General features: G+C 36.0%; 1 pseudogene; it reads left to right on the top strand.

Annotated features, from left to right (window-relative positions):
* The first annotated feature begins 3437 nt into the window (after positions 1 to 3437).
* Positions 3438 to 44605, top strand: LOC148129302 (vomeronasal type-2 receptor 26-like; annotated as a pseudogene).
* Positions 44606 to 72089: the final 27484 nt, after the last annotated feature.

Consider the following 72089-nt stretch of genomic DNA (forward strand, 5'->3'; position numbering starts at 1 on the left):
CGATAGCAGCCTTGATGAAATGCTCTCTAACAGTTTTGATGTTTCTGTTTGTACACCTGTCTGCTTGGGTACAGCAATTAAACAGAAGAGGAACAGACTTCAACAGATAGTTAGGACTGCAGAGAAAACAATAGCAACCAGATCTCTTTCCTTTGGAGACCGTACACTGCATGAGCCAGAAGAAGAGCTGAGAAAATACCTCACCCCTCACATCTTGGACCTAAACTGTTTCAACGTCTCTCCTTATGATGCCACTACAGGGCATTGCATGCCAAAAACAACTGGCCACAAAGTCATCCCCACACCCCATGCTATCAGTCTTTAAAACACATAATTCCCACAGCACCATCTATTCCTATGGATAACTAACCCTGTAGACTGCATTAGTATTATCCTTGTCATCTTTCCTATTATATATTCCTGTTGGTATCATATGCCTATTGCTTTGTTGATTGTATCCTATGATTTATGATTTATCACTTTGTTGCTTGAGAGTTTAAACACTAGAGTCAGATTCCTTGTGTATCCAATCACACTTCAACAATAAAGAATATGCTATATAACCTGGATAACAACTTTCAGATAAGAAATATCTGAAAGTTGCTTAGCCGGTTATATGCCTTTTAAAATATCCTTATCAAGACTTGGTTGATGAGTTAATGTAAGAGTCATTTTAAGTCTATTTTATTATTGGTTTGTATTTCATATTTCTTAACAAACCATCTCATTCAAAGAAAGGCTCTGGGCACATTGGGATATGGGACAGTCTGATGTGATGGGGCAACGCCATTTCCATTGGTAGCCTGGCCCTACATCATATTATGTAGGGCTTTATGAATTATTATTTTTTAAACAAGTTTTATTTTCAAGACAAACAATACATAGATACACATAAAACAAAATATAAAAGCATAAAAAATCTCTTATCTGAAAGTTGCTTAGTCCCGGGTTAAAACTCTTGGTACAGACACAAATTCAAATTCATATTCATTTTACATACCATTTCATATCTTATTAACATTTTCAGTTTTCTATATGTCTTCTCCTCTCCTTTAAATTTTCTCAATTTTATTTTATTTTATTTATCTCCTCTCAGTTCATATCATAATATTTATTATTCTTTGTCTGTTCTATTCCAGCCAGCCCTTTATTTTCCTTCTTTAAAAAAAAGAAAAAACTTCTACTGTACACTATATGGAGTATGATGCCTTTATCTCTTTCCCCTACATTTATAATACTTAATATAAGACACATGACATATATTGGGATTCTGTCTGGTACATTCTAAAATTATACTATATTATCAAAAAATAATACAAATCTATTCATTAGTATTGATATTCATTCATATCTTAAACATTTAACTCATTGCTTTTCAATTAAATCACATACTTTTATGGGAGCCCTATTTTCCATAGTTATATATTATATCCCTCATCATATATTATAACTCATTATTTCATTAAAAAGTACCTTCTTCTTCTACTTCAATTCTCATTTCACAAGAAATTTCCTTAGTATACCATATTCTAATCATTAATATTAACAATCATTTATATCTTAAACATTTTATCCATTTCAATTAAATATCATGCCTTTGTGGGAACACTTATGCTTTTCAAAGATTATTACCCCCCCCCCCACATCACAATCTTGAATCATGTTTCGTTACAGTACTCCCTTTTCTTAACCAAAATCTAAAATGTGATAAAATATTTAACATAAATTAGTGAAATTTTTGGTTAAGAAAAGGGCTTTATGAATTATTGCCAACAATTTATATATTCCCTTATAGTTTATATATTCCCTTCTTTGGGCACTCAGTAGGGCACCTTCTATAGTTTCTGGATGCTTTTAAGGCTAGTCCTATGTATAGCACATTGGAATAGTCCAATTAGGAGATCATCATAGCATGAATGACAAAATGGCGAACCTCCATCAAGAAGGGTGGTAAGTGGAATATAACACCTAATTTGGCAAAGGCTCTCCTGCCCACACCTGCTATCTGCTTCTTGACCAGGAGCTGTGAGTCCAAGAAAACTCCATAGTTAATGGATTGGGTCTCTATTGTTGGTCAGGAATCCAGTACATTTGAAGGGTTGGTTTGAAAATTGGTTTAAAAAAAAAGGAATACATTCAGATGGCAGAACTAAAGTTCCTCGAGGCTGTGGAAAGTTCTATAAGAAGCTCTATGTTTGGGGATCTTCCAACTTGAAAAAGTACCCATCTTTGTTCAGCTGAATATGTGCATTTGGCTTATCAAAGGACATCAGGACTCATTATTTTTACCAAAAGCACCTGAACCATTCTTAACCATCTGGGGTAATGCAACCGTGTTGTGACTCAGAGGTTTGAGCCTGCTCTGTTAGAGCAGGGATCCCCAATTGCCCGGTTCCGACATCAGCTGGGCGCCGCGCCCGGTACCGGCGTAACTGGGCGCCGCCATCTTTTATGAGCGAAAGGCGTCCGTGACGTCACGGAGCGTGCTTCGTCATAAAGATAGCGGTGTGGAGCTTTTCGGTAGAAATGGCTTTCTACCCGGAAAAGCTCACCGGGCTGGCGCCGCCATCTTTTATGACAAACAGCGCTTCCGTGAACTTTCTACCCGGAAGCGCTTTTTACCAAAAAGATGGCGGCGCCAGCAACCAGCGGCCCGGTAAGGGTTGTTCCGCTGGAGGCACGGTCCGCGGACAGCAAGTTGGGGACCCCTGTGTTAGAGGACACAGACTTGGATAATGATGAAGAGGAAGATTTGGCTCTGAGGTTTGAGGCTGCTTTGTTAGAGGATTTGGAATTGCCTTCCTCCCCAGGATGTTCCTCTTCGGCAAGTCCTTCCTCCCTGGTTGTGCCTCAGGTGTTGGCAGATAACCAGGAGGGCGTATCAGAGCCTCTGGCTGAGGAATGTTGGTTTGATGCGAGGCAAAGATGCAGGCAAAAGCGTGAGATGCAACGCAGAAAGAAAGGACAAATCAGATGAGAGACTGACACGCCCACAGGGAATAAAAGTGGGTGTGTTAGCTCTGGGTTCTTGTTCGGGACAACGTATTATTTTGTGAGAGAAGCTTTAGAATTATCCTGTGTGTGGCGTCAACTTGTGATTTATGCTTCCTTATCGGACTTGGCAGACAGCTTGCATGAGACTGCCAAGAATGTTTTCAGATTAAGGAATTTAACCCTGTAATTACCGGACTTGCCTGCTTATTTGTGTTTCAGTTGGAAATTTGGACTTATTACTTTGTTTGTCCAGGTGAGACATAACACAACCGTATCCAGGACCAAAAATGATAAACTCCTGGATGCAGAATGGCCTATTCACAGCCAGTCTTTCTTACTTGATGTCTGTTGTTCCATGTCCACAATCTTTGGGTACAACAAAAGGTGACTACTGCATCACTCACTTCACTCAGGATAGAGATAGATAGCTCGGTTTCATCAGCATGTTGGTTATGGATGATCTTGCCTATCAGAAAGGTTGGTGTTGCAAAATTGCATTCAGCCAAATTGTAGGTTATTTTATTACAAGTGAAACAGGCAGTATGACTTGTTCAGCCACACACAACACTCCTCCCAAGCAACAGGGTCAATTTAGATGACTGACAGATATAAAAGGTAGGCTAAAATAATTTTAGAGAAAACTTGAAATTCAGGGGGATGTTGTTTCCAAGCACACAATTTCAGGTATAATTCTTAACATTCCCAAACTAAAATGTTTTTGACCTGGAAAAATGGGATCAATTTGTAGCATTTAAACATGGTGATGCCCTTTGCAAAACAGCATAATGTTTATGCTGATTTTCATTAACTGAGTTACCATTGAGTTCAATGGAATATGGCCCCATGGACCACATTACAACATTCTTCTTGACAAGTGGGTATGAGACAAAAATAACAGCAGTATAGTAAACACCACATGTTACAGGATTATTTGACTTAATTATTATCTTAATAGAAAATTGTCAAGTCCCTTCCCCATATCCCTGAAGGCTATGTCAGTACTTGTGATTCTATGAATATTAAAGTGTGATTATTTACATATCCATGGTGATTGTCAAAGCTGGAGATACAATTGTGCTCCATTAACTAAGTGGACAAATGTGTATTCTCTACCATCTTGGCTTGCAATTGATAACTGCCAGACTTTGAGACTATTCTGTGGAGGAGATGGAAAATTGTTTTTCAAAACAATTTTCCAAGAAACAAAGAAACAAATCATTTGTGATTATTACATTTTGGGTACTCATATTACATTTTCTCCTTAAGATTATATGCAATGTTTGTTTTGCAGGATGTAGTAGCAATGATTCAAGCATTATTCTTCATAATCTTAGTAATCTTCATCCCTCTCATGATGTTATCCCTGAGTTCATGTAAGGAACTGAAATTTGCAAGACATAGGATGATCCTACTCTGATAAAAATAGGGGCAAGTAGTATTAAACTTTTATAATTGCTACTGTTTTTCTTCTATGGGGAAGGGAGGGAGAGAGGGAGGAAAGGACATCATAGTGGCTTGTTTGATATCCACATTATATTTTGTTTCTTAATCTAAAGGAACCTGTACAGTTTTGGTACTTGAGAATCACAAGAGGTTTCTACTTTTAAACATTTACAGTGAAAGATAAATAGAAACAGTGCTCTTTCTATCTCCATCCCTGTCTCTCTCCTGTTTTGTTTGTGTATAAGGGAGAGATTTGTACACTTTTAACACTTACACAATATTGCATACATAAGTGCCAGGTTAAAGCAGAGAATCACTGTTTCTTGATGACTGTCTTAGTTCAATGTTAAATTGGCAGACGTATTGTATTGAAATGCAGCACCTGCTTCCGAGGACAGCATATATTTGTGGTCTGTCAGACTCCTGAATGCAACATAACATCATAACTATGTAGTATGATAGACTTGCAGGGCTGGTGCAATGTGCAACATGTTCACATTGGTGCAATATAATATTATGTTATGTTATGCACATATATGTATAGAGGATTGTCTGTTAGTATGATTTATTGGGTTAGGGATTTTGTTTCTTCCCCTGTGAATTATTGAGATGTATTTGTGTTGTGGGGGTGCACTAAGGGAGGCTCAGCCAATATCATTGTACACATGTTGTGCATTGACAATAAATATTTGAAATTTGAAATATATTTCTGATTTTTTATTTTCACTTCAGTTCAGTGACTCAAGCCTACCAACATGTTGTAGCCTTGGTGTTTGCTGTAAAGGAGATTAATGAAAATACCCAGATCTTAACTAATGTCACCCTAGGTTTCAAGATCTATAACACTTATTTTAGTCCACAACATACCTATGCAGCTACAATGGAATTGCTCTCTACGCCAAACAGGTTCACCCCTAATTATAACTGTGATCTCCAAAACAATCTGATAGCAGTTATTGTGGGACCAAATTCTGATGAAATCCTGCAGATGGCAGACATCCTGACCAGCTACAAAATTGAACAAGTCAGTGGCTTTCATGAAAGAATAATTGCTTTAAAATAATAAATAGTATTTTATTAAATAATATTTAATATTGGTTAATAAAAATAATAGTAAAATACTTGTGTTCCAATTTAAGAACATCTGCTAGAGCACTAATGTGAATTGGATTATACTGTAGTGTACAAACATAACTTGACTTTGAAATGTTTTTAGGAGAGAGTGGGAATGAGACACTTTTTTCTTCTTGGTTTCTTTAAAAAAATTTTTAGCTTGGATATTGTTCTGCTCCAGAGATGGAGACCCAATATACTGTTTTCCATTGGATGTTCCCAAACACACTTCAACAGCACAAACAAATTCTCTATCTTCTATTGCATTTTGGATGGACATGGGTTGGGCTGTTATATATTGATATTGGCAAACCAACACAGATATTACTACAAAATGTGCCTCCCATGTTTTCAAAGAAAGGTATCTGCATTGATTTCATAAGGAAACTGGTTGACGGCTATCTCAATGACATTGATAAAATAGAAGAAAGGATTCGTGAAACATTACTTTTTCTCTTGACCCGCAAATCTAATACAGTGATTGTTCAAGGTGAATTTCAAAGTATGTTAACTTTAAGGAATTTCCTCAAAGTAGCTGAACTTGTGGAAATGCCAGTATATTCTAAAGTATGGATTATGACCTCAGATGTTTATTATGTATCTGTTCCCCTTCAAAGAAGTTGGGACTTAAATTTTGTTCATGGATCTTTATCATTGGCAATTAATTTTAAAGATATTTCTGGCTTCCATCAATTTCTTCAAGCAAGGAACCCTGCTTTGGAGAAAGAAGATGGCTTCCTAAGAGAAACTTGGCAACAGGTATTTGATTGTTTCCTCCCTGGTTTTATCAGTGACAATATGAGTGAGGATATTTGCACTGGAAAAGAGTAGCTAGATGCTCTTCCTATGTCTGTGCTTGAGATGAGGATGACTGCTCACAGCTACAGCATCTACACGGCTGCACACTCCATTGCATATGCTTTGCATGCCATGTACTCTTCAGTGGACCACCAAAAGGGAATTACAAATGGTTGGAGACAGAAAGTTCATCATGGAAGGTAATCCTTTGAATGAACTAGTAAAGGCATTTGCGGTATCTTCTTGTTTCAATCAAATAATTATGAAATTGGAAATGACCTTAAAGATCCTTCTCATCCAATTCCTCCCTGTTTCTTGTCATCTCCTTGGCACTTTTTCCCAGCAACGGAACAATTGTTTCCTTGACTTTTTTTGTTTTTAACATGTTGGAACAGGGTTTTTTGGTTATTTTTTACTTTTATATCTTAAACCTTATGAGGATGGTATGATATTATATTATCTATACTATTTTGAAAAATCCTTTGAGTTGGGGTAAGAATTTAGAAAGCTCTTGTTTCTTTTTATTATTTATGCTGCTTTGATTCTCAACTGCACGTCTGTGGCTAGTTTGTTTGTTTGTATGTTTGTTTGTTTGTTTTCATCAGAAAGTATTTTTTTATGGATATAATAAATGTCATGCCCCTGTCGGAATCTGATTCAGAGGGGGAGGCTGAGCAGCTGACACGGAGTTTGAGTGTGGCTCTGTTGGCTGTGGAAGAAACTGGGAAAGGACACAGCCTGGCTGGGCAGAGCAGGGAAGAGGTAGAGCGAGGGAGAGGGATTCAGAGGAAGACCCAGGCCCACCCCGTCTTCATCCTAGGGAATACAGGGAGGAATGGAGAAGGGAGCAACATGAGATTTGTGGCTTATGGAGGAGGAAAGCGCCCTAATTCCCTTTATTAGCTGCAGCTGGGAACACAGTGTTTAAAAAGGGAAGCTCCACACAGCAAGTTATTGGGATCAAATTGTGAATTATCTGGTATCATCGAAGCTTATCTGTGTTCCTGGCAGCTTCCTTGTGTGTGTATTTTCCTGTGCTTTCAAGTGTGCAATTCCTTCTCCTGTCCTGTCAAGGTAATTACTGCAGCATGGTTTGTTTGGATTTTTAGTTACAGTTTGTATGTACTTTGTTTTTGGTTTTGGACTCCACTTAAAGACTGTTCCTGGGAGAGTTTTTCTCCCAGCCGAAGGTGACCTGGACTTTGTGATGAATTTAAAGTGATGAATTTAATTCTCCTTCTCTTGCACAGTCTTTGTCCCACACAGTCTACCCAGATGTCTAGTTTGTTTGTTTTGATGCATCACACAAAAGGCAATGTGATGACAAACATCCAACTTAATTTTGGGGTGAATCAGCTGTGAAATTAATTAGCAACTAGATAACAGATAGGTTAGTTGCTCTGTTAGTACTTTCTGATTTTGAAAATTCATTTTGAAAGATTAAACCATATGAAATAAATATGTTCAATTTCTTTTAGTCTTTCAGACTGAAAGAGATGTTTTTCAATATATTTTCCCTGTTTTTTTTCAATTGTATAAACAGGGAAAGCAGGGCATAGTCTGATGTCATTGTATCAATAAAGTGAAAAATCCTGCTTCCCCATACTTAAGAGTTAGTATGTAAAGCATATGAATAGTTCTAAAAACAAAGGGCAATAAAAAGAATATATTAAATGATTCTTTTCTTACTCTCATTTAGATGCATCGCTTTCTTAGGTTTGTCTCATTTAATGACAGCAGTGGAAGAACTATTTCTTTTGACCAAAATGGAGAGTTAGTAGGAGGGTTTGATATCATCAACTGGATCATATTCTCAAATCAGTCTTTTCTTAGGGTCAAAATTGGAAATATGGACCCACACGCACCCTTAGACCAACTGTTGACTATTTCCGAAAAGAACATTGTCTAGCCAACCCAGTTTGGACAGGTAGAATCTATGTGATTTCAACACCACTTTATCTAAAGTTCATATAGCTTCAATACTCAGCTTACAAAACTGAATAATTATTAACAAACAAAATTATCATAGTTTCTATATCTGTAAGTTATAATTCTTTTCCCTAATTATTATTCTTTTTGTTATCTAAGTTATAAAGTCAAAGTTCAAGTTATAAAGTCAACTATTCTTAATAAGGAAAACTGTACATCTGCCAATTAGAATATATTTTCCAAAAATTCTCTTGATTTTTTGTCAGTTGGACAATATTTCATGAATAAACCTGTCATCACTGAATAACTGAACAAATCTGACTGCAACACTGATTACCTTTTGAATCTGTTGACCTTTATTTGCATATCAAGGAAGAACAGAAATTTCTTAATTTGTTCTCCAAGTAACTTATTGTTGTCTCTCATTCAGTAGTACAACTCTTTTTCAATTGTTATAATGCATGACTGAGCTTTCTCTTAGTTTTTCATATTTAATCCAATGCTTCTTCTTTTCATGGACAGACACAGCCGGTTTCAATGTGTAATGAGAAATGCCATTCAGGTTATAGAAAAAGCACCAAAGGAGAACATTTTTGTTGCTATGATTGTACTCGGTGTTCAGAAGGGAAGATCTCTAATGAGACAGGTAAAAACCTTATCAGAATATGGGATACATTTCAACATTTAGATACTTACTATGTTTAGTATCATATATAAAATCCCCTTTCCATTTATTTAAAAACTTAGACCATAGAAGTTCATATCCCTTCTTACAACTATCAGAATTTCGACAGTTTCTAAAGCTAATGGAAAGTTTATATTCATTCAAAATGTAATCTCCAGGAGGATCAAGATTTTGTAGAGTTGTATGCAAAAATGAGTCCAGCAAATGCATATTCATTCATACAATAAATGCCATTGCAAAAACCAATCCCAACTACAATTTTTTTTACTCAAGACCAGACTTATCCATACTGCAAAGAATGCACTCCCGTGAACTCTGCGCAGAACTCAAAAACCATCTAGACAATGGAGAAAAGGACCTATACATAGACTACAGATCTGATTGCATGAAAAGAAAGTCACACTACCCACAACTCCACATCCAACCCCACCCCACCCAATCCAACATCAAAACTATCTCTGTATCATCACCCTTAACTATCTCTATTCCAACCACAACTGGCCTTAAATGCAAGCTACTCAATGCAAGAAGCCTGGTAAATAAAATACCTGCATTTCTCCTCTTACTAAATACAGCTAAATTCGACATTATATTTGTCTGTGAAACACGGCTCAATGCATCTCTCCCTGACTCCATTACCACAGTAAAAAACTATCATGTTTACTGATCAGATCATGAAATCCGTAGAGGAGGTGGTGTTGCTATCTTCTATAAAAAGTCCCTATATCTAAAAAACATCCAAGTTACCCAGGAGCTTGCTATTCCTGAGACCATCATCTGTGAACTGTCCTTAAATATCACATTTCAGTTCTTACTATGTTACAGAGCACCTGGTTATGACATCGAACATGCAAACAAGCTAAATACACTACTAACATGGGCAGCATCCTGCCCACACAGTTTTATCTTTCTTGAAGACTTCAATCTACCTCATATTAACTGGACTCTGAATGTACAACTGAACCCACAAATGCAACCTTCTACAATGCAGTAACAAACTTGGGACTAGAACAACTAGTAACCAACAACACTAGACTAAACAACTGTCTCGATCTTATCTTCTGCAACAGTTTAAATTCAATTTATGGAATACAAATTAAAGAGCCCTTTTCCAACAGTGACCACAATATGATTGACTTTTGTCTCAACATACGTCCACACAAAAATCATCACAATGACGGAATCCCCAATTATAACTTCAAAAAAGGCAACTATGATCTTATAAAAACGATCTCTCATCCCTTGATTGGCAATTTCTATTCTCTGAATGCAATACTATAGAAGACCATTACAACATATTTTTACTTGAAGTCAAAAGAGTCATCAAACTATATGTGCCATTAACAACTCCCAAAAACAAATTACCCAAAACAATAAGGAAGCTTCAATCCAAAAAGAAATCACTTTGGTGGAAAAACAAATCTGGTCACGCTGCCAACTTCAAAAGCCGATACAAAAATTTATGCCACCAGATAAAAACTGAATGCACCAATTATCACATTAAACAAGAAGAAAACCTTCTACACACCAATTCCACCCACGTTTCCTACAATTTTGCAAAACAACAAACTAAAAGACTCAAGGTCCATCCCACCCCTGAAAGGACCTAATGGTAAAGACTGCAATGACAACACTATTAAAGCCAACCTCTTTAACACATTCTTTGGCTCAGTATTGGTAAAAAGCAATGGATCATGCCCAGTATTTCCTAGCCGAACCACAGAAAACTACAATGATCTAATACATATTGATTTTACAGTAGACAATGTTGAAAAAGCACTACGCAATCTAAAACCATCTCTATCTATTAGACCGGACAGAATATGTGCCTACTTCTTAAAAAAACTACCCACTGGCATAGTCGAACTTCTAAGCATAATCTTTGAAAAATCTTTCAGGACCAGCTCCTTGCCAAAACTATGGTCACAAGCCATGGTCATCCCCATCTTCAAAAAGGGAGATCCCAGCCTAGTTGAAAATTACAGACCAATCTCTTTATGCTGCATCACCTGTAAAGTCATGGAATCAATTATTAACCAATCCATCATACTCTCTAATAAACAATTGGGTTTTAGGAAAAAACTATCATGTAACACTTGAAAAACATATGGACTACACAACTCGATCAGGGCAAAGCAATAGACTCAATCTACATAGACTTCTGTAAAACCTTTGATTCAGTGGTACATGACAAACTACTCCTAAAACTAAAATCTTATGGTATCTCTGGACACCTGCATAGAAGCATTCCTGTCAAACAGACAAAAAATGATCAAAATTGGGAGCGTCCTATCAAATTCTGTACCTGTCAACTGTGGTGGCCCCAAGGCAATGTTCTAGGACCAACTCTTTTCATACTCTACATAAATGACCTCTGTGATCATATCAAGAGCAATTCTCTTCGCTGATGATGTAAAGCTATTCAACATCACAGACAATACTGCTACCCTTCAAAAAGACCTTGACTATGTATCAGAATGGTCAAACAAATGGCAACTTCAAATCTCAACAAATAAATGCTCTGTCTTACATATTGGCAAAAAAAATCAGAAAATAAAATACAGGCTGAATAGTCAAGAGCTTGTTGGTGATCCAAACTCTGCCAAGGATCTTGGAATACTCATCTCTAATGATCTAAGTGCTAGAGCCCACTTTAACTACCTAGACAAAAAGGCATTAAGAGTTGTTAACCTAATCTTACGTAGCTTTTTCTCTGGTAATATTACAATAATAACTAGAGCATACAAAACATTTGCTAGACCAATACTTGAATACAGCTCATCAGTCTGGAGCCCACATTACGTATCTGATATCAACACAGTTGAGAAAGTCCAGAAATATTTCACAAGAAGAGTTCTCCACTCCTTTACTAGTTGCAGAATACCTTATGCTACCAAACTTGAAATTCTAGACCTAGAAAAGCTAGAACTATGCCGTCTTCAGTTTGATCTAAGTATGGTATATAAAATCATACATTGCAATGTCCTACCTGTCAATGAATACTTCAGCTTCAACCACAACAACACAAGAGCAAACAACAGATACAAACTCAAGGTTAATCGCACCAAACTTGATTACAGGAAGTATGACTTCAGCAACAGAGTGGTCAGTGTCTGGAATACTCTACCTGACTCTGTGGTTTTTTCCCCAAACCCCAAAAACTTTAACCTTAGACTGTCTACTATTGACCTCACCCTTTTCCTAAGAGGTCTGTAGGGTGTGTGCATAAGCGCATCAACACTCCTACCATCCCTGTCCTGTTGTTTTTATATATATATATATTTATTTTTCTTATATGTATCCATGTATTCATAACCTTGTTTTTACTTATACCTATTATCTTGTAAGGAATTGACAATTTTTTAAAAAAAGAAGAAGATCTGTGGCTTTGTATATGGTGATGAGTACAAAACCAAACCATATACATACTTCTTCTGGTTGATATCAGGTTGTAAATAAATGTTCTCTTGAATTTAAAACTGTCCTTGAAATTAACATCAACATTTAAAATGAAGGCTTCAATCCACAAAAACTTTGCATATTTGAATCTCTGTAAATATTGAATTTATCTGACATGAACAACCTAACTTTACCCCCCCCAAAAAAAAAAAATTGCTTGGAACACCCTATATTTTATTGGATGTTACCTTAACATAGGTCCTTGTGTAGAACATGAATTGTTTCCTAAATATGTTTCCACCAGTATTAGATTGTGAATCTAAATGTAGATTGCCCACAAATAACAATAATTATCTAGAACCAATTAATACTTTTTCTGTAAGAAAAACCAGTTGTTCAGGAAGGGAACACCACCTTTTATCATATCTTTAGCCTCTATTGATCTTCCATAAAGAATTGGATTTTAACTACCAATATAGTGCAAATAGAAGAGATGGAGACATCGATTTATAAATGTGACCTTTTCTTTGCATTATGCACTATAATCCTTATCCGACTGAGTTTTAATTGATAGTGTCAATGATTGCATTTCAACAATTGGTTGATGATTAAAATAAATGGACCTCACCTGAATGTCATTGAATGCATTTTTCTCATTAGATGAGATTGATGCAATTTTCCCTGAATGTGTTTGTTGCAACAGGTATATCTGAGAAACCTAGCAAAAGCTTGGAGTTAGAACTTAATAACTTTATTATCACTTTGAATGTACACTAATCTGCATACATTAAATTTAACTTTCATTGCATAAAGCTCTCAAAGGGTCTCCACCTTCTACATACACCACATAAACATGACAAAATAAATAAATAAATACAAAAAATTATGCATATACCTGCATATGTTATATGACACAGAGAGAAACAACACAGTCTGTTTCAGATGTATATATGTATATAGAGAGACCAAACCAAACAGTGATGCAGTTTGACATATGGAGAGACCAATTAAAATTGTTAATTATCTAGCACCCCCAGATACTTAATACTGTTGACCACCTCTACAGCTACATCCTTGATACTGAGTGGAGTACAACCATGCCAGCTCTTTCTAAAATCTACAATGATCTCCTTCATTTTATTAACATTTAAAACCAGGTTCCTTTTATTGCACCAGTCCACCAGAGCCTTCAGCTCTTCCCTATAAGCATCTTCACTGTCATCCCGGATATGACCCATCACTGCCATGTCTTCTGCATACTTCACAATATGATTTGTAGCAGATTTGGCACAATAGTCATGGGTTATCAAGATGAACAGTAGCAGACTTAAGACAGCCTGTGGGGAACCTGTACTCAAGGAGATGGAGTTTGAAACTTTTCTTCCAACTTGCACAAACTGGGGCCTATCAATAAGGAAATCCAGTATCTAATTACATAAAGGAATATTAAAACCTAACAGGCCCAGTTCTTGAATGTATTGAAGGCCGGACTAAAATCATCAAACAGGATTCACACATAAGTATTCTTCTCCTCCAGGTATGCCAAGCTAAGATGAAGCACATGGGAGACTACATCATAGCAATATACTTCATAATGCTTTAGAGCCCTCTTTAAGCAGTTTACAAGTCAACATATTGCCATCACTGCTGTGGGTCTTAATTTTACTGACCTCAGAAGAATGGAAAGCTCAGCTGTTCAGATTGAATAACTGGCAATTGGCCAAGTTATACATCTAACTATTGTACTAACATGTCTCTCTCTCTCTTTCTCTCTCTCTCTCTCTCTCTCTCTCTCTCTCTCTGTGTGTGTGTGTGTGTGTGTGTGTTTGTGTGTGTGTGCACATTCTTAATGAAGAAAATGTACAGTAATGTTAGAAATATCTTGATTTAACATACACTTTTGCTTTTTCAGACATGGCTGATTGCATTCATTGCCCAGATGATCAGTATCCAAATAAAAACCATTATTCATGCATTCCCAAACCTATCAGCTACCTATCTTATGAAGATAGTTTGGGGACCAGCTTGGCCACAGTGGCTCTTGTGTTTGCCTTTCCAACAATTTGTGTCTTAGGAATCTTCCTGAAGTATCATAATACTCCTATTGTCAAGGCCAACAACCGCAGCCTCTCCTATACCCTCCTCATTTCCCTTCTCCCCTCCTTCCTTTCTTCCCTGTTATTCATTGGTCGACCCACAAGTATGACTTGTCTTCTTCGACAAACTGCTTTTGGCATCATCTTCTCCATGGCAGTTTCTTGTAAGTTGGCCAAAACAATCACAGTGGTTCTTGCATTTATGGTCACCAAGCCAGGATCAAAGATGAGGATGTGGGTTGGAAAAAGACTAGCCCTTTCTGTTGTTTTCTCCTGTTCTCTTGTACAAACACTGCTTTGTCTCATCTGGCTTTCCACCTCTCCCCGCTTCCAAATGTTGATATGAACTCTCTTAGTACTGAAATCATTCTGGAATGTAATGAAGGTTCTGTTGTGATGCTTTATTGCAACTTGAGCTTCATGGGTCTTTTGGCTATTGTCAGTTTTGTTGCAGCTTTCCTAGACAGGAAATTACCAGATACTTTCCAGGAAACCAAATGCATTACTTTCAGCATGATTATTTTTTGCAGTGTCTGGTTGTACTTCATCCCTGCCTACATGAGTACCAAAGGGAAATATATGGTGGCCGTGGAGATCTTTGCCATCTTGGCCTCCAGTGGGGATTACTAGTTTGTATCTTTTTCCCAAAATTCTATATCATCATGTTGAAGCCTGACTTTAATAGGAAAGAGCATCTCACAAAAATAATCCATTAAATGGCATTCTTCATGGTTACTTTTTCAATGAAACATGCTAATATTTTCCCTAACATCTTTAGTACAAATTTAAGATGCACTTTTCTATACACATATTCAATGTATAAATGTACATTTCAAGTGCACAGGAGATAATTATTAGGAATAAAGCTGCCACTGGGCTCTCAAAAGAGATTTTAGAAACTCCTTGTGAGGTATATTTATGGTGTATCCATGCTTCTTAACAATAGAAAAATTAGTAGGCTTCTTCATTGGGTAAAGCAGCAAAGAGTTTTGCTCATGGTTCAATATAAGCCGACTAGAATGACCATAAAAATGTCTGATACAAAAATGTTAAAAAAGAAACAAATAAAAACAAAGATGATTTTTGAAGGAATCAAAATTTGTTAATGGCATTCTTCACGTTTACTTTATTTCATGAAATATGCTAATATTTCCCTAACATCTGAAATAGAAATTAAAGATACACTTTTTAATTAATGTCTTATATATACATATTCATTTCAAATATGCAGAACTAACTGTATATAACAAGGAGGCTACAAGAATAATACAGCAATATAGTATTAGTGGACTGGTCTCTCATATTAACACATTTTTAATGCAATCAAATGCAATTCTGCCTCAAGGTGGAACCACCGATGGCAGCCTTGATGAAATGCTCTCTAACAGTTTTGATGTTTCTGTTTGTACACCTGTCTGCTTGGGTACAGCAATTAAACAGAACAGGCACAGACTTCAACAGATAGTTAGGACTGCAGAGAAAACAATAGCAACCAGATTGCTTTCCTTTGGAGATTGTACACTGCATGAGCCAGAAGAAGAGCTGAGAAAATACCTATAGACCCCTCACTAAGCTTTATGGTCTCCCAAGATACACAAAGAAGGAACCCCATTTAGACCAATAGTCAGCTGCATAGGCACACCTCTACAAACCTAGCCAAATTTCTCGCCAAACAACTACAGCCCTATGCAGAATCCATCAACTCACATGTAAGAAACTCATTCCAGTTCATTGAGATCATAAAGAAACAAAACTTACAGCCCAGCGACCTACTAGTGAGCTTCGATGTCATATCCCTCTTCACCCAAGTGCCTATAAAAGAAGCCTTGACAGCCATCCAAAACAAATACAATACCCCCCAAGCACATCCAAATCTGATCAACCACTGCCTATCCAATACATACTTAACCTACAACAGACAAAAATACAAACAAATAGAAGGAGCAACCATGGGATCACCCCTCTCACCTGTCATCGCAAACCTCTACATGGAACACTTTGAAACACAAGCTCTAGAAAAATATGATCACAAACCCAAACTCTGGCTCAGATACGTAGATGACACCTTCATAATCTGGCCACACAGGAAAGAAAAACTGAACAACTTCCTCATGCACCCCAACAGCCTACACCCCAAAATTCAATTCACCATGGAAACAGAAGCTAACAATCAACTTCCTTCCTAGATTTCTTAGTATACAAAAATCCAATGGCTCCCTAGGACACACCATCTACCAGCAGAAAACACATACAAACTGCTATCTACATGCACTCTCACACCACCACCCAGCACAGATCAATTCCGTAGCTGAGACACTCATCTCCAGAACAAAATGCTTAGCTGACGAACAACACCTAAAAACCGAACTACACACTCTCACTAATGTACCAATAGCCAATGTATTCCAAAGAAAGAAGATTACCCACCTAATCCAAAAAGAAACCCCAACCAAAATCCAAGAGAGAGGAAAAGAGAACGGCAAAGTCTTCCTCCCATATACAAAAGGCACTACAGACAAAATCAGCAAGATCCTCCAAAAACACAACATTAAGACAGCATTCTGCACAAACAGAAAAATATCCACCATCCTGAGAAACCCTAAAGACAGAATCGAGTTAGAAAACCAAGGAGTATATGAAATCCCATGCACCGCCTTCCCCACCGCATACATCGGACAAACTAACAGAAGAATAAGTGCACACATTGAAGAACACAAGAACTCAATCAAAAAGAAGAACCGACCTCTTCCCTGGTCCAACACCTCAAAGCCACAGGATATGAGATTGACTTTAAAAATACCAGAACTATCGCCAAAACTGAACACTTCAACAACAGAATAATCAGAGAAGCCATAGAGATAGAAAACATTCTAATACTAATAACCTTCTATTTTGTAATTTAACCCAATCCTGAAGCCAGTTTAATATAGCAGCATCATAATATAATTCAAAATCTGGAAGACCAAATCCTCCTTTTTCTTGGCATCCTGTAATAATTTATATTTCACTCTGGATTTTTTCCCCTGCCATATAAATTTATATATACATTTGTTTAATTCTACAAAAAAAATATTTTCCAACTTGACTGGCACTGTCTGAAACAAGAACAACAATTTTGGCAAAATATTCATTTTTACTATTGAAATACATTCCAATAGCGATAACTGCAATTTGGCCCAGTTATCTTAATCTTTAACTATTTGCGTTATTAACTTATCAGAGTTATGTTTTTTAATCTACGAACATCTAGCAGTCAACCAGATCCCTAGGTATTTTACTTTATTTACCACCTGCATACCTAATTTATTTGCTAGTTCTTCCTTCTGCCCCTTTGTACAGTTTTTTGTTAACAGTTTTGTTTTTCTTTGTTAATTTTTAACCCTGCCACCTTCCGGTATTCTTCTATTTCTCTTAGTAGTATAGGTCTCGCTTCTAAGGGTTCTTCTAATATAAATGCCATGTCATTGGCGAATGCCTGAGTTTATATTCTTCTTTTTAAATTTTTAGTCCTCTAATCTCTTCTTTTTGCCTAATTTGTACTGAGAGTCTCTTCTGCCAATATATACAGTAGAGGAGCTAGGGGGCAGCCTTGTCTTACTCCCTTATTTATCTTTATGGTATCTGTATTTTCCCCATTTATTAATATTTTTGCAGTTTGCATGTTATAAATTGTCTTAATGAATCCTATAAAATTTTCACCAAATTTCATGCCTGTCAGTTGTTTAATAAGGAAGTTCCAATTCAAGTTGTCAAATGCCTTCTGGGCATCTAAAACTATCAATGCCATTGTCTTGGTTGAGTATACTTCATAATATTCTAATATATCCATAATGGTTCTTGTATTTTATTTGCCTATGGGGGAGGAAGCCATTCTGATCAGTGTGGATAATTCTACTTAATACTCTCTTTAATCTTTCCGCCAATATTGTGGCCATTATTTTGTAATCTACATTTTAAAGTGATATTAGTTTTGAATTTTTTGTGGATCTGATTGTTCTTTATAAATAAGGGTAAGATATGCTTTCATCCATGATTTAGGCATGTTAGCATTCTCCAGGGCTTCATTGTATAAATCCACCAATATCTCCTCTATTGTTTCTTGGAATTCCTTATAGAATTCTGAAGGAATTCCATCTGGGCCAGGGGTCTTATTTGCTTTTTGTGTTCTGATTGCCTTCCTAATTTCTTCTAGAGATATTTTATTATTCAAATTTTGTTTCTCTTCATCAGTAATTTTGGGCAAATTCTTTTCATTTAAATATTGATCAATAGATTCTTCTGGTATTTCTTCCTGTTTATGCAATTTCATAAAAAACTCCTTAGCAATTTCTTTCTTTTCTTGGGTCTGCGTGTAAGTGCAACTTCCTGATCTTGGAGAGCTACGATCATTCTCTTTTCATGTTCTTTTTAATTTTATGGGCTAACCACCTCCCGGCTTATTTGCATTTTCAAAATAATTTTGTTTTGCTAATTTAATTTTTTGGGCCAGGTCTTCCTGTACATTTAAATTTATCTTATGTTTTACCAGATCTATTTCTTTCTTAATGTTTGAATTGTTCGGGTCCTTTTGTCTACTTGTTTCCAAATGTTTCAGTTTCTCCCTCCATATGTTTTGTTGCTGTCTTTTTTCTTTATTCTTTTTAATATTGTAAGCAATAGTTAGACCTCTCACATAGGCTTTGGCCATATCCCAAAGATTCTGTAGGGAGGTATGTTCTCTTTGTTTATTTCAAAAAATACGTTCAATTATTTCTTTATCATTTCAATATGTTCTTTATCTCTTAATATGGTATTGTTAAATGTCCATCTTCCAATTTTCTCTTTCCTTTCCATTTAATTTGAATGGGATTATGGTCAGCCCATAGATTTGGCAAAATCTCGATCATTTCCATATTTTCCATAAACCCAGGGTCCATCCATATCTGATCTATTCTGGACCAAGAGTGGTGGGTGTTTGAAAAAAAAGTATATTGTTTTTTATTTGGATTTAATTCTCTCTTTCAAGTTAAGTTCTCTTACCATAAGTTCTCTTACCATATTATTAAAAGATGAAGGGAGTATTCTCCTTTCCTTTTTTTTTTTTTGGGGGAGTTCTATCATCTTTAACTTTGTCTGGGACTGCATTATAGTCCCCTACAATGCATACCTTAGCATACTCAAATTCTATTATCTTATGGTGAAGCCTATTATAAAAGTCTTTTTGGTTTGTATTCGGGCATACATTGTGACTAATAACATCTTTTTCTGGTTTACATTTATTTCTATAAAGAGCATTCTCCTTCTTGATCTATGTATATTTGTTTATGTTGCAACCAATCATTTACATATACTACAATACCCCCTTTTTTTGTTTGCAAGTGCCGAGTACATTTTACCCAAATTTATATTCTTTAAGAGGTCTGTTTGATTGTCTGGAATATGCACTTCTTGAATACAAGTTATGTCAGTGTTTTGTTTTTTGAGTTTCTCAAATATCTGTTTTCTTTTTGATGATAGATTTGAACCATTGATATTGACTGAAAATAAAGTGATTTCTCTATCAGTGTCACTGACTGTGTGAGGCATTTCTCATTTCATTCCTTGTTCTAGGCTCTCTTCTTCTTAGTCTGTTGCCTTCCCTTCTTCTCTAAGATTTTGGGGTTCAGAGTGTGAATCAGATTCTTTTTCTCCAGAGAGTTGCTCCTCTTGGCTGCTCGTATTTAAGTTGTCTCTACTTTCTTGTTCTTCCTCGGGTCTAGGTGTTGTTCACAAAATTCCTGTGCTTTTTCAATTGTATCAATTTTGTATTTTTTGTCCTGCCACGAAACTAAAAGCTCCTCTGGGGTGAGCCACCTAAGTGGAATACCATTTCTAATAAGTTGAGTTGATAAAACTGGTAGCCCCTTCTCTGCTCTCTGACTCTCCGGGTATTTGTTGCAGTGTAACCACTTCATGATCTTTATATACAAGTGGTTCATCTCTGGTCTTACCATAGAGCAGGTCACATGTTGTCTTCCTTGGAAATCGAATGTGAACCTCTCAGGGTAATCTATGTCTCCTTGCATAGTATGTATATACTCTGTAGACCTCGTATACATCATTTTCAATTTCCAGTTTGGGTTTCTGTAAGCCGCCACTATCAGATTCATCATAATTGCATATAAATCTTCCTTTCTGTCTTCCACCACATTTTGGAACCTGAGATGAAATGATGCCTTCTCTAATTCCATGTGTATCATTGAATCCCAGAGTTCGCAGTAAAGCACTTTCCAATTTTGTTCTGAATCCTCTAATTTCTTCCCCACCATCTCCGTTCTTACCTCTCCTAAATTTAATTTCTGTTCATTTTTTATCACTTCTTCCTGCATCTTTTCTGATCTTACTATTCAAATTTTGTATTTCATTTTTCACTTGTCCTATTTTTAGTTCTCATCTCTGTTTTCATGTCTTTATGGTTCCTCGCTATCAATTTGTGGGTTTTTGCCATCATTTCCTATATCATAGTGAGCGTTGCCTGTACTGTCGTCAGGCTTTGAGCTGAACTAGTTTTTCTTCCAATAGCATTGCATCTGTAGATCTCTGCCCCATAGGTGAAGACATTGTTGTAGTTTTCTTTCTTGATTTTACATTTGTAATTGATGTTGTCGCCATTTTAACTATCTGTAGCAGCTCTTTCCAATCTACCATCAACTATCCCTAGTAGAGCACTATTTTCTCTCCTTTTCAGTTCAATAGTAATATTAATACATATATTATTATATTATTAATTACCAAAATTCTATTATGGAAAATCACAATCAGCTCTTATTTCTATTTTTTCTTATTGAACTTATTCAACTATTACAATACTTAAGAGAATTCGATATTAATCAAATACAGATATATTTACTCACAAAATCAACAGTCTTATATGCTTAATTAATTTAAAGCAGCCAATTCATTAAAGTAATTAAATTCTTATCTATATATAAATATCAATTAATCTATTTCTTTAGAGTTCTTAATTATATGCTTACCTCAGAATAAAATATCTCAATTTCTTACTATATGATTATTATTGAAAGGTTTGAGTTCTATATTTATACAACACACTTTGAATTGTCCAGTTATTCAAAAATTATTAACCAATATTCTTAGCTCAATATTCTAACACATATATATCTATTAAGATTATGTTTTACCAATATTATTTAGTTACATCTATGTTTGACTGGTTGACTGATGTCCATGGATGATCATCTTCTTCTTCTTCTTCTTCTTCTTCTTCTTCTTCTTCTTCTTCTTCTTCTTCTTCTTCTTCTTCTTCTTCTTCTTCTTCTTCTTCTTCTTCTTCTTCTTCTTCTTCTTCTTCTTCTTCTTCTTCTTCTTCTTCTTCTTCTTCTTCTTCTTCTTCTTCTTCTTCTCCTCCTTCTCCTTCTCCTTCTCCTTCTCCTTCTCCTTCTTCTCCTCCTCCTCCTCCTCCTCCTCCTCCTCCTCCTCCTCCTCCTCCTCCTCCTCCTCCTCCTCCTCCTCCTCCTCCTCCTGCTCTTCTTCTTCTTCTTCTTCTTCTTTTTAAAACAAACTTTATTAATTTTTTTAACACACACAAACAAAACATAGGATGTAGTGACATAAAATATCTTTTCTGGAAGAAACAAATAAACCATCTTTTTTGAAAAGAAGATAATTCCAAATTTATCACACTTATATATTTATCTTGTCTAATCAACTTCATATCTTTTTAATCATATTTCTTCTGCCTTAGTATATTTTCATTAGTATTCTTCCACATCCTATCAGACTTAAACAGACATTACACAAAACATAAATACATAAAACTTCTTTTTAGAAGGTGGCTTACCCCGAGTTAACTCTTTTTATACAGACATCAATCAAAATTTACACTCACTTAATATACTATCTCATATCTTATTTAACATTCTCTAATTTTCCATATATTTTCTCTCTCCTACTCATTCTTTTAATTCTGTTTTATTTATTCCATCTCAATTAAATAATTACATTTGCATCCTTGGTCCGTTTTCTTTCAATCACCTACTTCTCCTTTCTATCTAATACAATATTTCTCCTGTAAACCCAAATTGAAGTATGACAACTTTTTATCTTCCCCCTAAATAACACTTAAAATAAATCATATTTTCTGTGCCGATTCTGCTCCGTACATTCAAAGTATTACATTTCAAAATAATAAAACACACAAATAATATTGAGTTTGATAAATAATAATAAAACTAAAAACAAGTAAAAAAAAAGAAATATTAAATTTATAATATAGTAAAAACAATGTTTCATAGGAAATTAAATTCTATTATTAATTCTTAAACAGTAAAGATAATATTTCATAAGAAATTAAACTCTATAATTAATACATTTTGGAATCATATAATATTCTAATTTTCTAACTCAGGTTCAAATACTAATATCTACAATGCATTCTTATGTACTTTTGCAGAATCATTTTTTAAAAATTGTCTAACCCCTTATCTCTGAAAAAAAAATTAAATTCATTTTTTAGGATCTTGTTTAAAGCCTTTATGACTTCTCTTTCCTTTTCCCCTTTCTTTCTTCTCCATTCTAACTTTTTGACCCCCATCTCTCCAATTTCACTCTCTTACTTCCCTCTCTGTTGTATTTCTCTTTTCTGTTACTTTCTGATATCATATCGCTTTTCATCTAATTTTTCTTTTTCTTGGTTGCTTTTTTAAGTTCTAAGTTCATCTTTTCCTTGCGCCCCTTCCGCTTTTCTTCCTCCACTAAGTGCGTATGTCCATAAAGATGGCTTCTCCTTCATCCTGTCCAAAAATGAAAGATAGATCCAGAAGAGCCCGTATCTTCTTTTTTCAGTCTTTGAAATTCCAGTTATAGTCCTTCAAAAGATAATGCCATTTTTTCTTTCTTTCTTTTTTAATGCAACCCTAATGTCTTTAATCCCTTTTTTTTAAAACAAGGTTTCACAGAAATCTCAAAGTCACAAAGCAAGCGAAATCAGAGCAAACAGTTTCATTTTACACTTTCTTCTTTCTATCTTTTCACCTCCTTTAGGGTAGAATTCAAATACACACTTCCAAAATGATCTTCTAGAAGTTTTAATGTCTTTTAATCCTATTCTTATAGGCTTAAAGCAATCTCCTTCAGTACAATCTTATAATGAGTCCTTTATCTCTTCCCTTCCCCTTGTAAAAAATAAAAGGAATTTTAAGATTTTTCAATCCACTGTCCAGAAATCCTTTGTCCCTTGGCTTTAAGTTTCAAAGTAAATTACCTTCGGTGCCCAAGTAGATTTTCCAAATCTCTGTCTGTTATTTCTATGGGGAGGAGAGTAAACAAAAAGCTTCCCCCTTCAGCTAACCGCAGCTTTCCGATTTTCTTTGGGAAACAATATATCCTCAGGCAATTCAAGCAGTTCAGTTTACAGGATACTTAAAAGTTGTTACTGTCTCGGCTCAGTCAGCCCCTCACTTTTCCAGCTTCCTCCAGCACAAATCTTACCCGGCTGCAGGCTTCTTTGTGACGGCCATCACTGACCGCCGCTCCACCACCTTGGGGAAAAGGGGTTTTTCCGGCTGGGGAGGGGTCTGCGACACCCCAAACCCCTGTCCGGATCCCCTCTCTTCGATTGCATCTACAGGGCAGCCATATCCCCCAGACCCATTTGGATCGGGGCACCTTGGCAACAAGCGCAGCAGGAATCGCATGAGCTGCTCGCGAATTCCTGTTGCCACCGAGCCATGCAACCGGAAGGCCCTTCTTCTTCTTCTTCTTCTTCTTTCTTCTTCTTCTTCTTTCTTCTTCTTTCTTCTTCTTCTTCTTCTTTTTGATAAATACCTATTACAGTTCTTAGTTCGAGTTCAAAATTTCCTCTTTAAATTTGTACAGTCACTTCTACCATTTCATTTCTCCTTTCTGTTTTGGCTTCTTCTTGCTCCTTTATTCTTTTTCTCCACAGAGTCCTAGTTCCACTTATAAATCTTAGTTATCACAGTTATCAGACAAATATTGCAATTATAAAGTTTCTTTCCTTAAATCTTTCAAAGTGTCAATTGTTCTCCTTTCAAGTTTGTACTCTCAGCAGTTCTTCCACTCTCTCTGTCTCACTTGGACACCGTCACTGTCACTTTCTCTTTCTCTTTCTTCCCACAGTTCTCAAATGTCAAACACCAAAAATATAGTTATACAACCCACTTTTCAACTCCCAAGATAAAAGTAAACGCTGTTGTCTCACCCTTCAGCTCCTCCATTTTCAGCACTCCATTAATCAGCAAGAATTACTGTCGTTTCTTTAGTTAGTACTCCTTCTGATATTTCTGTTGCTTCATTACATTGTTCAGTTTGGAGTTTTCAATTTTCAGTTTCCCTTTGTAGTATAAATCAGTATTGTGGAAATCTTCTTTAATTTCATCTTTCCACTACTCAATTTGCTGTTCTCTACTCTTTGCTTCCTTCCTTCTTCCTTAAGCTGCTGGGCTGCCACGTCTTTGGTTCCGATCTGTACGATCTCCTTCTTCTGCTGCAGGTTTTATGGGGATTCTCTTGTAATCTCTGGGATTGCAGCACCTCCCCGAGATCTCCACGTCTTCCCCTTTTGTCTGTCTACCCCTCCAAGGTTCGACACACTCCTGGAAGCCACCAAACAGTGAAAATCAGATTCTTTCAGAGCAGAGATCCGCTCCTCAGCTCCGTATCAACGCAGCACCCAGCTGGAAGTCTAGGTTAACAAATCTTAATGCCTTTTTGGCTATGTAGTTACAGTTGGCTGTAGCACTTAGATCATTAGAGATGAGTATTCCAAGGTCCTTTACACAGCTTGGATCATCAACAAGGTCTTGACTATTCAGCTTGTATTTTATTTTCTGATTGTTTTTGCCAATATGTAAGACAGAGCATTTATTTGTTGAGATATGAAGTTGCCATTTGTTTGACCATTCTGATACATAGTCAAGGTCTTTTGAAGGGTAGCAGTATTGTTTGTGGTGTTGAATAGTTTTACATCATCAGCGAAGAGAATGCAGTTGCTCTTTATATGATCACAGAGGTCATTTATGTAGAGTATGAAAAGAGTTGGTCCTAGAACATTGCCTTGGGGGCACCACTGTTGACAGGTACAGAATTTGATAGGACGCTCCCAATTTTGACCATTTTTTATCTGTTTGACAGGAATGCTTCTATCCAGTTATGCAGTTGTCCAGAGATACCATAAGATTTTAGTTTTAGGAGTAGTTTGTCATGTACCACTGAATCAAAGGCTTTACAGAAGTCTATGTAGATTGCATCTATTGCTTTGCCCCTGATCGTGTTGTGTAGTCCATATGTTTTTGCAGTGTAAGAATTGCAGATTACAGGATAGGTTTTTTTCTGAAACCAAATTGTTTATTAGAGTGTAGGTTGTTTGTTTCTAAGTGGAGGATGATGGATTGGTTAATAATTGATTCCATGACTTTACAGGTGACGCAGCATAAAGGAAATTGGTCTGTAACTTTCAACTAGGCTGGGATCTCCCTTTTTGAAGATGGGGATGACCGTGGCTTGTGACCATAGTTTGGGAAAGGAGCTGGTCCTGGAAAGATTTTTCAAGGATTATGCTTAGAGGTTCTATGCTATGGCCGTGGATAGCTTTTTAAGAAGTAGGCACATATTCCATCCGGTCCAATAGATAGAGATGGTTTTAAATTGAGTAGTGCTTTTTCAACATTGTTCTTTAAAATCGATATGTATTAGATCATTGTAGTTTTCTGTGGTTCGGCTAGGAAATACTGGGCATGATGCATTGCTGTTTACAAATACTGAGCCAAAGAATGTGTTAAAGAGGTTGGCTTTAACAGTGTTGTCATTGCAGTCTTTACCATTAGGTCCTTTCAGGGGTGGGATGGACCTTGAATCTTTTAGTTTGTTGTTTACAAAATTGTAGAAAGCGTGGGTGGAATTGGTGCGTAGAAGGTTTTCTTCTTGTTTAATGTGATAATTGGTGCATTCAGTCTTTATCTGGTGGCATAAATTTTTGTATCGGCTTTTGAAGTTGGCAATGTGACCAGATTTGTTTTTCCACCAGAGTGATCTCTTTTGGATTGAAGTTTCCTTATTGTTATGGGTAATCTGTTTTTTTTTGGGGGGGGAGTTGTTATTGGTACATATAGTTTGATTACTCTTTTGACTTCAAGTAAAAATATGTTGTAATGGTCTTCAACAGTATTGCATCCAGTGAATAGAAATTGCCAATCAAGGGATGAAAGATCATTGTCTATAAGATCATAGTTACCTTTTTTGAAGTTATAATTGGGGATTACATCATTGTGATGATTTTTGTGTGGATGTATGTTGAGACAAAAGTCAATCATATTTGGTCTACTGTTGGAAAAGGGTTCTTTAGTTTGTATTCTGTAAATTAAATTCAAACTATTGCAGAAGATGAGATCGAGGCAGTTGTTAAGTTGAGTATTGTTGGTTCCTAGTTGTTCCAGTGCCAGATTTGTTACAGCATTGTAGAAGGTTGCATGTATGGGTTCAGTTGTACATTCATTTAGGGTCCAGTTAATATGAGGTAAATTGAAGTCACCAAGAAAGATAAAAAGCGTGTGGGCAGGATGTTGGCTATGTTAGTAGTGAATGTAGCTTGTTTACATGTTCGATGTCATAATCTGGGACTCTGTAACATAGTAAGAATTAAGGAGAATTCTTTCTTTAAAGCATCCAGGGATGCTACTATGGTGTCAAGGGATGTTATTCGTTTTTCTATGGTATCAACTCTTTCAAACAGATCCAGTTTGGGTCTGCATGATTTGCAAGAGGTATTAAAACTCATTGGATGATTCTAGGTATTGAATCATTTGCTCGGGTAATCCCAAGCAGTCATGATGAGCGTATTTGTTACCTAGAGAACATTTGATGGAATTTTCATTATCCTTTCAGACTATTTTTGTGGAAGAAATGGAAAAAATTTCTGAAAACAAATTTTCAACAAAGAAAGAATCAAATCATCTGTGATTGTAACATTTTGGGTAGTCATATTATATTTGTTCCTTAAGAATATCTGTAATATTTGTTTTGCAAAATGCAATACTAATGATCCAAGCATTATTCTTCATAAATACTATCAACCACGAGAACTCATTATTGGTGCTATAGTTTCTCAGTTCATGATTGCTTCCAAAAAAGACCAAAAGACCAAATTCACAAGATATCCCTCTCATGATGTGATCCCTGAGTTCATGTAAGGAACTGAAATTTGCAATCCATGGGATGATTCTACTCTGATAAAATTTCAGACAAGTAGTATTAAAATTTAGTAATTACTAATATTTTACTACTATGAGGAGGATAGGAAGGAAGGAAGGAAGGAAGGAAGGAAGGAAGGACAGAGGGAAGGAGGGAAGGAAAGTAGAAAAGGACATCAGAGTGGTTTGTTTTGATATCTGCATTGTATTTTGTAATTGCTTAGGTCTTGCTGCTATGAGGAAGGAAGGAAGGAAGGAGGGAGGGAAGGAAGGAAAGAGGGAAGAAAGAAGGTGGGTTTTTTTGATATTCTCTTTATATTTTGTCTGTTAATCAGAAGGAACCTGTACAGTTTTAGTACTGGAGAAACGCAAGAGGTTTCTACTTTTAAACATTTCCCAGTGAAAGATAAATAGAAAAAGTTTTCCTTCCCATTTCCATCTCTTTCTCTCTCTCCTGTTTGGTTTGTGTTATGTCTGGAGGATGGGTCCAAGAATGGAGATGAGACTCAGAAAGTAACTACAGCTCTTTATTAGTGACTTCTGATCTGAGCCAAATATCCTAGCCGCAGCAGCCCCTTATATAGAGCTGGCTGCGTGCTAAACGGCCAATGACAGTGATTTGAGCTTGCCGCGCTTGGTTTTGCCCAATCACGGCAGCCCATTTACTAGCCAATCGGATCAGTCTGGAGCAACCAATCATTACCCGCTGTTAGCAGACCAATCCGCTTTGCAGGCTTTCAAGCCTGCTAGTCTGGAACACCCCTCCTCTCTAGGTTCCATCTAAGGGGTGGGGTTATGTAGTCTCGCAGGTAGGCGGGTCTTCGCACCTGTCTACCTGACTTGCGCTGTTCGAAATGTCTTTGCTCGGTCTCGGGTTCTGACGGGTTGCTCGCCGGAATTGCCTGGAATGGTGAGCGGTTCCGTAGCTGTGACTCCCTTCAGGTGACCTCGGGATTATTGACACGCTCCTTCGAGTTGCTACCGCTTGGGCTCTCAGGGTTCGCTGAACCTGTTCGGTTGCTGCTACTAGGTGAGACGATCAATTGCCAAGGCTCTTCATCAGCTGGTGAATAGGCTTTGATGTGGTGATCGTGGGGTTAGTTCTTCTATGCCAGAAGTTGGTTCAATTTCAGAACCCCAGTTTCCTTCCCCTCTGGTTTCATGGCTGGGGTCACTGATGGGAGATGTGGTCAGCCTGGATCGCAGCTGGTTGATGTGCGTTTCCACACTCTCCCATCTGTGGTTTCTGAGCTGGTAGGAGCGGGGGCCTGTAATTTGAGTTATTTTGGCAGGGATCCACAATGGGTCACCTGAAAAGTTCTTTGCAAATACAGGGTCTCCTACCTTAAAGGCGCGGTGTTTCCTGCTGGAGCCCAGGGGTTTTTCCAGGGTGTATGCAGGGTGTAGGCGAGTCTAGAGCGACCTGAGTTTTCTGGCCATCAGAAGTTCAGCTGGGCTTTTGTTGGTCGTAGTGTTTGGTGTAATATGCTGGAGAAGGAGCATCCTGGTAACTTTATCATGGATGTTGCCTTGTTCCATTTTTTGTAGAGTTCTTTTTGTGAACTGAACCATTTGTTCAGCTCTACCATTCACCACCAGGTGAGCCGGTGATGTCAATGCGTGTCGTATGCCACGGTCTGCTAAGTATTGTTCAAAGGCTAAGGCGGTAAATTGAGGGCTATTGTCGGATACCAGGACATCTGGTAACCCGTGCGTTGCAAAAAGTCTGTTCAGTTTCTTGATGACTGCATCTGTGGTGGTAGTCTTCATTTTGTTAACCTCGAGCCAGTTAGAGTATGTGTCTACTGTTATTAGGAAAGTATGCCCTTTTGTAGGTCCTGCAAAATCGATATGGATGCGCGACCAGGGACCCCTGGGTGTTTCCCATTCGGCTGGTGAGGCTTTCGGTGGGGCCGAGCATGTCTCTTGGCATTTGCTACAGGTGGCGACCCAGGTTTCCATTTGTTTGTCCATACCTGGCCACCAGGCGTAGCTCCTTGCCAGCGCTTTCATACGCACGATGCCCGGGTGCCCATCGTGCAGTAATTGTAGAACTTTTTTTTGTAGTTTTGCTGGTATGACCACTCGGTCTCCCCCACAACACGCACCCTTTTTGTGAGAAGAGTTCTGTTTGTCTGTTCTTGAAGGGTTTAAAGGTTTTGTTGGGTTCGATTTCTGGCCATCCTCTCCACCCAGCCAAGAACTCGTGCCAAGCATGAGTCTTTTTTGGTTTCCAATGCGATGTCTTGAGCTGTTAGTGGTGGAGGTGAGGGAAGTGTCTCAATTTGTAGTGTTGATAGTGTGGGAGCCAGGTCATCTTGGAGTTCTGGCAATGGAGAGTGGCTCAAAGCGCTCTGCGTGGGGAATGGTTTTCCCAGGCGATGCCTCAATTGGTAGTCGTGAGGCGGCTAGGAACTCCGACCATCGCGTCATTCTAGGGGATAGAATATGTGGAGTAGATTTGTCACCTGCCAAGATGCCAAGTAATGGTTTATGATCTGTGATGATGGAAAATGATCTCCCATACACATACTCATGGAACCTTTTGATTGCAGATACGATAGCGAGGGCTTCCTTGTCTAGGTGACTATAGTTCCTTTCTGTTTTTGACAAAGTTCTTGAAAAAAATGCAATAGGCGCCTCTGTACCATTTGGTAGGACGTGGCTCAGGATGGCCCCTACCCCAAAAAGGTGAGGCGTCACAAGTCACAGTTAATGGAAGTGTTTCATTATATTGGATGAGCACCGCATCCGAAGTTAAAAGGTCCTTTACTTGTTGAAAGGCATGTTCCTCCCGTCGTCCCCAAATCCAGGAAGCCTTTTTATCAAGGAGTCTATGAAGGGGTTCAGCGACGGTCGCCTTCTAGGGTAGGAAAATGTTATAAAAGTTAATGAGTCCCAGGAAGGCTTGAAGGTCTGTTTTGTTTTGTGGTCTCGGGGCATTTTTGATGGCAGCCAATTTCTTTTCTGTAGGGTGAATTCCTTGTTTGTCAAGGAGGTAACCAAGAAATTCAACCTTTTCAGTGCATAACTGGCACTTTTCCTTCTTTACCTTGAGGCCAGCATCTTGGAACTTTTGTAGGACTGTTCTCAGTCGTTTTTCTAACTGACTCCTTGTTGGGGCAGCTATTAACACGTCGTCGAAGTAGGGCTGACCCCTTTAATGCCCTGCAACAACCTTTCCATCAGACTTTGGAAGATGCCTGGTGCTATGCTTACTCCAAACTGGAGTCAGTTACATTTGAACGCACCTCTGTGCATAACTATGGTTTGGGCTTCGGCGGTTTCAGCATCTACTGGCAACTGTTGATAAGCTTGGGCCAGGTCAAGCTTTGCGAATATTCTGCCACCCCCAAGTAAGTGAAGGAGATGCTGGACCACTGGTACCGGATAGGCGCTCTGCTGTAACACGTGGTTGAGGGTGGCCTTGTAATCCCCACAGATTCTCAAAGATCCATCAGGTTTTATCGGAGTTACAATTGGGCTCTCCCATCGGGTGTGATCAATGGGTTCTAACACGCCTTGTGCAATTAGTTTGTCCAGTTGCTCATCAATTTTTGGTTTGAGAGCAAAGGGGACTCGGCATGGTTTTAGCGAATGGGCGCAATATCAGGCGGGAGATTAAAAGAGATAGGGGACCCCTTGTACTTGCCTAGATTTTCACTGAAGACTTCTTGGAAGTCCCGGACGAGGGCCGCTTCCCAGTCTTCGTCTACAGTCTGATTGATGCCTGCCATTTCGATTCCTAATGGCGCGACCACTGTAGACCCAGTAGGCTGGGTCAGGTCTCTGTCAACGATGGTGAGAGGTAGTATTGCGGTGTGGTCCTTGAAGGAGACCTGGAAATGACTGGAACCAGCGACACTGAATCAGGCTGCCCTGGTAATCCTTTAATATAAGCCTCTGAGTGCTGAGGTCCTGGCAGCGGATGTTGGGAATCAGCTGCTTCAGGGTTTTCTAGGAGACCATGGATAGGGAAGACCCAGAGTCCACTTCCATGATGCATGGTCGATTTTCAATGGTGACCTCTACACGGATTTTTCTGGTGTCTAAGGATGAAGCATGGCCGATGGTGATAGTCTGATGTGCTTCTTCCCGTCTGGGTGCACCAGTAAACTTCTGGGTTCTGTTGTACTGGCTCCACAGGTTGTTTGGGCAGTCCCGATTTGTGGTGGGAGTGCCATCTGTTTGTCGGAGACTGTTTTCTTTCTGTTTGGGACTGGATCCTCTTTTGTTTTGGCATACTTTAGCAATATGCCCTCTTCTCACAAAAAGCGACAGATGGCGTCTAGGAATCTGCTTTGGATCGTGGGTGGTTTCCACCACATCCGGCGCATTCGAAATTCGACTTACGACCCCGCTGGTCTCATTGTTCGCGCTCTGACCGAGTCTGTGGACTTCTTCCTCTTCACTATCTGATGAGGATTCGCTGTCTTCATGATGGGTGGCTAACGTGTATTTCTCTGATGGCGTTGCCGTATCCTTGGTGGGTTGGTGGCTGGCCCCATTTGTCCGGCGCATCCGTGCTGCTGATTTACAGGTGGCTTCAGCTGCAGTGGCGTCGAGCTATGGAATCTGCGAGGCAGATGTCTCCTTTGGCCATGATTTTGCTTTGGACTGTTGGGTCTCATAGGCCAAGGACAACTCGATCCTCATGGCTTCTTCTAGATTTGCGAAGCCGCAGACAAACCACCTAAATTGCTTAGGTCAGCTACAAAATCCCGATGCTCTCACCTTCGCATTGATCCCTTTGGTAAAATTTGTGCTCTGGATGAGAGTCGGTACTGCTGGGCGTAATGGTTGTGAAGGATGGGAGCAAGGGTATCCCAGTCCATTGATTTGACTTCAGCCGGTTTTGGCAAGCGCTTGGCCATTTTAAAGACGGCGGGTCCGCAATGCATCAGGAAAACTGCTCGCTTTTTGCTGGGAGTGGCATCCTTCAGATTGTTGGACTCTAGGAACATTTGAAACCTGTCCATGTATGAGTCCCAGTCTTCGCTGGCTGGATCGAATGGGGGCGGTGGTATAGCGCTGCTGGCCATTCTGCCGACATCTGCGCGCGCTGTCAGCCACATGCTCTGTTGATCTTCGGTGAGTGCTCAGTCAGCTCTGTTGTCTCCGGATCCCATCCTTGTCGCCAGTGTTATGTCTGGAAGGATGGGTCCAAGAACAGAGACGAGACTCAGAAAGTAACTACAGCTCTTTATTAGTGACTTCCGATCTGAGCCAAATATCCTAGCCACAGCAGCCCCTTATATAGAGCTGGCTGCGGCTAAACGGCCAATGACAGTGATTTGAGCTTGCCGCTTGGTTTGCGCAATCGTGGCAGCCCGTTTACTAGCCAATCGGATCAGTCTGGAGCGACCAATCATGACCCGCTGTTAGCAGACCAATCCGCTTGCAGGCTTTCAAGCCTGCATAGTCCAGAACACTTGTGTGTAAGAGAGAGAGAACAGGAGAAAGTATATACATATCTATTTAACAAGTGTGAGTAAATATAACCATTTTAACACTTACAAAATATTGTATACATCGTACTAGATCAAAGAGAGTACCATTCTATTCTGATGAAAATTGGGGCAAGTAGTATTAAATTTTAGTAACTGCTAATATTTTGCTATTATGAGGAGGGAGAAGAGAGAGGGAGGAAGGGAAGGAAGGAAGGAAGGAAGGAAGGAAGGAAGGAAGGAAGGAAGGAAGGAAGGAAGGAAGGAAGGAAGGAAGGAAAGAAAAAAATAATGATATTTACATTATGATTTGTCGGTTAATCTAATGGAACCTGTACAATTTTGGTACATTGAGAATCATAAGAGGTTTCTATTTTTAAACATTTTCCAGTGAAAGATAAATAGAAACAGTGGTCTTTCTATCTCCATCTCTGTCTCTCTCCTGTTTTGCTTGTGTGTAAGAGAGTGAGAACAGCAGAAAGAATATACATATCTATCTAACATGTATGAGTAAATATATTAGCTTTTAACAATTACACAATACCTCATCCTAGATCAAAGCATAGAACTACTGTTTCTTGATGTCTGTCTTAGTTCAGTATGAAGTTAGCAGAAATATATTGTATTGAAATGCAGCACATATTTCCCTGGAAGCAACTTGACAATTCTGATTTTTGAATTTCACTCTAGTTCAGTGACTCAAGCCTACCAACATGTTGTAGCCTTGGTGTTTTCTGTAAAGGAGATTAATGAAAATGCCCAGATCTTAACCAATGTCACCCTAGGCTTCCAGGATCTATAACACCCATATTATAATGCACAGTGTACCTATGCAGCCACAATGGAATTACTCTCTTCACCCAGCCAGTTCATCCCTAACTATAAATATGACCTCCAAAAATCTGATAGCCATAATTGGGGATCCAAACTCTTATGAAGTTCTGTACATGGCAAATATCTTGGCCAATTACAAATTGCACAGGCTTTCATGAAAGAATAATTGCTTTAAAATTTAAAAGTATTTATATTTAAAACTTTAAAATTTAAAGTATTTAATATTGGTTAATAAAATAATATTAAAATACACGTTTATTTATATGTTCCAATCTAAATGTTTAATAGTCACTTGTTACATAACAACCTCAGCTAGTGTAGTAATGTATTCAGTACCATACAAACATAACTTAACCTTGAAATTTTAAGGGAGTATGAGAATGAGACACATTTTTTTTCCTTTTCATTCCCTTCAAAAAATTTTAGCTGGGATATTGCTCTGCTGCAGAGATAACGAGCCAACATACTGTCTTCCATTGGATGTTCCCAAATAAAATTCAACAGCACAGGGGATTTTCCATCTTCTATTGCATTTTAGAAGACATGGGTTGGGGGTGTTATATACTGATATTGGCAAACTGACACAGATATTACTACAAAATGTGCTTCCCATGATTTTGAAAAATGGTATCTGCTTTGATTTCACAAGAAGAAAACTGTCTGAGGCTACCTCAATGACATTGATGAAATAGTAGAAAGGATTCATGCAAAATTATTTTTTCTCTTGACATGCAAAACTAATACTGTGATTGTTCTGGGTGAATTTCAAAGTATAGTGTGAAATTAGCCAATATGGAAATATTTATGTATTTAATTGTGGTTACCTTTACAGCTTACACTGAAGTCTGTTTCACCTTAACAATTAGTTTAATTGAATATTCTACTTTTTTTTTATTATTGGGAGGTTTTATTTAATCACTCATAAATTATAGTACATTAGTATCAGGACTTAAATTCAAAGGTAGAGCAGTACTGTTTTATAAATGAAACATACTGAGGATTTTTCCTCAATAATAAACAAGAGAAAATATTTAAATTACTTTTATCTTTCTTCATTTATCTCTGTGTTCTCTTAGCTTTGCCCATTCTTCTGCTCCAGAGATGAATATACAGAATAAAGCAATTTCCTTTCATTGGACGTTTTCCCAATTCAGGTTATCAATATTATGGAATTCTCCAGCTGTTACTTTATTTCAAGTGGACATGGATGGGCATATTTTATGTTGGCATTGGCAGCCAGACAGATTTATTGCTCCAGAAAGTTCTTTCTTTTCACAAGATGGCATCTGTTTTGATTTCATCAAAAAGATGGCTGGCCCAGGTATGTTCAGTGAGCTGGATATGATTGTGGAAGCATCCTGTGTTAAACTAAACCTTGCCTGGAACAGCAGAGCTAATGTAGTTATCTTTCGTGGAGAATTTCACAGAGTAATACCTTTATGGGGTTTACTTCAAATGTCAGAATATTATCAAACAGCGGGGGGGAGGAAAAGTCTGGATCATGACATGCAGATGTGGACTTTACATCCTTCCTGTTTCAAAGAAACTGGAGCATAGTTTTCCTCCATGTCGCAATATCCCTGGCAATCCAATTTAAGGAAGTGTCAGGATTTCAGAAATTTGTTCAGATGAGGAATCCTATTTTGCATAAAGCAGATGGTTTCTTAAAAGAGGTCTGGCAACAACTATTTGATTGTCTGATTCCAAACTTTTCCACTGACTCAGTGAACCAGAATATCTGCACTCAGGAGGAGAGGCTGAAGACTCTCCCTATAACCTTTTTGGAACAAGGATGACTGCCCACATTTACTGTGTCTACAACGCTGTGTATGCTGTTGCATATGCTTTGTATGCCCTGTATTCTTCCATTCATCCATATGCTTTGCATGCCCTGTATTCATCCATAAACAAGCAAAGATCGAGGATGACATTGAAACATTCTTAAGGAACAGTCATGGAAGGTAAAATAACCTTCTCAGAGAGGTGCACAATATTTCACCCTATCTGTTGATGCAAGAGTAGCATTATCAGTTTATTTTATATAATTGATCCTTGTAAGATGTTTGGATCAGAGCTTTATTCCATGAAGAAGGTCAATATTATCTTCTTCAAATTGGGTGCTTATATGAACATCTGTGATCCAAGCAGAGAGCAGAGAAAAAAAGTTGGGATTAGCAGCCCAACTTTTGTATGTTCTGTGCATTTTTAGCTAGCAATTTTGTTTTCATTTCTACAACAATCCCAGGATCCAGTTTCGTCGGTGTGATGCCATTCCAAGTCTGTTCCAATCTGGATGTGAATTATTTCCCTCTATTTGATCATTGGAACCTTTTCTCCATGTTGGATTCTTTCCATTATCTTTGTCAGAATGGATAACATTTATGGCAGATCTGTGTTTGCTTATGGTTTTTTACCATTTTCCAGCCAGAAGCACTTGTGCAGAGGAAGAAATCTTTCCTAATGTTAAACCATGTACTCTAATTCAACTTTATATTTTAAAAAGAAATATTATGAAATCTATGACTGCTAGTTTTATTGGAAGCATGGCTCATTTCTAAACAGAAAATAATATTTCTGTAGTTCAAGAGGGCTTTGTAGCAACATATTTTATAAGATTATCCTCGACAGTAAGGTCTAAATTGATTTTTTTAATTTCTAGAATTATCCCCCCCTTTTTTTAGTTATTTCACTGAGAGCATGTTCAACTTTATTCTAATTTATATATAAACTAGTTGTTATAGGTTCCAAACATTATGACATATTCATGTCACTATATCTACATAAGGTTGCATAATATTATGTTCTCATGCATTTTTATTTTTATTTTTAAAAACTTTCATACTCTTATTATATTCCTTTGGTAAAGAAGGAGGTGATGAAAATCATAACAAATAGAATAATATTTTTAATGTCTCTCAAGTTTTGGAGATTTTCAATATATTAAGAGACATTAGATTTGCAGAAGATTATCATATTTTTAATCTAAGAAATAAATAAATGTTTTATAATCTGTAGGAAATCAGCTCAGACATTAATCCCACAAAACCTTACAAATCACTTACCATAGAATAAAAAGCTTTAACATTCTAGACAATGATGCAATCTTCCATTGAAAGATACTATAACTGTGCTGAGAATGTGTTTTCTTATTTGATGGCAATTATATTTGATGACATTTTGCAAAGCATCTATGTGCCATGTTTTTATCGCCTTTCCAACTTTTTCCTCCTTCCTGCCTAGCTTCACTATTTCCTGAGAGGAGTTTCATTTAATAACAGTGCTGGAGACAAGATTTCCTTTGATGAAAATGGACAACTTGTAGGAAGATTCAATATCTCATAAACTGGGTCACGTTCCCAAACCAGTCCTTCCTTAGAGTTAAGGTGGGGAACTATAGATCCAGACCCACTCTCATACCACCTGCTGACCATTAGAGAGGATGAAATCATCTGGCCCACCTGGTTTAATCGGGGTACATATCCACATTGATTGATCACTTTGACCAAGATTCCAAGAAGATTCTTGGAAATCTAGCAAGAATTGCATTATTCTCAATTATTTTGGTGATAGCAAAGAAAAAATTGTCCAAGAACTGAGAAAATCAGACACAAGAGAATATGTGTTTGATTTGCATATCCTTAAATGGCTATTCTAGTAAAATATCATTTGGTTCAATCATGGGAGTTATTGGAGAATATGTGAGTACTTCTAGGGATAGGTTCAATATTCATGTAATACATGGGGTAACAATAGGTAGATTGGTTGATAAATTCTACAGAGGACACAAACTGTACACTTTATGGGGATATTCTCAGCTATGGTTATTAGGTTCTTTTTTCATCGAGTAAGTAGAACATACAATTAAAACCAAGGTAATGATTTGATTGCCAGAGGTTGTATATCATTAGGGAGCTAGGGATTATCACCATAAATACTCCTGGATTCTCTGCAAATGCTAATAAGGAGATTCTATTTTGTTGCTGCATATTATATGTTTTCTTATTCTACAGACACTTTGCTTGCAGATATATTTGTTAATTCAAAGAAGATATTGCGAAACACTGTTTTGTTGCTTTTTCTTTCCCACCCTTTGAATAGTTTTATGCAACTTATATCAAAAACTAAACAATTATCTCAAAAGGATATTGGTAAAATCAGTATTTTTCAAGAGACTTTTACAAATATTCTCAGCATTCTCTGGATATTTCTGCTAAATTTCTGTTAAATGGCGAGTTTCTTATCGGAAGAATTTCAGTTCTTCCTTCCCTAAAAAAAAAAATCAACGAAATTAGATACCACCATATGTTGCCAAAACTGTAATGGGAGAAGAATTCTGATCACATATTGTTCTTGTTCTAATGTTAGTATTGCTTAAGTTCATGTATAGAAGGACATATCTTGCTGTTCCTTTCCAGGACAAACTATCCAAATTACAGAAAACAAGTAAGGAATAGCTTGTAAATTGGGATACAAAAGATTAAGGGAAAAAGTTCATTGTTAAATTTACTTGCACATATCTGATATTAAAAAAAAATCTGATACCAATCAATAGTTTTAATAGTTTTATATTTAAAAATATATTATTTTGTTTGCTTTGGTCCAAGATCTCTCAGCTTCAATTTTCTTCAGAAAATTTCTTCTAGAGGCAGCCACAGAATCCAGAAGCTACCCTTGCAACAACAAAAGCTTTAGAATTCACAATTCATTAAGTCGCTTAAGTTAAGTTTACAATTAAGGGGAGCTAACAAGAGAACTGCCTGCAATAGCTGAAACATCCAGTTGAAGTGTGGAGTAGGAAGCAAGTCCACCTTCTTTGCCTGATCTATGAATTAGGACCTTGAATAATTTATGTTTCTGAGCGCCATTTCAGACCAAGTCAGAAAGGATGGAAAGATGCTGTTACCAGCACTGCAACCTCAAAATGTTCCAATGACAGTCAATGAGGGTTGTTGGTTTTTTTTTTTTTTTTTTGGAAAAACTTTAACATATTTAATTTCCTTCATGGGCAGGTATCACCTGTCTCCCTGTGTAATGATAACTGCCCTTCCGGTTACAGAAAGGCCAAAATAGAAGAAAAACCATTTTGTTGCTATGATTGCATTCTATGACCTCAAGTGAGAGATCACTAAACCAAACAGGCAAGAGATGTTCCAAAAGAAGCTAGATGTCCTTGCATTCAGTTTCTCAACCATGTACAATGTTTCACATCTGTGTACCCCATTTTTCAAGCACCAACAAGCACCAGCATTTATCTGTTCTGGTTGTTAGAATAAATTACTGGCCTAATCCTGTAAGGAAGGCAGAAAGGAAACATTCTGGTGTTGCTTACAGAAACTGCCTTCTCCATTAACCCTTATTACATTCTTGGCAGGACTAGACCTCCTGTCTCAGGAACATCTCTGGAGTTTCCCCACCCTCCTTTGCTTGTACTTTGCTTGTGTGTTTTAATTTTTCTTCCAATTCTGAGGACTTTTTTTTTCTTGGTCAAAAAGTTCTCACCTCTCTTTCATCCCTTGTATCTCTTTCTCCTTCTAGAGTATCCTCCTTTATCTTCATTACCAAAATGTTGTCTGTAAAAGTATCTGCCTTGTCTATCGTGTCCAATCTATGTCTCCTGTCTTGCCACATGACCATGATCCCCTCTGGTGTCAGCCACCTAAAGTTCACATTATACTTATTCAGCCTTGAGGTCAAGGAGAGAGATTGATACTGCTTTTTGAGGTCTCTCATCCTTTTAGGTACCTGTTTTAGGACTGGTATCTGTTTTCCACAGTACTCCAGTGGCTCATCTCTAGTTCTATGGAGAATTTCATCATGGATTGATTTTCTAATGAATGTAATATGTATTTCCTTGGGTAGATTATGCCTTCTTCCATAGTTTGTTTGTACCTGATAAATTTTGTCACATTTCTGATATCATTTCTTCCTTTTCCATACCCAATGCTTTTTGTTATCAATTCTGCCATAGTATCGGGAAGGTCTTCTCCTTTTCCTCTTTAACATTTTGTTTTATTATAACAAGTTTTATTCAATTTTTCCAAAACAAATGAAAAAAAGCTCCTTTCAGTGTACAACATAATTCCGGGTCACCACTTTTACATGCCAAGTATGATAATAATTATCTATTCATTTTCTGACATTCAACTTCCTATCTTATCCATTTTAACTTAATTCTATTATTACCTCTCCATTCCAACTTTTACATAAACAAATTAATCCTGTTCACTAATATTACTTTTTACTCTAAACATCTTCTCAGTTCATTTCAATTTATTTCAAATATTTCTTAAACATTAACATTTCTTTTAAGCATGACCTTTTCCGTGATACTCTTTTCTCATTTAAATCACTAATAATTTCCAAATCTTCATACATATTACCTTTTAATTCTTTTTATCTGTCAGATTTGTAATTCCATCGCATATTCTTTCCCATTGATTCTAGATTAATACAAGCTTTTACATACAAAATAGAACATAAATTTTCCCTCCCCTTTTACTAATTTGGAGTGTCATCTCAGTGGTTTAGATAGACCTTAATTCCCTCATCTTAATTGCGCCAACAAACATCTATTTTAATTAGTTATAGTAATAATCATTCCCTTTAAAAAAAAAAGAACTACATAACATTGTACTTTTCAAGTCAGATTCTGCAGCATATTTTCCCTTTACTTCCAAGCAGAGTTTTATTTATAATACCAAAAGAAGAGGAAGAAGAAGAAGAAGAAGAAGAAGAAGAAGAAGAAAGAAGAAGAAGAAGAAGAAGAAGAAGAAGAAGAAGAAGAAGAAGAAGAAGAAGAAGAAGAAGAAGAAGAAGAAGAAGAAGAAGAAGAAGAAGAAGAAGAAGAAGAAGAAACAATTAATCCATTTAGCTAGTCCTTGGTCACTGATATTAATCTCACATTTTAAAACATCCCTCACAACTCATTTCAATTATTTCAATATATATAGATAAACATTGACCTTTCTTGTAGCAATAAAAATAAGAACATACATTCATCTGCTAAAAATATCAGTGCTCCTCCCTCCTCTCAATGGTCTACATTCCCCTATTTTCTAGATAATTTGTAATTGCAAATACATTCTTTTTTTTTTTTAAACAAATTTTATTCAGTTTTTCACATTAAAAACAAAAATCTCTTTTAGTGGACAACATATTTCCGGTCATCACCTTTACATACAAATATGACAGCAATTATACATTCATATATGCATACTTAATTCTATTATTACCTCCTTTTCCATTCCAAATTTTCAGTAAGGAGAGAAACAAACACATTACCTCTAGCCTCTTCATTAATCTCAATCGAAATATCTTTTTGTTTCATTTCAATTATTTGAAATATAATCCTTTAATATTTATTTTAATAATAAATATAAACAATATGTGTTATAATAATAATAATAATAATAATAATAATAATACATAATAATAATATGTCAATAATAATAATAAATAATAAATAATAATAATAATAATAATAATAATAATAATAATAATAATAATGTAATAATACAATAATAATAATAATAATAATAATAAGTTACCAATGTCTCTCCCTTGCTTTTCATAGTCTATATTAACTTTATTAATTTAGTTGGTACTTTGGTCTGTCATATTCCCTTTCCATTATACATTCGTGTTATAAATTCTAGATTAATACAAATTTTAACACTAAAAAAAGTATAGGTTTCCCCCTTTTTTCTGTTTTGAATGTGACACCTCAATGATTAAAATATACCCTTTATTCCCTCATCTTGATTCCCAATAAACCATTATTTTTAGAAGAAGTTAATAATAATCATTACATCTTTTCATTTAGATTCTGCAGCATATTTTTTCCCTTGATTTTTAATAAGAGTTATCATTATCTACTATTACCCTATATATTACCCTATATAAATATTTTTAATTGCAGAAATATTCTTATTACTTCCCTTGTCACCAATCCCCTTTTTAATTCATCAACCATTATCTCTGAAAAACAATTTCTTTTCAACATTTTACTATTTCCGTATTTCTTTATTTCAGGCACATGTTTCTTAGTGCTTCTCCTCCCCCTCTTTTCCCCATATCTTTTTCTCATTCCAATTTATATCCCTCTCCCTTTCTTAATATCTTCCTTTCCCCTTTTCTGCTGGGTCTTTCTGCCTTCCCCGACTTCACTGGTATTCCCCCTTTTGATTGCCTTCTTAAATTTCAACTTTTTAACCTTCCTTCTTTCTCCACTTCTTTGTTGTGTTCTTTGTGTTAATTGTCTGTTTAAAATGTCTTCTCCTTGAATCGACTCCTCCTCCTCTGAAGCTCTTTATTCTTGTTCTTCAATTGCCATTTCCATTTTTTTCTAACACAGAGCATAAAGTGATTCACCTTCTTTCCTGTAGTAATTCTCTCATATTTTTAAGTTCCATTTTTAATTCCCAAAGATATATCATTGTTACACATTCTTATATTTTATGATCATTAAAGTCCACAAAAAAAAAACAAAAACACTTTTACTTTCCTTTCTTTCTTTCTTTCAATTTTCTAAAGTTTTCAGTTATTCCAGCGAAGGTCTATACCAAAAACATCAATCAATCCCACAGTCAAAGTCTTTTCCTTGCTTTTTTCTTTTATTCTGGTTCTGCTTTCACTTTCTAAGATTCTTACTTTGCATTTCAATATTTCTTTAGTGTTATATCCACACAAGTTCATTCAGAAACAGGATGCTTTCCTTTTGTTTGATCTCAAGTTTTTTGTCAAAAGGTGGCACTTCATTATACAAAGTCTTCACCTTTTCCCTATCTTTTTATTTAGGGTTTTTCAAACCTCAATATTCCAACACAGTCCAGTCTCCAATTTGTAAACTTTATTATTATTATTTTTGACAGTCTTAAGTCCAGCTTTATTTTATGCCTGTTTATTCCCAAAATATTTCAGTCCAATTTAGTTAAATCTTTAGTTCCAGCATCTTCTTTTCCCCGGTTCGAGTCCTGCTTAGCTGTCAAAAATATTTTGTTTTTTCCCCCATCCCTTTGTAATTTTGCCACCACTTTTCTTTTTCTTAAAAATTCCATGTTACACCTTTAATCCCGGGGTACTTTTGTTTAGTTGTATTGCCCAGTTGTCCCAGTTCAGATGTTATCCACCTCTTTCTTCCCCTACTGCACAAATCTTAATCCAGCTGAGTCCTCCTCTTTGGGGTGGCATTTTAACCACTATGCACTGCTCGTCCTTCCTGGGGAAAAAGACCAAGACCGGGGGAGATGCGGCTCCCCTCAACCTGGCTTGCGGCTTCTCCTTACTCCGCCGCCCTCCAAGGCAGCTTTCAGCCCTTGAATCATAATGATCGGGGCTCTCCAGCAGAGCATGACGACCACTTAAGCTGCAGAGAGTCGTGATCTACAGTCCATCAGTGAGGAGGCTCTGCCTTCTTCCCACAAATACATTCTTATTACCCCTCATATCAGTGTGGAATCCCCTTTCTTAATTCATTAACCATTATCCCTATGTATTCTAAATAAACAATGTTTTCCATTATTTTACAATTCCCATATTTCTTTCTTTCCTGTTCCTGTTCCTCATTACCTCTCTTCCCTTTTACTTTTCCAAATCTTTTCTCCCTCTGATTTGTGTCCCACTCTTCCTCTTTTTATCTTCCTTCCCCTTTTACTTTTCTGCTGTTTCTTCCTGTCTTTCTTTATTTTTACAGGTATTCCCTTTTAGTTACTTTTTGGAATCTCCTATTTTTAACTCCCTTCTTTCTCTCTTCTTTGTAGTGTTCTTTTGTGTTGATTGTCTATTTAAGATGGCCTTCTTGAACTAACCTCCTCTTTCTCTGAGGTTTCTTTTGCAAGTTCCTTCAATCACCATTTCCATAGCTTTTAACACAGAGCAAAATGATCCACCTCTTACATGTAGTAGTTCTTCATATTTTTAAGTAGCATTTTTAATTCCCGAAGAATATCATAGATTGCATGCTCTTTATATCTTATAGTCTTTAAAATCCACAAATCAACTTCTCCTATTCTTTTTCTTCTTCAGGCTTTCTGGATTCACAATTATTCCAAAACTGGGTTTATACCAAAGTCACCAATTAGTCCAACAATCCAACTTTTCTTACTTCTTTTCTTTTTATTTTTAGTTCAACTTTCACTCTCTGGGGTAACTGTTTATTGTTTCAATATTTCCTTTTCATTGTATCAAGTCAAATTCATAGAGAAACAGGAATTTTTTTCTTTTCAGTTTAAATTTTTATCCACAAGATCGCATTCTTCATGCCCGGGCAAAGTCCTCCCTCCTCCCCCATTTTATTGTTCAGGAATTCGAGGCCCAATATTCCAAAACAATCAAGTCTCCAATTTGTATATTTCCCCCCTTTTAATGTTCTTAAGTCCAGCTTTAATTTATGCCTGTTTGTTGCCAAGATATTTTGCAGCTTTTTTAGCCAAGAAATGATCAGATACTTTTCAGGAAACCAAATTCACCACCTTCAGCATACTGGTCTTTTCCAGTGTTTGGTTGTCTTTTATTCTTGCTTACATAAGCAGCAAAGGAAAATACATGGTGGCTGTGGAGATCTTTGCCATCTTGGCTTCCAGTGGGACACTATTAGTTTGTATCTTTCTCCCAAAATGCTATATTATTTTGTTGAGACCTGATCTGAATAAAAAGGAGCATTTGATCAAAGGAATTAAGTAAATGACATTGTTTAATTGACTATTTCTGTGTGTGTGTGTGTGTGTGTGTATGTATTTATATATAGAGTGGTGGGCTGCAAATTTTTTAACAATTGGTTCTCTGCCCTAATGACTGGCTGAGTGGGCATGGCCGAGTGGGCGTGGCTGGGTGGTCATGTGACTGGGTGGGCATGGCCAGCTCAGTAGCAAAGTAAAATACATGGTGGCTATGGAGATCTTTTGTGAAAGTTCCAACTGACAAATTTAACCAAGTCAGCACTCTGAGATCATCAGATATCTCAAAGACCTGTTTTATTGAGTACACCATTTCAGCATGCATGAAAGCAAAACCAGCTCTAAACATTTCCCATGGTTTTAGTATGATTAAAGGATAGATATTCTGAATGATGGGAAAATATGTGGACAAAGGGTTTAAAATTTACATTACATTATAATTTAAAAGATATTTTTATAAGATGATGTATTGCTGATATTTAACACCAGATAAGCTATCTAAGATGTATAAAGATATGTCAAATGAATGTTGGAAGTGTACTAATAAAGAAGGGACTTTTTATCATCTATGGTGGATAAAGCAAAAAAAAAAAAAAAAGGAGTATGATTCACACTCTAATACAGAAAATCCTGAAAATGGAGATAGAAATGAAACTATAATTTTTCCTTTTGGGGCTAATGGAAAAAGAACTGGTGAAAAAAATTGGAACTTTGTTACTATATATATTGACAGCAGCAAGACTATTATATGTGTAAAAATGGAAATACACTTTTACACTTACCATGGAAGAATGGTTGCAGAAGTTGATGGAGTTGATTAACATGGCAAAAGTTTACTTTACTTTATTGTCATTGCACCACATACAACAAAATTAAATACCATCTTCATTATACATTATGACTATGAAAATAAATATAAACACACTTCTTTCACATTCTATATATTGAATTGAAAAACCCCATTATTGCATTAATATTGCACTATACAGTAGAATTCAATAGAGTTACTGCCTTGGGATAGAAGCTGTTTTTCAGCCAATTTGTCCTTGTTTTTGACTACTGACTAGTCTGATTAAAGAAAAGAATATAAATACTTTTGCTTCCACATGGAAACAACTTCTGAATTTCATGCTTGATGTGGCAAAGAATGTAGCTTTGACTTTGAGTTTTATATATTAGATTGATAGATCTTTATAGAAATGACTTGTTCATAATATGGAAAAACAAAAAACTGTGATTTAATGCTAATCCCTTATTCTATTACAAGAGTCAGAAGTCAATGTTTCTTTTTCTTTTCTTTTTCGTACCTTTCCTCACTTCTCTTTCCTCTTTCCCTCCCTCCTCACTGATCTTTTATTTACTTTTGTATTTTATAATACTTTATAACTTAATAAAATGTTTCCCTAAATGCTATATCATAGTGATGAGGCCTGATCTGAACAAAAAAGAGTATTTAACAGAGTACACTAGAGAAGGTTGTCTTTGTCTTGTTCAGAGTAAGAATTCCATTTGCTATTATGATAGCAAATTTTATAGATATTTTAAACTAAAATTCAAAATTTATGAGATGTTAGAGTGTAAGCAATAGCAATAGCACTTAGACTCATATACTGCTTCACAGTGCTTTCCAATCCTCTCAAAGCAGTTTACAGAGTCAGCATATTGCCCCCAAAATCTGGGTCCTCATTTTACCAACCTCAAAAAGATGGAAGGCTGAGTCGACCTTGAGCTGGTCAGGATTGAACTGTTGGCAGTGGGCAGTGAATTAGTCTGCAATACTACATTCCTGCCACTGCATCACCATGGCTCATAAAAGCATATGGCTTTTACAGGCAAATAAATGCCTTAGCAGTCTTTTTATGGACTGATTGATACTAAAGAAATATCATTAATATTTGTATTCCTGAACTCATAGCAGCTGGAAGAGTTCTTTCAGGCTAGTTGTGCTACTTAGAGATTCTCTACAGACATTATCAGTAGATGATGCATCACTGAAAAAGCTAAAAAGTACTTCTCTAGACAAGCACCACAAGCTATTAATCTCACAAAAATGAGTTAGGGATTGTCTTAGATAAAGAGTAGAGTTTTAGAGGAGAAGAAAAGGAGGAGGAGGAGGCTGAATATGTAAGTATAATCTTTAAAACAATGCAAGAGCAAAAGGAATTTGTTGTCTGCTTTCTATGAAAGTATATAAAAAGGGTGCTCTAGAATCACTCATGGAAAATAAGGGCATATATAGCCACTGCTACCTGTAAGCAGCTCAAAGCATGTGAAGGCTTACACTGAGAAGGGCTAAGAACTGTGGCCTAATCTATCATAAAGATTCTTAAATTCTTCTGTGGTAGCCTGAAAGCTATTGAGACTTGAAATAAACAAATTAAATATTTTTGTATTGTAGTTAATTATACAATATCCTTTTGCTTATCTGAAAATGGTCAGGTTTTGTAGTGTGCCTTTTGTTCAGGAATGAAAGAGTAAAATTATTTGAATCTTTTCTAGTTCTCCTGGTTAAAACAATAGGGAGTTAAGAGAGGAAATATGCAAGGGAAGAGAGCACTTGGAGTAATCTGTAGTATTTTTTTTAAAAAAAAAACATAAAGTGTGCTTGATCTGACAAATTGAGATTGATTTATATGAAATAAACCATGACACCCTTTGTGAACCAGCACATAGCTTATGCTGGAGTTTGTTTACTGAAGTAGCATTGAGTTTAAGGGAATCTGACTTTATTTATTTATTTATTTATTTATTTATTTATTTATTTATTTATTTATTTATTTATTTATTTATTTATTTATTTATTTATTTATTTATTTATTTATCTATTTATTTATTTATTTATTTATTTATTTATTTTTGTCAATTGCTTAAAAGATAATAGATATAAGTTAAAAACATAGTTATGAATACATGGATACATATAAGAAAAATAAAAGAAACAATAGGACAGGGATGGTAGGCACATTGGTCCACTTTTGCACGCCCCCTCTTAGGAAAGGGGTGAGGTCAATAGTAGACAATCTAAGGTTAAAGTTTTTGGAGTTTGGGGAAGAAACCACAGAGTCAGGTTGAGTATTCCAGACATTGACCACTCTGTTGCTGAAGTCGTATTTCCCGCAATCAAGTTTGGTGTGATTAACCTTGAGTTTGTATCTATTGTTTGCTCTTGTGTTGTGATGGTTGAAGCTGAAGTATTCATTGCAATGTGTGATTTTATATACTATACTTAGATCAGACCGAAAGTAGCATAGTTCTAGGTTTTCTATGTCTCAAATTTTGAGTCTGGTGGCATAACATATTCTGCAACGAGTAGAGGAATGGAGAACTCTTCTTGCGAAATATTTCTGGACTTTCTCAACTGTGTTAATATCAGATACGTAGTGTGGGTTCCAGATTGATGACCTGTATTCGAGTATTGGTCTAGCAAATGTTTTGTATGCTTTAGTTATTAGTGTAATATTAACAGAGAAAAAGCTATGTAAGATTAGGTTAACAACTCTTAATGCCTTTTTGGCTATGTAGTTACAGTGGGCTCTAGCACTTAGATCATTAGAAATGAATACTCCAAGATCTTTGACAGAGTTTGGATCATCAATAAGTTCTTGACTATTCAGCCTGTATTTTATTTTCTGATTTTTTTGCCAATATGTAGGACAGAGCATTTATTTGTTGAGATTTGAAGTTGCCATTTGTTTGATCATTCTGATACATAGTCAAGGTCTTTTTGAAGGATAGCAGTATTGTCTGTGGTGTTGAATAGCTTTACATCATCAGCAAAGAGAACACAGTTGCTCTTAATCGCAGAGGTCATTTATGTAGAGTATGAAAAGAGTTGGTCCTAGAACACTGCCTCGGGGGACACCACTGTTGACAGGTACAGAATTTGATAGAACACTACAAGTTTTGACTATTTGTTCCCTGTTTGACAGGAATGCTTCTATCCAGTTATGCAGGTGTCCAGAGATACCGTAAGATTTTAGTTTTAGGAGTAGTTTGTCGTGAACCGCTGAATCAAAGGCTTTACAGAAGTCTGTGTAGACGGTATCTATAGCTTTGCCCTGATTGTGTTGTGCAGTCCATATGTTTTTGCAGTGTAAAAGTTGCAGATTACATGATAGTTTTTTCCTGAAACCAAATTGTTTATTAGAGTGTACGTTGTTTGTTTCTTTTTTTTTTTTTTAATAAAAGTTTTATTAATTTTCAATAAACAAATATACACAAACAAAACACAAAACATGAAAACATAAAACTTCTTTTTGGAAAGCGGCTTAGTCCCGGGTTACATCTTTTTGTACATACATAAATCAAATTCATGCTCACTTTATATACCATTTCATATCTTATTTACCATTCTATATTTTCTATATAGCTTCTCCCCTCTTTTCACTCTCTTAATTCTATTTTATTTATTTCATCTCGATTTAAATCATTATACTTATATCTTTTGTCCATTCTGTTTCTTTCTTTTTTTTTTTTAAATAAATTTTATTAAATTTACAATTAAAAACATATCGACATTACATACACAAAAGGAAAAAAACAAAAAAAGAACACTCGGTCTTACAAACTGGAAAGAAAAGAGAAGAGGAGATGTAAAAGAAAGAAAGAAACAAAGGAAGAGAAAGAGAAAAAAGAAAAAAAAAGATGCGTTTAAAAACAGACAATATCCTTTTTGACAGTCTGCAAGATCCAATTCTCCTACCTTAATTTGAATACACACATCTTATCGATATCTATGCTTAAATTACCCATTGTCCATTAAGCAGTTTATCTCTGGACTAACCAATTATACCAAGAGTTCCAATTATCGTAAAATGTTGAAGCCTCTTTGTTTTTAAGTGCTATAGTTAATTTATCCATTTCTGCACAATCACATATTTTCTGGATGACCATTTGTTCTGTAGGTGCATAGGGTGATTTCCAACACTGGGCAAACGCTAATCTGGCTGCAGTTAGGATATGAATTGTTACATATTTCATCTTTTGGGTAAATGTTTATCAGAGATCCCTAGTAGGAAGAACTCTGGTTTGTATTCGATTTGTTCTTTGGTTATCTCCTCCAACCATTTTCTGATTTTTTGCCAATATTTCTGGGTTTTTCTTTGCAAGACCACCACATATGAAAGTAGGTTCCTTCTATGCTTTTACATTTCCAGCATTTTGGACTCGTGTTTGGGTTCATTTTCGCCAACCTCAGAAGGGGGCAAGTGCCATCTATAAAACATTTTGTATGTATTTTCTTTATATGCTGCCGATTTTGTAATCTTAATATTTCTGTTCCAAATCTTTTCCCATTCTGATAATGTAATACTTCTTCCGACATTCCTGCTCCAGGCTATCATGTTCCCTTTGACTATCTCTTGTTCTAATTCTACTTCCAGTAAGTATTTATAGAATTTGGATATGTTCTTTTGTTTGATCCTAGTAAAATTTTATCTAAATACTGCAGTTTGTTATAAATTCCAAAGTCTTTTATATCTTGTTTGTATCTGCTATGGATTTGTATATATAACCACTGATCAATTTTAAATCCCTGTTCCTGTAGTTCTTGTCGAGTTTTTAATTTCCCTTTGCGGATCTAATAAATCTTTATATTTAATCATTTTTGTTATGTCCAAATTATTGGGATGTACCATTGCCTCCATTGTTGATAGCCAGATCGGAATTTTAGATAGTGTTTTTTGCATATTTTTTCCAATTAATTAATAATGAGTCCCTAATGAGGTGTCTATGAAAGTAAGACTGCTTGGGTTTCCCACTTCCCATAAGAAGGCATGCCACCCTCTCTGGAGGTCATGCCCTTCTAATGCTAAAATTCTTTTGTTAAGTAAGTTCACCCAGTCTTTTATCCATAATAAGATAGCTGCCGAATAATATAATTCCCAATTTGGAAGGGCTAGACCCCTCTACTTTTCAACATCTTGTAAGGCCTTTACATTGATCCTGGGTTTTTTCCCTGCCAAATAAATTTAAGTGTGATCTTATTTAATTCTTCAAAAATTTTTTGACAACTTAATTGGGATTGTCTGGAATAAATAAAGAAATTTTGGTAATATATTCATTTTAATCGAGGCAATCCTGCCCAATAAGGAAAGCTGCAACTTATTCCAGGATTCTAAATCTTTCTTTGTTTGTTGAAGTAGTTTATCATAATTGTTTCTTTGAGTGATTTACCTTGTGGTGTTAACCATATTCCTAAATATTTGACCCTTTTGTTACCTGTATCCCCATCATTGTTTCTAATTCTTCCTTCTGGTTTTCTGTTAAATTTTTGGTCATTAATTTCGTCTTTTTCTATTAATTTTTAATCCTGCCACTGTGCCAAATTGTTCTAATTCTTTTATTAGATTATAACCTTTTTCCATGGGTTCCTCCAAAAGAAAAACCATATCGTCAGCAAACGCTTGTAGTTTATATTCTTCTGATTTGACCCTCACTCCTCTAATTTCAGAGTTTTGTCTAACCCGTGTTAAGAGTGATTCTAGGGCAAAAATGAAAAGAAGAGGTGAGAGAGGGCAGCCCTGTCTGACACCTTTTTCTATATTTATTGGATCTGTTTGTTCGCCATTGATTAGTATATTAGCCTGTTGTGTGTTGTAAATAGTTGTTATAATGTTTTCAAATTTGGTGCCAAGACTCATATTGTAAATTTTTTGAATTAAAAAAGTGCCAATTTAAGTTATCAAATGCTTTCTCAGCATCTAAAAAACATGAGTGCGGATTGTTTCTCCGGGTGGGCTTCATAATATTCTAGGACATCGATAACGGTTCTTAAATTGTTCTTTATTTGTCGGGACGGAAGAAATCCATTTTGATCTTCGTGTATATGTGGATTTAAAGCTTGTTTTACTCTATTAGCTATGATAGAAGTAAACAATTTATAATCGGCATTTAAAAGTGAAATCGGTCTATAGTTGTTGATGTATCTATGATCTGCATCCTCCTTCGGGATTAGCGAAATCAGCGCCCCCTCCACGAGTCCGGCATCTTGGCTGCCAGAAGTACCTCATTAAACACTTCCAGCATCAGTGGTCCTACTAGTTCCAATATTGTTTATATAGTTCTGCCGGAATCCCATCTGGTCCTGGAGATTTGTTATTACTTTGATTCTCCATTGCTGACTTCAATTCAGACCATGTAATATCTTTATTCAATAACTCTATCCATTCCTCTCCAATTACCTTGTCATTCGTCTCCTCTAAATAAGTTCTTATTTTATCTTCATTAACTTCCTCCTTTTTATATAATCTTTGAAAATAGTTGTAAATGATATCTTTTTCTTCTCTATCTCATGTTGTAAGACATCTTTCTCATCCATTAGTTGGTGTATCAATCTCTTTTCTTTCACTTTTTAAGTTTATGGGATAGCCATCTTCCTGGTTTATTTGCATGCTCAAAATAATTTTGTTTGGACCTTTTCAAGTTAATTTCTATTTTATCTTGTTCAAGTAAGTTCAATTTATGTTTAATTGTTATTAACTGATTTTGTGTTCTCTGGTTTTAGGGGATTTTTGAAGTTGTATTTCTAATTCTTTAATTTGTTGTTGGAATTTATTTTGTTGGGCATGTATTCTTTTATTTCTCATGGCATTATAGGAGATTGTTGTTCCTCTTATAATTGCCTTCATTGTATCCCAAATATTTTGTTTCGTGGTTGCTTCATTATTATTTTCTTTTAAAAAATAATTTAATTCCTCTTTCAGCTTCTTAATGTACTCTTCTTCGTTTATTAACTGAGTATTTAGTGTCCATCTTTTCTTTGTTTTTCTCCTATCTCTCCAAATTAGTTGTATTGGGTTGTGGTCGGCCCATTCATTTGGTAGGATTTTAATTTCTTTTATTTCATTGGCCAATTCCCCCATCCATCCAGGCCATATCTATTCTGGTCCAGATTTTGTGTGATTTGAATAATATGTGAACTGTTTCTCTTCTGGGTTTAGTTTTCTCCATAAGTCTATTAAGTTTAATTCTTTCATCATGTCCTTACAGGGCATAGAAAATTCTCTTTTCCCTTTCTTGTTCTTATTCACATTACTATGGTCTTTTTGATGATCAGCAATGGAGTTGAAGTCGCCTATCATGCAGATATTCCTTTTTTCGAAACCTATTATTCTCTGATGAAGATCTTTAAAAAATTTCCCTTGTTCTTCATTTGGCGCGTAGATTGCTACCAATAAAAATGTGATATGATTAATCCAAATTTGTATAACCAGAGTTCTTCCTTCCGGATCCGACCAGATTAGTTCTGCTTTTACATCATCTTTCACAAATATTGCAATTCCTTTCTTTTTATGTTTGTCTGCTGGTGCTGTAAAAAAGTTTTCCAAGTTTCGGGCAAATTAAATATCTTTCATCCTTTTTTCCTAATGTGTGTTTCTTGTAGGCATATTATGTCTTAGCTGTTTTGTCTAATTAATTTAGTTAATATCCTTTTCCTTTTAGATGTTGAATTTAAACCATTTATATTAATGGAGAGGAGTTTTTCCTATCTCCATTTATCTAGGTCTGTTTAGTTTTTGTCTAGTGATGATTCGGTTTTTCTTCTTGCTGTTGTTGTGAGATTGGTTCTTCTCTCCCTGGTTGTGGTTTGTCGTTCCCTAAATTTTGAGGAAGTCCTTCTTTTTGGTTTCTATGGCGATTCACGATCATCCTGTGGTTTCCTTTTAGTTTCCTCCTTGGTGTATTGGTTATCCGTGCCTATTAGTTGATCATGAAAGTCTTGGGCCTGTTCTATAGAATCTATTTTGATTTTTCTCTCTTTCCAAGTTATTAACATCCCTTCTGGGATTAACCATTTAAAAGGAATTTCTTTTTTATTTAAATAATTGGCCAAGAATTTATAATCCTGTCTTATGACCCTCACTTTCCTTGGGATTTGTTTTAGGATCGTAATCTCTTTACCTCTATATGTTATTGTTTCTTCTCTGGACCTTTTAAGAATTAGGTCTCTCACACACCTCCTTGTGAAACGAAGGCCATGAATTTCTCTTGGGCAGTTATGGCGTCTAGCATAACTTGTGCTGACCCTATACACCTCGTCAAATTCTTTGATTAGATCATCTTTTTCTTTCCCTAACCATTCAGCCAATAGTTCTGCCATTAATTGTTCTAGTTCTTCATTTTTCGCTTCTACCACATTTTGAAACCTTAAATATGCCGCGCTGCTTTATCCATTTCGAGGTGGACGAGGAGTCTTCGGTTTTCTAGTTACATTTCTAAATTCCTCCTCTATCCTTTCAAAGTTTGTCTCCATCCGTTCTGTCCTACTCTATTTCTCTTATCTTAACTTCGCTTTTCTCCATAGCCTGTTGCAAGGACCTCTATCTTATCCTCCACCTTAAGTAATCTGCTTTCATTTCCACTTTTGCTTTCCCATCTCATCTTTTTAATTCGCTAATATCCGCTCTGGTTTCTATGTGATTCTTAATCATTATTTCTTGCATCTTGGATATTGCTTCTTGCAAGGATAGTAGGGTAGCTTGTATATTAACGTTAGAGACATTGGACTGTTTTTCCCCTATTAGAGATTCTTCAATATTTGGTTTTTGGATTGTTGGTGAAGCAGAAGTTAAAGTAGTTGTTAGGGTCGGGGTGGTCTTCTTTCCCGATTTCAAAGCCATAGTTGTCGTGGAGGTCATCTCTCTTAATATTTGTTTTTGTTGTTGCACTATATTGGATATATTGTCCCAGATCACCATTCAGTGTTTAACCCTAAAATAAAATTCTATTCTAATACTTCAATCAAATATATAGATAGGCAGTCTGTACACCTATATTATAAAATGTTATCTAATAATATAATAATCTTTATAATTAATTTATATACTGAATTTCAATATTAATCATCAATAATACATCAAATCCAACCCAGTTACTTCTTTAAGAATTAATCTTAAGTATTCTAAATAATCTAAATCAACACTATTTTTCACTCTTTGTTGTTACTATTTAAGACAATCAAATCAATTGTCACTGAAATCTATAAGGACAATATACCTTTTTCCCCCTCCTTTTGAGTAGGTAAATTTATCAGGCTTTTTAAGGGGTTAAGATAGGAAGGAGAAAGACTGGAACAATAGGGGAAGAGAAGAGGGAAAAGTTTACCTTGATTTGAGGCAGTCAATAAAGCAAGGGGCTAGAGGTTCAAATTGTAAAAATAGTGCCCAAATGGTAATATTAAAGTATTACCAAATAGAAATTCCTACAAATAAAGAAATGTAATAAGAGAAAAAATATAAAATAAACTTTATAGTCAGTCTTCAAGCTAAAGGTTTAAGTTTTGAGTTTCTTCCCAGCACTCCGGGGAGCGAATGGTATAATGTGCTGATTAATCGCAATAAGAAGTCAATCCTTCCCAGCCTTCTGTTGGTCTCTTCTTCCTTCTTCCTCTTCCTTCTTTCCCTTCCCGGTTTTGAGTTCAATGTGCAAATCTCCTTCACCTATTATTCCCTCCAAAATCCAATAGTCATCTTTTGTCCATTCTGTTTCAATTATCAATTTATCTTTTCTCTTTAACACAAAATTTCTCCTGTAATCACTGATTGAAGTATGACGCTTTTATATCTTTCCCCTAAAATTAACACTTAAAATAATATATAGTTTTCATTCTGATTTTGCTTAGTACATTCTAAAGCTACTTACTACATTTTAAAATAAGAAAGTAATAAGTTTATAATATAATTAAAACAATAATCCATAACAAATTAAACTCTATCATTAAATCTTAAGCATTTTACACATTCCCTTTAATATTTTATTAAATCATATAATGTTCCAGTTTTCTATCTTTATTTCAAATACAGATACAACAATACAGTCTTATGTAATTTTTCAGAATCTCTTTTTTAATTATGTTTTTACCCTTTATCTCTGAAAAAAAAAAACCTGTTTCTTTACATCCTGTTTCAAAACTTTGTAACTTCTCTTCACCTTTTCCCTTCCTTTCTTCTCTGATATAGCCTTTTTACCCGCCCATCTCCTGATCTCCACCCTCTTAATCTCCATTCTCTTCTATATTCCTCTTTTCTGTTGCTTTCTGACATTATATCGATTTTCACCTTATTTTTCCCTTTTTTGGTTGTTCTTTTAGGTCTTAAATTCTCCATTCTCTTTCCCCTCTTTCCCTTTTCTTCCCCAGTTAAAGTTGTTTGTTCATTAAAGATGGCTTCTTCTTCTTCTTCTTCTTCTTCTTCTTCTTCTTCTTCTTCTTCTTCTTCTTCTTCTTCTTCTTCTTCTTCTTCTTCTTCTTCTTCTTCTTCTTCTTCTTCTTCTTCTTCTTCTTCTTCTTCTTCTTCTTCTTCTTCTTCTTCTTCTTCCCAAACTTCTTGTTCTTGTAATTCCTGATAGGTAGAAATCGCCATTTCTAAGAAATGAAAAACAGATCCAGAAGAGCCATTCCTTCTTGTTCCTCTTCTTTTAGCTTTTTAAATTCCATTTTCAGTTCTTCAACAGATAATGCCATTGTGAAAAAATTTTTTAAACAACCCAAATGTTTTTAATCTTTCCAATAATAATTTCCAAAGGTCCCAAAGTCACCAAGCAATCCAAATAGACCACAAGCTGTTTCATTTAGCAATTTCTTCTTTTTATACTTTCTCTTCCTGAGGTACAGTTCAATTGCAAAGTTCCAAAATGTATCTTTTAGAAGTCTTATTACAGTTTAACTCTGATCTTATAAGCTCCAAGCAGCCTCCTCCACCGAAGTCTTAATATTAATTCTTTACCTCTCACTTCCCACTTATAGCAAAAAAAAAAAAAAAAAAGATTTTTTTTTTCCAATTCCAATGTTCAGAAATCTTTAATGTCCCCTTGGCTTTAATTTTCAAATTTAATTACCTGCTGATACCAAAATGGGTTTTTCCGATTTCCATCTGCTATCTCCGTAGGGAAGGAGAGTTAGAAAAAACAAAACTTTCCCTTTTAACTTTCATCTGCCGCTTTTTACGATCTTCTTGGGAACAATGTATCTTTAATAGAGTTAAGTTTCCAGGGTATTTAGATGTTACTTGTTATCCTGGTTCAGCCAAAAACTTTCACTTTCTCAGCTTCCTCCTGCACAATCTTGTCCGGATGAAAGCTTCTTTGTGGTGGCCATTGCTGACTGCCGCTCCACCGCTTTTGGAAAGGGAGTTAAGCCAGCTGAGGAGGGGTTGCGATTCCCTGGACCCCTGCTGAATCTCCCCTGTCTTCAGTCACCTCTACGGGTAACTATTAGCCCCAAATCCGGCTGGATGGGGGCACTCCAGCGCGGCGAGCGCAGCAGAAACCGTGCACGATCGCGGATTCCTGCCGCTGCCGAAGCCTTGCAAACCGGAAGTCCATGTTGTTTGTTTCTAAGTGGAGGATGATGGATTGGTTAATGATTGATTCCATGATTTTACAGGTGATGCAGCATAAAGAGTTTGGTCTGTAATTTTCAACTAGGCTGGGATCTCCCTTTTTGAAGATGGGGATGACCATGGCTTGTGACCATAGTTTTGGCAAGGAGCTGGTCCTGAAAGATTTTTCAAAGATTATGCTTAAAGGTTCAGCTATGGCAGTGGATAGCTTTTTTAAGAAGTAGGCACATATTCTGTCTGGTCCAATAGATAGAGATGGTTTTAGATTTCGTAGTACTTTTTCAACATTGTCTACTGTAAATTCGATATCTATTAGATCATTGTAGTTGTCTGTAGTTCAATTAGGAAATACTGGGCATGACCCATTGCTGTTTACAAATACTGGCCCAAGGAATGTGTTAAAGAGGTTGGCTTTAGTAGTGTTGTTGCTGCAGTCTTTATCATTAGGTCCTTTCGGGGGTGGGATGGACCTTGAGACTTTTAGTTTGTTGTTTACAAAATTATAGAAAGCACGGGTGGAATTGGTGCAAAGAAGGTTTTCCTCTTGTTTAATGTGATAATTGGTGCATTCAGTCTTTATCTGGTGACATAAATTTTTGTATCAGCTTTTGAAGTTGGCAACGTGACCAGATTTGTTTTTCCACCAAAGTGATTTCTTTTTGGATTGAAGCTTCCTTATTGTTTTGGGTCATCTGTTTTTTCTGTTTTTTGGAGTTGTTATTGGTACATATAGTTTGATGACTCTTTTGACTTCAAGTAAAAATGTGTTGTAATGGACTTCTACAGTATTTCATCCAGAGAATAGAAATTGCCAATCAAGGGATGAGAGATCGTTGTCTATAAGATCATAGTTGCCCTTTTTGAAGTTATAATTGGGGATCACTTCGTTGTATTGATTTTTGTGTGGATGTATGTTGAGACAAAAGTCAATCATGCTATGGTTACTGTTGGAAAAGGGTTCTTTAATTTGTATTCTGTAAATTGAATTCAAACTATTGCAGAAGATGAGATGGAGGTAGTTGTTAAGTCTAGTATTGTTGGTTAATAGTTGTTCCAGTCCCAGGTTTGTTACAGCATTGTAGAAGGTTACATGTATGGATTCAGTTTTACATTGGTTTAGGGTCCAATTAATGTGAGGTAGATTGAAGTCACCAAGAAAGATAAAAGTGTGTGGGCAGGATGTTGCCCATGTTAGTAGTGAATTTAGCTTGTTTACATGTTCGATGTCATAATCAGGGGCTCTGTAACATAGTAAGAATTGAAATGTGACGTTTGATGATGTTCTTGATGTTAGGTGTCCATTTTAGGTCTTGTGATATGATGAATTGGCATCCTTCAGTCTCAACAGACTATGGTATTGTGCTATGAAACTGGTAACTGCCACCTCCTGTGTTTTTTCAATGCTGTACGCAAAGCTGGAGTGTTTCTCCAGAGCATGAGGCCTGGGTAATTTAATATGGAGATTAAACTGTTACCCAAACAGCAGATTCCTCCCTCTCCACATCACTGAAATAGTCTAATGGAACGGCAGAGCCAATACAATAGGTGATATGATAGAACCTAGAAATTTGAAGGTCTCTACTGTTGATACTGTGTTGTCTAAGTGGTGGTGGTATGGGAGGGTTTCTCCTAAAGTCTACCACCATTTCTATGGTTTTGAGTGTGTTCAGTTCCAGATTGTTTCAATCACATCACGAGGCAAGTTGTACAACCTCCCATCTGTAAGCGGATTCGTTGTTGTCTCGAATGAGACCAATCACTGTTGTATCATCTCCAAACTTCAGTATTTTAACAGATGGATTGTTTGAGATGCAATCATTGGTATATAGGGAGAAGAGAAGTGGAGAAAGCACACAGCCTTGTGGGGGCCCTGTGCTAATTGGACAGGTATCAGATGTGATTCTGCCTAGCTTCACCTGCTGCTTCCTGTCAGTTAAGAAGCTTATGATCCACTTACAGGTGTGTTCAGGTACACTAGTTGGTTTAGTTTAATTAGAAGAATGTCTGGACTGATGGTATTGAATACTGAACTGAAGTCTACAAAGAGGACCCTTGCATAGGTATTTGGAGATTCAAGGTGTTGTAGGATGTAGTGTAGATCCATATTAACAGCATCATCTGTCCATCTATTTGCTCAATATGCAAACTACATGGGATCTAACAGTGGATCCATGATGATATTCAGGTGGGACAGCACTAGCCTTTCAAAGGTTCTCATAACTACAGATGTTAGAGTAATTGGTCTGTAGTCATTCAGTTCCCTGATGGAGGGCTTCTTTCGCACTGGGATGATAGTACAGCATTTGAAGCAAAAGAAACATAGCACATCTCTAGTGATTTATTGAAGATTTGGGTGAAGATGGAGGCCAATTGGTCAGCACAGTAAGAATGAGTTATCTTGTCTGGCCCTGGTGCTTTTCCTGCCTTTTGTCTGTGAAATAGATCTTGCACTTCTTTTTCTTTAATCAGCAGAGGTTGTGAATCCAATGGGTTGGGGTCAGTTGTTGGAAGCTTAGCTGTTGTTGGTGTGTTTGAGATGGGGGTTGTGGCTGTAGTTTCCTTTCAAACCTGCAGTAAAACACATTCAGGTCATCTGCTAGTTGTTGATTTCCTTCTTCCTGGGAATGTGATGTTTTTAAGAGTTTTCCATATGTTTGCTGGTTCATTTTTTGAAAACTGATTCCTTAACTTTTCAGAGTAGCTTATTTTTGATGCTCTGATCTCTCTTGTTAATATGTTTCTAGCCTGATTGTATAGCATTCTGTCACCTTTTCTGTAGGCTTCTTCTTTGGAATGATGTAACTGCTTAAGTTTAGCTGTGAACCAAGGTTTATTGTTATTATATATTTGCAGGTTCCTTGTTGGTACACATAGGTCTTCGCAGAAGCTGACATGTGATATTACACTATCTGTGAGCTCATCAAAGTCTAAAACATTTGTAATGTTTTACAGCCCTCTCTAAGCAGTTTACAGGGTCAGCATATTGCCATCACCATTCTGGGTCTTAATTTTACTGACCCCAGATGGAATGTATGGAAAGCTCAGCTGTTCAGATTGACCTGCTGGCAGTTGGCCAAGTTATGCATCTAACGACTGCACTACCATGCTTGTGTGTGTATGTGTACATGTGCCTGCACCTGTGTGTTGTAGTGCATGAAAAAATGCAGCTAACAGGTTTTACATTCTTTTTTTTTTAAGTAAAAGTTTTATTGATTTTAACAACAAACAAAAACACATAAAACATAAAAACATAACATAAAAACATCATCATCCTTCATAAATTTACAGACAGTGTATCAGTTGGTTTACCACTCCCTTTTGTGCATCCATTTCATAGTCATCATAATAATTATATTACATAATAATCATATTATCAATCAACAATTATATATCCTAATATCATTATTAAACAATCATTTGACTATAATTTTACTAATTCATACTTAAGCGAGATAACTATAGTTTAGTTAATTTATTTTCTAACAAATCATAAAATCATACCAAGTCTATCTTAATAAAATATTATAAAAATATTATCAAAACCAAAAAAAATGTATATTCATTATTTCCTAGGTTTCTAAATATTTTATTATTATATTGTATTATCTAACCATTGATAAAAAAGACCCCAAACTTCATAAAATTGTTTATCTTCTTGTTCTCTAATTTCAAATGTAAATCTACTCATTTCAGCACATTCCAATATTTTCTTAATAACTTCTTCTTCTAATGGTATTTTCTCATTCTTCCAATTTTTAGCAAATACAATCCTAGCCGCTGTTAATACATTTACAATCAAATACTTTAAGTTTTTATTATATGTATCAGGTAAGATTCCCAATAAAAAAACCTCTGGTTTCAAATCTATATGTTTCTTTGTCATTTTTTCCAACCATATGCGAATTCTAGTCCAATATTTTCTAGCGTCCTCACAAGTCCACCACATATGGTAATATGAGCCAGGTATCTGATGACATTTCCAGCACTTTTCAGATTTATTCTTGAACATTCTTGCTATTCTTGTCGGGGGAAAATGCCACCTGTAAAACATCTTATACAAATTTTCTTTATATGCTGTTGACATTGTCATTTTATAATTTTGAGACCACAATTTTTGCCATTTCTCTAAATCAATCCCATATCCAAAATTCTTCCCCCAAGCAATCATCGTTTCTTTAACTTGTTCTTCCTCTAATTTAATTTCCAACAAATAATTATATAATTTTTTGATCACTTTTTCATCAGTACCGTCAAAATCCTATCTAAATCAGTCAATTTATCATAGAATCCTTCCATTTTAGAATCTTTAAGATACCTTGAATGTATTTGCGCATATGAAAACCAATTCATCTTTATGCCTTGTTCTTCTAAATTTTGCATCGTTTTAAGTTCACCCTTTTCATCTAGTAATTCCCCATATCTAACTGTTTGTTCCTTCTTATAGGTTATAGGATAAGAAAAAGCTTCAAAAGTATTCATCTTAATTGTTGAAATTCTACCTATCAATGACAATTGTAGGTTTTCCCATTTTTCAGATCAGATACTATCTGCTGTTTAAGTTTAATATAGTTATTCTCTTTCAGTGTAGTACATCTTGACGTCAAATATATCCCCAAATATTTAACTTTGTTCGTAACTTGAATTTTCAATAGGTCTGCCAGCTCTTCTCTTTGTCTTAACAACATGTTCTTTGTCAAAATCTTTGTTTTGTCTTTATTTATTTTCAAGCCAGCCATCTCACCATACATCTCTATCTTTTCCAATAGTTTTAAAGCTGTCTCTAGAGGATCTTCCAAAATAAAAACCAAGTCATCTGCAAAGGCTTGCAATTTAAATTCCTCCTTTTTAACTTTCATTCCTTTTATGTTTGTATCCTCTCTAATATTTCTATTTAACACTTCCAAAGTCAATATAAATAACAAAGGAGATAATGGGCATCCTTGTCTTGTACCTTTTTAATATTAATAGAATCTGTAAATTCTCCATCTATCATTACTTTTGCCGTTTGCTTATAATATATGGCTTCTATTGCTTGGATAAATTTTCTAGCAAAGCCCATCTGTTCCAATAATAATAACATAAATCTCCAATTCACATTATCAAATGCCTTTTGGGCATCTAAGAATATCAAAGCCATTTGTTTTTCAGGGTGCGCCTCGTAATATTCCAATGTGTCCAGGATTACCCTCATATTGTCTTTAATTTGTCTCTTTGGTAAAAATCCATTCTGATCAGGGTGAATAAAGTTGTTTAAGTATTTTTTAAGCCTCTCTGCCAAGATTGAAGCAAAGATTTTATAATCTGCATTCAATAAGGAAATAGGTCTTTAGTTCTTAATTTGTAATGGGTCAACCCCTTCTTTTGGGATAAGTGTAATATAAGCTTCTGACCATGTTTTAGGTATTTTCTTGTTTATCATAACTTCATTCATGACTTCTAACAGTGAAGTGCTCAATGATTCTTGTAATGTTTTATAAAATTCTGCCGGGAGACCATCTGGTCCTGGTGCTTTTCCATTGTTAAGTGCTTCGGTTAGTTCCATCATTGTTATAGCACTTTCTAACATTTTCCCAGTTTCATCAGATATCTTAGGTAGGTTAGCATTTTGTAAATACTGTTTAATTTTTTCCTCATCAAGATCCTTCGTCGCTGCGATACAGCTGCAATCTCGGGGCTCCGAGATCGCAGCTGATATCCCCGCTCCTGGTTGGTCCTAACGGACCTAAACCGTCCCGTAGAGACGGTGACAGTAAGGGGCGCGTTCTGTAGATCCCAGGGACATCGCAAGTCCCTGGTTGATCCAGAAGAAGCCCTTTTACCATCGGCAGAGAGGCAGCCATTAAGCTGCTGGAGTTGGGACAGCTCCGGAAGGAAAAGACAGAAAGAGAAGTGTATCGGCTGGTGAGGATTCTTTTTTTTTTTACTTGGGACTTAAGGACACCCTAAAATGAGAAGAAATCTGTAAAATTCTTGACAAAATTTGACTTAGCGGCGATTTTTTCTTTAAGAATGTCAAAATGAGGCTTGGCTTTTATTTTTACTTTTTTTTTCTCTTCACTGAACTTCTATTGCGATCTAGTTAATCAGACTGGTTTTTTTCTTTTATATTTACTTGCTTTCTTTTCCCCTTTTTTACTGTTCATATTATATAAAATAGAGGCTCCCTTTAGTATCTTTTTAAAAAATATATACATATACATACATACATACATACATACATACATACATACATACATACATACATACATATATATATACTTTTTCTCTTTTTTTAAGGCTTTTTTAGGGGGAAAGAAGGGGGAGAGGTTTTAAGAAATTTGGCAACACTGCCAACTAGAGGATTGAAAATATTTTATTTGAAGTTGAGAGCTGGGAAAAAAAATTCTTTTCAAGGCTACTGGAAGTGATAAGATAGAGGGAAGAGCACTGGAGGATGTTTATACAGGTGTTCTTTGGGACTTCTATTATCAATTGAATATTTGAAGCTTGGCCTTGAAATTTGTGGAGAAGCGAAATAAGAGCCTTGGATAAATAAAAGGCAGTGTGTGCTTTCATTTTTTATTTTTTATTAACTGGTTTATCCCTCCCCTTTATTAACTGGTTTATCCCACAATATTTTGTAATATTGGTATACTTATTTTTTTATTTTACCTTATTATTATTTTTTTTTAAAGGAGAAGCCTCAGAATATTTGTTTTTCATTTTTTTTTAATTGGGATATCTGCCTCTTTATTTCTACTTTTGACATATTTTTATGGCTATTTTCCATTTTTTGAGGTCTCTTAATTGGATTAAAGTGAGAAGAACCTGAAGAACTCCTTTTTGTTTCTTTGCTTATTATTTTTTAATATTGTTGGGTTTTATTTTGTCATTTTTTCTCTTTATTTTTAATTTTTACTTTTGAATTATAATCGAGTATTTCACAGCTGGATTAAGGTCTTGAAGAACCTGAAGAATTTCTCTTTTCTAATTTTGGGCTTTTTACTTTTTACTGGTTTTTTTTTTTCTCTTTTTGGTGTTTTCTTTTTTCCTAATTGGATTACAATTGGCTACCTTATTAATTGGATTAAAAGAGCCGGAAGACTCTGAGCCACGGAATGAGTAAGAAAATTTTACCTTTGGGCATTTCAACTTCTGCTCCTGTCTCCCCATCAACTGGAGGACGACTTTCAATAATGGCGAAGCAAGATAAAGCACAAGTGGATTTAACGACGGTTATGCAAGGAATACAAGAACTAAAAATGAGTATGGAACAAAGAATGGAGAGTATTGACCAAAAGAATTGGGAAGATTGATGAAAAATTTGAAAATGTTCAACAAATGATGGTGAAACATGATGAGAGAATCCAAAAAAATAGAAGAGAAAGATAAGCAAAGAGATGACACAATTGGAAATATTGATAGCAGATTAACAACGGTTGAACAAGAAAAAAGTGGGATGTTGAAGTGGGAGATGGACAGGTCAGAATTTTACCTTAGATTCCAAAATATTGAGGAAGAAAAAGGACAAAATTTGGCTGCAGTAATGATTGAAATCTTGGCTGGAGCCTTGGAAATAACAGAGGAAAAGATGATGGATGGAGTAGATGAGATATATCGAGTCTTCACAAGATACGCAATGAAAAACCAATTACCAAGAGAGGTCCATGTCAGATTCACCAAAAAAACTATTAAAACTCAAATATTACAAGTGGCAAGAGAGAAGGTGTTGAAATACAAAGACAAAGAGATTGTGGTTTTAAAACAAGTACCCAGAAAAGTGAGAGAGATTAGAAGAGAGTATCAATTTTTGACCAAAATACTATTGAAAAAAGAGGTGAATTATAGATGGCTGATTCCAGAAGGATTAATGTTTACATGGCAAGAACAGAGACACAGAAATGATTCAGTTGAGAAAGCAGAAACATTCTACAAGGAATTTTTGGAAAGAAGAGAAATGGAGATAGAAAAAGAGAACATTTTAACTGAATTTGAAGAGGACCAAATGGGAACGGGAAAAGAAGAAGGCGCAATAGGTGGACAAGTGGAGACCAAAGAACAACGTGAAGTAAGATCCACGAGCTGTTAGACCTAAATATAAAGCATAACCATGGAGGAAAAAAAACTGATTTCCATGAATATAAATGGACTGAATTCAGCTACCAAAAGAAGAAAAACTTTTCACAAATTAGAGAAGCTAAAATTTGATATAATTTGTCTACAAGAAGTACATTAAAAAACAACACGCACAATTACTGGCACGATCAAAATTAGGGAAAATATTTACTTCTCTGACTCACTGTAAGAAAAGAGGAGTGGTTTTGTACGTTAGAGAAACCATTCCAGCAAAACTGATTTATACTGATGAAGACGGAAGAGTATTAATGGTTGAAATAGTGGATAATAATACAAAAACGCTCTTGGTTGCAATTTATGCCCCGAATGATAAACAAGAAGAATTCTATAAAAAATTAAACATGAAAATAATTGGACTGGACTATGTTAATATACTTATGATGGGAGATTTCAATGGAATTGTGGACAATAAACTGGATTATACAGCAAAAGCAACACGACAAAATAGGAAGACTCTCCCTAAATCCTTTTTTAAAATGACAGATGAATTAAACTTAAAAGATATATGGAGAGAAAAGAAATGCTAAAATTCAACAATATACTTTTTATTCAAATAGACATTTATCATGGTCCAGAATAGATATGATTTGGACATCAACAGAATTATTATCCAATATTCAAGAAATAAATATTGAAACAAGTACATGGGCAGACCACAATCCAATGACAATTAAATGGAAAGGACAAAAAAGAAGATCTAGATGGACATTAAACAATACTATTTTAAAGGAAAAAAACTTTACACAATGGATGGAAAAAGAATTGGCCTTCTTCTTTAATGAAAATAAAAAGAAGATACTTCAATACAGAATGTTTGGGATACAATGAAGGCATATGCAAGAGGATTAATAATAGACTATACAAAGAAAAAGAACATTAGGAAGAGGCAAATGATTAAAGCTCTAGAAGATGACCATAAAAAACTGGAAAAAGAATTACAGAAAACGCCACAGAAAAAAGATGTTAAACTCAAAATGGATATAATCAAACATAAAATGGATCAAGTAGAGAAAGAAGAACTGGCACAAAAAATTAGAAGTGCTAAACAGAACTATTTTGAAGATGCAAATAGGCCAGGTAGATGGTTAGCATATAAATTGAGAAAAGAGAAAGAATCAAGGAAAATATTATAGTTAATAGACGATCAAGGTCAAATTTGTTATGGTAATAAAGAGAAAAGGACAATTATTCGAGATTTCTATGGACAATTATATAAACAGGTTTTACATTCTTAAGGAGGAAAATTTACAGAGGTGTCAGAAATATCTTGATTTAACATGCACTTTTTCTTTTTCAGACAAAGCTGATTGCACTCAGTGCCCAGATGATCAGTATCCAAATAAAGACCATGATTCATGCATTCCCAAACCTATCAGTTACCTATCTTATGAGGATAATTTGGGGATCAGCTTGGCTACAGTGGCTCTTGTGTTTGCCTTTACTACAATTTATGTCTTAGGAATCTTCGTAAAGTATCACAACACTCCCTTTGTCAAGGCCAACAACCGCAGCCTCTCCTACATCCTCCTCATTTTCCTTCTCCTCTCTTTCCTTTCTTCTCTGTTATTCATTGGTCGACCCACAAGTATGACTTGTCTTCTTCGACAAACTGCTTTAGGCATCATCTTCTCTGTGGCGGTTTCTTGTATGTTGGCCAAAACAATCACAGTGGTTCTTGCATTCATGGCCACCAAGCCAGGATCAAAGATGAGGATGTGGGTTGGAAAAAAGACTAGCCCTTTCTGTTGTTTTCTCCTGTTCTCTTGTACAAACACTGCTTGGTCTCATCTGGCTTTCCACCTCTCCCCCCTTCCCAAATGTTGATTTGAACTCTCTTAGTACTGAAATCATTCTGGAATGTAATGAAGGTTCTGTTTTGATGCTTTATTGCATTTTGAGCTTCATGGGTCTTTTGGCTATTGTCAGTTTTTGTTGCAGCTTTCCTAGCCAGAAATTACCAGATACTTTCAGGAAACCAAATGCATTACTTTCAGCATGATTATTTTTTGCAGTGTCTGGTTGTCCTTCATCCCTGCCTACATGAGTTCCAAAGGGAAATATATGGTGGCTGTGGAGATCTTTGCCATCTTGGCCTCCAGTTGGGGACTACTGGTTTTTATCTTTTTCCCAAAATGCGATATCATCGTGTTGAAGCCTGACTTTAATAGGAAAGAGCATCTGGCAAAAATAATCCATTAAATGGCATCCTTCATGGTTACTTGTTTCATGAAACATGCTAATATTTTCCCTAACATCTTCAGTAAAAATTTAAGGTGCACTTTTCTATATACATATTTTTATTTATTTATTTATTTATTTGATTTGCCAATTGTTTACAAGATAATAAGTATAAGTGTATACATAGTTGTGAATACATGAAATGGGTACATATAAGAAAAATAAAAGAAGAATAAGAGAAACAATAGGACAGGGACGGTAGGCACGTTGGTGCGCTTATGCACGCCCCTACAGACCTCTAAGGAAAGGGGTGAGGTCAATAGTAGACAGTCTAAGGTTAAAGTTTTTGGGGTTTGGGGAAGAAACTACAGAGTCGGGTAAGTATTCCAGACATTGACCACTCTATTGCTGAAGTCGTATTTCCTGCAATCAAGTTTGGTGCGGTTAACTTTGAGTTTGTATCTATTGTGTGCTCTTGTGTTGTTATGGTTGAAGCTGAAGTATTCATTGACAGGTAGGACATTGCAATGTATGATTTTATATACCATGCTTAAATCAGACCGAAGGCAAGTAATTCAAGGTTTTCTAGTTCTAGAATTTCAAGTCTGGTGGCATAAGGTATTCTACAATGAGTAGAGAGTGGAGAACTCTTCTTGTGAAATATTTCTGGACTTTCTCAATTGTGCTAATATCAGATACGTAATGTGGGTTCCAGACTGATGAACTGTATTCGAGTATTGGTCTAGCAAATGTTTTGTATGCTCTGGTTAGTAGTGTGATATTACCAGAGAAAAAGCTACGTAGGATTAGGTTAACAACTCTTAATGCCTTTTTGGCTATGTAGTTGCAGTGGGCTCTAGCACTTAGATCATTAGAGGTGAGTATTCCAAGGTCCTTTACAGAGCTTGGGTCATCAACAAGATCTTGACTATTCAGCTTGTATTTTATTTTCTGATTTTTTTGCCAATATGTAAGACAGAGCATTTATTTGTTGAGATTTGAAGTTGCCATTTGTTTGACCATTCTGATACATAGTCAAGATCTTTTTGTAGGGTAGCAGTATTGTCTGTGGTATTGAACAGCTTTACATCATCAGCGAAAAGAACGCAATTGCTCTTAATATGATCAAGAGGTCATTTATGTAGAGTATGAAGAGAGTTGGTCCTAGAACACTGCCTTGGGGGACACCACTATTGACAGGTACAGAATTTGATAGGACGCTCCCAATTTTGACCATTTGTTGTCTGTTTGCCAGGAATGCTTCTATCCAGTTATTCAGTTGTCCAGAGATACCATAGGATTTTATTTTTAGGAGTAGTTTGTCGTGTACCACTGAATCAAAGGCTTTACAGAAGTCTATGTAGATTGCGTCTATTGCTTTGCCCTGGTCGGTTGTGTCGTCCATATGTTTTTGCAGTGTAAGAGTTGCAGATTACAGGATAGTTTTTTTCTGAAACCAAATTGTTTATTGGAGAGTAGGTTGTTTGTCTCTAAGTGGAGGATGATGGATTGGTTAATAATTGATTCCATGACTTTACAGGTGACGCAGCATAAGGAGATTGGTCTGTAATTTTCAACTAGGCTTGGGTCTCCCTTTTTGAAGATGGGGATGACTGTGGCTTGTGACCATAGGTTAGGCAAGGAGCTGGTCCTGAAAGATTTTTCAAAGATTATGCTTAGAGGTTTGGCTATGGCAGTGGATAGCTTTTTTAAGAAGTAGGCACATATTCCATCGGTCCAATAGATAGAGATGGTTTTAGATTGCGTAGTGCTTTTTCAACATTGTCTTCTGTAAAATCGATATGTATTAGATCATTGTTGTTATCTGTGGTACGGCTAGGAAATATGGGCATGATCCATTGCTGTTTACAAATACTGAGCCGAAGAATGTGTTAAAGATGTTGGCTTTAATGGTGTCGTCGTTGCAGTCTTTACCATCAGGTCCTATCAAGGGTGGGATGGACCTTGAGTCTTTTAGTTTGTTGTTTACAAAATTGTAAAAAGCACAGGTGGAATTGGTGCTTAGAAGGTTTTCCTCTTGTTTAATGTGATAATTGGTGCATTCGGGTCTTTATCTGGTGGCATAAATTTTTGTATCGGCTTTTGAAATTGGCAACGTGACCAGATTTGTTTTTCCGCCAGAGTGATCTCTTTTTGGATTGAAGTTTCCTTATTGTTATGGGTAATCTGCTTTTTTGTTTTGTTTTGAGAGTTGTTGTTGGTACATATAGTTTGATGACTCTTTTGACTTCAAGTAAAAATATGTTGTAATGGTCTTCAACAGTATTGCATCCAGTGAATAGAGATTGCCAATCAAGGGATGAGAGATCGTTGTCTATAAGATCATAGTTGCCTTTTTGAAGTTACAATTGGGGATTACATCATTGTGGTGATTTTTGTGTGGGCGTATGTTGAGACAAAAGTCAATCATATTGTGGTCACTGCTGGAAAAGGGTTCTTTAGTTTGTATTCCGTAAATTAAATTCAAACTATTGCAGAAGATGAGATCGAGGCAGTTGTTTAGTCTAGTGTTGTTGGTTACTAGTTGTTCCAGTCCCAGATTTGTAATAGCATTGTAGAAGGTTGTGTGTATGATTTCAGTTGTACAATCATTTAGGGTCCAGTCAATATGAGGTAGATTGAAATCACCAAGAAAGATAAAAGGGTATGGGCAGGATGCAGCCCATGTTAGTAATGTATTTAGCTTGTTTACATGTTCGATGTCATAATCAGGTGCTCTGTAACATAGTAAGAATCGAATTGTGATATTTAAGGATAGTTCACAGATGATGGTCTCAGGAAGAGCAAGCTCCTGGGTAACTTGGATATTTTTAGATGTAAGGACTTTTTATAGAAGATAGCAACACCACCTCCTCTACTGAATTTCATGATCTGATCGGTAAACATGATAGTCCCTTACTGTGGTAATGGAGTCAGGGAGAGATGCATTGAGCCATGTTTCACAGACAAATATAATGTCAAATTTAGCCATATTTAGTAGGAGGAAAAATTCAGGTATTTTATTCACGAGGCTTCTTGCATTGAGTAGTTTGCATTTAAGGCCAGTAGTAGTTGGAATTGAGGTAGTTAGGGGCGTGTATGCCTAGTCTTGGGTGATGGTGGATCGGTTGAGGTAGGGTTGTGGTTGAGGGTTAAAGCCGAGTTGAGGGTTGTGTGGCTTACTTTTGATACAGTCAGCATGGTAGTCAATGTACAGGTCCTTCTCTCCATTGTCTAGACGTTTTTGAGTTCAGTCGCGAGAGTACACTGACGTATTTTCAATGTATTTCAAGTATACAGGAGATAATTATTAGTAATAAAGAAGGTACTGGGTTCTAAAAATAGATTTTGGAAACTTTTTGTGAGGTACATTTATTGTGTGTCCATGCTTCTTAACAACAGAAAAATTAATAGACTTCTTCATTGGGTAAAGCAGCAAAGAGTTTTGCTCATGGTTCAGTATAAGCTGACTAGAATGACCATAAAAAATGTCTGGTACAAAAATGTTAAAAAAGAAACAAATAAAAACAAAGATGATTTTGAAGGAATCAAAATTGTTAATGGCATTCTTCACGTTTACTTTATTTCATGAAATATGCTAATATTTCCCTAACATCTGAAATAGAAATTAAAGATACACTTTTCAATTAATGTCTTATATATACATATTCATTTCAAAATATGCAGAACTAACTGTGTATAACAAGGAGGCTACAAGAATAACACAGCAATATAGTATTGTTGGACTGGTTTCTCATATTAACACATTTTTAATGCAATCAAATGCAATTCTGCCTCAAGGTGGAACCACCGATAGCAGCCTTGATGAAATGCTCTCTAACAGTTTTGATGTTTCTGTTTGTACACCTGTCTGCTTGGGTACAGCAATTAAACAGAAGAGGAACAGACTTCAACAGATAGTTAGGACTGCAGAGAAAACAATAGCAACCAGATCTCTTTCCTTTGGAGACCGTACACTGCATGAGCCAGAAGAAGAGCTGAGAAAATACCTCACCCCTCACATCTTGGACCTAAACTGTTTCAACGTCTCTCCTTATGATGCCACTACAGGGCATTGCATGCCAAAAACAACTGGCCACAAAGTCATCCCCACACCCCATGCTATCAGTCTTTAAAACACATAATTCCCACAGCACCATCTATTCCTATGGATAACTAACCCTGTAGACTGCATTAGTATTATCCTTGTCATCTTTCCTATTATATATTCCTGTTGGTATCATATGCCTATTGCTTTGTTGATTGTATCCTATGATTTATGATTTATCACTTTGTTGCTTGAGAGTTTAAACACTAGAGTCAGATTCCTTGTGTATCCAATCACACTTCAACAATAAAGAATATGCTATATTAACCCGGGACTAAGCAACTTTCAGATAAGAAATCTCTTATCTGAAAGTTGCTTAGTCCCGGGTTAATATGCCTTTTTAAAATATCCTTATCAAGACTTGGTTGATGAGTTAATGTAACAGTCATTTAAGTCTATTTTATTATTGGTTTGTATTTCATATTTCTTAACAAACCATCTCATTCAAAAAAGGCTCTGGGCACATTGGGATATGGGACAGTCTGATGTGATGGGGCAAAGCCATTTCCATTGGTAGCCTGGCCCTACATCATATTATGTAGGGCTTTATGAATTTTTTTTTTTAAACAAGTTTTATTTTCAAGACAAACAATACATAGATACATAAAACAAAATATAAAAAAGCATAAAAAATCTCTTATCTGAAAGTTGCTTAGTCCCGAGGTTAAAACTCTTGGTACAGACACAAATTCAAATTCATATTCATTTTACATACCATTTCATATCTTATTAACATTTTCAGTTTTCTATAT

The sequence above is a fragment of the Notechis scutatus genome, chromosome Z (assembly GCF_049901735.1).
Source record: "Notechis scutatus isolate UNSWTSFEM ecotype Mainland chromosome Z, rNotScu1.2, whole genome shotgun sequence".
NCBI lineage: Eukaryota > Metazoa > Chordata > Lepidosauria > Squamata > Elapidae > Notechis > Notechis scutatus.